The sequence below is a fragment of the Marmota monax genome, unplaced genomic scaffold (assembly GCF_021218885.2).
Source record: "Marmota monax isolate L192 unplaced genomic scaffold, Marmota_monax_Labrador192_F-V1.1 WCK01_AAM20220418_F8-fsc00012, whole genome shotgun sequence".
Taxonomy (NCBI): Eukaryota; Metazoa; Chordata; class Mammalia; order Rodentia; family Sciuridae; genus Marmota; species Marmota monax.
The window spans coordinates 32,187,543-32,250,946 of NW_026695227.1; the positions used below are offsets into that span (position 1 = coordinate 32,187,543).

At 40.6% G+C, this 63,404-nt stretch overlaps 2 protein-coding genes and 1 non-coding gene across 5 annotated transcripts; all 3 read right to left on the reverse strand.

Moving 5' to 3' along the window:
* Positions 1 to 2,375: 2,375 nt before the first annotated feature.
* Positions 2,376 to 2,483, reverse strand: LOC124087507 (small nucleolar RNA SNORA38). The gene has a single exon (XR_006850097.1). It is a non-coding gene; the product is annotated as a small nucleolar RNA SNORA38 (small nucleolar RNA).
* Positions 2,484 to 3,199: 716 nt separating this feature from the next.
* Bin2 (bridging integrator 2) lies at positions 3,200 to 35,403 on the reverse strand. Of its 3 annotated transcripts, none has more exons than XM_046436144.2 (13): positions 35,272 to 35,403; positions 27,568 to 27,648; positions 21,356 to 21,410; positions 20,819 to 20,913; positions 20,170 to 20,265; positions 18,355 to 18,462; positions 17,957 to 18,042; positions 16,434 to 16,509; positions 15,533 to 15,615; positions 11,037 to 11,793; positions 9,505 to 9,585; positions 7,199 to 7,270; positions 3,200 to 3,694 (listed from the first exon to the last, which is right to left on the reverse strand). In XM_046436144.2, the coding sequence occupies exons 1-13, from the start codon at positions 35,350 to 35,352 to the stop codon at positions 3,665 to 3,667; spliced, it is 1,701 nt and encodes a 566-aa protein (XP_046292100.1). In that variant the 5' UTR covers positions 35,353 to 35,403; the 3' UTR covers positions 3,200 to 3,664. The 3 variants fall into 3 exon arrangements, with proteins under 3 accessions (XP_046292100.1, XP_046292099.1, XP_046292101.1); XM_046436143.2 differs by having other exon boundaries at positions 11,031 to 11,793; XM_046436145.2 differs by lacking the exon at positions 35,272 to 35,403 and adding an exon at positions 34,560 to 35,167 and having other exon boundaries at positions 11,031 to 11,793.
* A 3,112-nt stretch (positions 35,404 to 38,515) lies between these two features.
* Positions 38,516 to 54,701, reverse strand: Cela1 (chymotrypsin like elastase 1). The gene is made up of 9 exons (XM_046436146.2): positions 54,618 to 54,701; positions 54,262 to 54,401; positions 53,493 to 53,575; positions 52,055 to 52,155; positions 50,865 to 50,990; positions 49,490 to 49,626; positions 47,733 to 47,878; positions 39,668 to 39,817; positions 38,516 to 38,752 (listed from the first exon to the last, which is right to left on the reverse strand). The coding sequence occupies exons 2-9, from the start codon at positions 54,299 to 54,301 to the stop codon at positions 38,735 to 38,737; spliced, it is 801 nt and encodes a 266-aa protein (XP_046292102.1). The 5' UTR covers positions 54,302 to 54,401; positions 54,618 to 54,701; the 3' UTR covers positions 38,516 to 38,734.
* Positions 54,702 to 63,404: the final 8,703 nt, after the last annotated feature.

Here is a 63,404-nt window from a genome sequence, read left to right on the forward strand (position 1 = left end):
ACTTCATTTGCACCTCTCTTGTAGCAGTTACTGCTTCTTTCCCCCACTGGGCAGTAAATCAGTCCCTAGAAGTCTGCTTTGGTACATTCCCCAAAGAAGATCCATTTCCTGGGGAGATGAGGACCAGCAAAGCCTTGGAGACAAAAGACTTGAGTTGGATTTTGCCAGATGAACCTGTGAGGGGCTTGCACAGGGAGAATCCTGTATTCGTAGCTTTCCCTCTACCCTTCCAATATCCCTGAGTGTCACTCCCAGCAGTGATTCTGAATCCCAAGGGAGGGGCTGTTTTCTAGTAGGCAGTAGGGCTTTTACATTTTTAAAAACCCTCCTCTCCACAGGGCCATACAACCTCTTCCCATTTATTGCTGTACATGGCAGAAATCCTTTGAATGGTTACTCTTTTTAAAGAATACAATATCAGATTTTAGAAAAATGACTACTCAGGGTTTTGATTCACTTAGGCTCATGGAGATGTGGTTCAAGGTTCTTCCTAGACTCATCATCATGGGTGTGAGTTTGCTTGTCTGGGAGTGGCCACTGCATACATCCACAAGTTCCCAGAAAGGGGCAAGGAAAAGGGGCTGCTCGTTACCCAGATCAGTGAAATCTGAAGGAAAGAGATAGGCACATCTCTGGAGTTAATTGTTGCTCAAAGCGTTTGGAAGCTTTTTCCTGACTAATGAAAAATAACTCAGTTACGGTCATCTACACTTGCTAGAAAGCTATGCAGCATATTATGTAGTATGCAGTCAGTATGTTATATAATGCTTGATAAAAATAAAGTGGAAAAATTACTCCTAAATAGAAACATGTATTACCAGCTCCCTTACAGTCACATCTACTGGAAAATTCTACAAGTATTTCAAACTGCAATTCTTTTTTTTTATATATATTTATTTAGTTGTAGATGGACATAATACCTTTATTTATTTATTTTTATGTGGTGCTGAGGATAGAACCCAGTGTCTCACTTATGCTAGGCAAGTGCTCTACCACTAAGCCACAAACCCAACCCTCAAATTCCAATTCTCTTTAGGGCACACATAGGATTTTTTTTTTTTTTTTTTTTTTTTTGGTACCAAGGATTGAACCCAGGGGCACTTAACCACTGAGCCACATCCCCAGCCACCTTTTTATATTTTATTTAGAGATAGGGTCTCCCTGAGTTATTTAAGACCACTAAATTGCTGGGACTGAATCCATGATCCTCCTGTCTCAACCTCCCAAGCCACTGCACCCAGCAATGGTTTGTTTTTATAGCTTATTCAATGCATAATTGATACATAATAAATTGCACAAAGAATACACAATTTGATAAGCTCCAACACATGTATATATACATTACCATATCACCAAAATAAAAATTAAGACCATTTCTATCATCCCTAAAAGTTGCCTGTGCTCTTTTATAATCTACCATCCTCATCACCACTTGTCTTATTCCCAGCATTATGGACTATACCAACTGGTCATGTTGTGCCCTGCACCTCCCCATCCTATAATAAAGCCAGTCACAGTTCCCCATTTCCCTAGCCATAGGATGGGCTCATAATACCAGTTGGGCCACACAGATATTTTTCTTTGGGGAATGTGGATCTGAAGAAGACATGGGGCCAGGAGGTAGTTGGAGCTGAGTCTTCAAGTGGCAATCCTCACATTCCTGCTGCAGGCACCCCTGAGCTGGCTCTTGTCCTTCCTCCAACCTGACTGTTCTTTGTTCTACGAGCGGCCTACTCTCCTGCCAACATGCCGCAGTCCCGCTGCAGCAGAATAACCTGGGGGTGACGAATAACTTGTGTAGATTGATACAGCAGGAGTAGGAGCCGTTTATTGCAGGACAGGAGCAGTATTTATACATTCCACACAGCTTATCTAATTAGCATAAACTAGATACATCAGTCAACCAATAAGGAATCTCCACACTTAATGGCTTGCTTTTGTTACTTCTCAAACCACTCCCTCTGGCATTTTGCCAGGCACCATCCAGACTTGTTTACAGACTCTAACACCAACATATCCTTTATTGCTTAATTTCCACTTCATTTGCACCTCACTTGTAGCAGTTACTGCTTCTTTCCCCCACTGGGCAGTAAACTTGCAACTGGAGGGCCCGGATAAATATGCTTCCTTCTACAGTCACTGTTTCAGAAAATGACACCACCACATTCTAGTCTCTCAAATTTAACCCAGAATAATTCTTTAAAACCTCAGTGTCTATAACATGTCTAACCCATCATTAAATCCTGACTGTTCCTTTCTCTGCTCAATGTTCTCACTGCTTTTTTATTTTTTGCAGTACTGGGGATTGAAACTAGGGATGTCTACCACTAACCTACACCCCCAATCCTTTTTATTTATTTATTTTTCTTCTTCCTCTATGTGGGATGACTGATGAGCCCTCAAGGAGCAAGCTGGCTGCAGACTTCTCCAAATCCACATCTCTTTTCCTCCAATTCCTATTGTCCAGTTTATTTTGAGAAGAGTCTCACTAAACGGCCCAGGCTGGCCTTATATTTGTGATCTTCCTGTCTCAGCCTCTTGAACTGCTGGGATTTTAGGTATGAGTTACCATACCCAGCCTCTTATTGCTTCTTTAAAGATCACATTTCCTTCCTCATCAATGTTTCTCTATTACTTAGTACTGGTATTCAGTACTTGGCACAGAGTAGCTGCTCAATACACACTTGCTGAATGATTGAACAGATAGTGACATCATCACCCTTGACAAGAACAAGGATGGAAGGGCATTGACATGTGAACATGTATTTATCAAGGTGGTTGGACTTCAGAGTTACTTATTTTTCACAAATATTTTCATAGAAAGCAAATGGTAGGACTTGAATCCAGTACTTCTGGCTCTAAATTTAATCCTATTTCCACTATATTATATTTTGTATCCTTCCCCTTCCTGTGGAGTTTCATATCTTCTTCCATCTTGCTCAGATTCTTATTTGAACCAAGTACTTAATTGCAAACCCCAGATACAGTTCTAAAATACAACCCCAGTATATGCAGTAATGTATCTGGATTGAAGAGAGGCACCATTAAAAAGAGGTACAGCCAGGAGGCAGAGTGAACTGGGGGTCAGGGATATGACTAAATTTGTCTGAGGCAAATCAACACCTGTACCTAAGGGCAAAATCAACACCCATATCTAAGTGGAAAACAGTGTGCTGCATTGTCAAACAAAGAATCCATATATAGTCAAAATCACACTTTATTTAGCAATCTGAAAACCTGTCTTTGGTTTTAAGTCCTGCAAAATGAGTGGTAAGTCAGACACAAATTTGTCCACTATCCTCTGAGTATGTGTGGTTATTTATCTCTCTGTGGACAAGTATGTGTCTACAGATACTTTTGCTTTTTATAGTCACAATAGCCCCATTGAAACACATAAAATCTTATTCTTTTAAGAATAAAACCAGAGTCTGATATTCTCCTCTCCCAAGCCTGCCTTCCTCCCATTCCCCACCCCATCCCTTCCTCCCACCCTCCTCTAAGGCTGCTCCTCAGCATCCATTAATGCCAGGTCTTGGAGATGACCAGCATCCACACTGCCTGAGCATCTGGAAATGAATGCGTCGTTATACCCCTTGACCTATCCCCTTTGGTTAAGGAGTTCCTCTGGGAAGACATGTATAGAGGAGGTCTTGGCAGTTTCTCTTCAGAGTTGTGCAGTTTGACTTACAGATATCTGGAAAAAAATATGTTTGCATTAGATGCTGATCTGCCCTCCCTTCAACCTCTTGATTTCTTTATCTTGAATTGCATTTTCTTCCACACTTTTTATTGGTGCATTTTAGTTGTGCATAATGGTGGGATTTGTCGTTACATATTCATACATGCACACAATACAGATATATAATTTGTCTAATATCCCTCCCCAGCACTTCCCCCCTCCCTCCCCTCTTCCCCCACCCCAGTCCCCTTTCCTCTATTCTACTGATCTCCCTTTACTTTTCATGGGATCAGTCTTCCTCCTCCTCCTCCTCCTCCTCCACCACCACCACCATCACCTCTCTTTTCCTTTTTCCTCTATAGTTTCCATATATGATAGAAAACATATAACCTTTGACCTTCTGAGTTTGGCTTATTTCATTTAACATAATGGTCTCAAGTTCCATTCATTTTCCTGCAAATGACATAATTTCATTTTTATTTATCGTTGACTAGAACTCCATTGTGTATATATACCACATTTTCTTTATCCAATCATCCACTGATGGACATCTAGGTTGGTTCCATAGTTTGATTATTGTGAATTGTGGTGCTATAAATATGGATTTGCATTATCATTATAGTACGAGAACGTTGATTCTTTAGAATAAATATTGAGGAGTGGCATAACTGGGTCATATGGTGGCTCCATGACTAATCTTTTAAGGAACCTCCATAATGATTTCCATAGTAGTTGTACTAATTTACAATCCCATCAACAGTGTAAAAGATTCCCTTTTCTCCACATCCTCTCCAGCATTTATTAGTGTTTATACTTTTTTTAAATATTTTTTTAGTTGTAGTTGGATACAATATCTTTAATTAATTAATTTATTTTTACATGGTGCTGAGGATTGAACCCAGGGCCTCACCCGAGCTAGGCAAGCACTCTCCCGCTAAGCCACAACCTCAGCCTCAGTTTTGTACTTTTGATGACTGCTATTCTGACTGCTGTGAGATGAAATCTCAGTGTAGTGGTGATGGGGGGGTTTACCAGGGATTGAACTCAGGGGTACTTGGCCACTAAGCCACATCCCCAGCCCTATTTTGTATTTTATTTAGAGACAGGGTCTCACTGAGTTTCTTAGCACCTTACTTTTGCTGAGGCTGACTTTGAACTCGAGACCCTCCTGCCTCAGCCTCCCAATCTATAGTTTTAATTTACATTTCCCTAATTGCCAATGATATTGAACATTTTTTCATATATTGTTGCCATTTGTATGTGTGTGTGTGTGTGTTTATTTATTTTTTGGTCCTGAGGTTTAAACTCAGGGGCACTTGACCACTGAGCCACATCCCCAGCCCTATTTTGTATATATATATTTTAGAGACAGGGTCTTGCTGAGTAGCTTAGCACCTTGTTTTTGCTGAGAGTGGTTTTGAACTCACAATCCTCCTGTCTCAGGCTCCTGAGCCACTGGGATTATAGGCTTGCACCACGTGCCATTTGTATTTTTTCTTTTGATAACTGTCTGTTTAATTCATTTGTCCATTTATTAATTGGGTTTTTTCCCCTGGTGTTTGTTATTTTTTAAAGTTTTTTTTTATATATTCTAAATATTAATCTTCTATCAGTAAAGTAGCTAGCAAAGATTTTCTCCCATTCTGTAGGTCCTCTCTTCAAATTTTTTGTTTTGTTTTTGTTTGGTGGTGCTTGGGATTGAACCCAGGGCCTTGTACATGCAAGTCTGGCACTCTACCAACTGAGCTGAATCTCTAGCCCCCTCTCTTCATGCTCTTAATTATTTACAGAAGGAAAATAATTTGATGCCATCCCATTTATTAACTCTTGGCATTATTTCCTGAGCTTTAGGGGTCCTACTGAGAAAGTCGTTGCTGGTGTCTATATGCTGGAGTGTTAATCCTACATTTCCTTCTAAGAGTTGCATAGTTTCTAGTCTAACTCCGAGGTCTTTGGTCCATTTTGAGTTGATTTTTGTACAGGGTCAGAGATAAAGGTCTAGTCTCATTCTTTTACATCTTTCTAACCAGTTTTCCCAGCACCAATTGTTAAAAAGGCTATCTTTTTTCTTAGTAGTAGCAACTGTTGTCTCCAAAGGAACAGGCAACATGAATTAGGTGAACTGATCAGGTGTTTCTTTTTCTGTCAGATGTTAGAAAACCTGGGACCAATTTTGTGGCCCATCCTTAATAATATAGCACTTTTTAGCACTTTTTTCAAGGATCAGATGACTATAAATGTTTGTCTTTGTAAATTTTATTTTGTACCATTTGTCTATGTGTCTGTTTTTATGCCAGTAGCATGCAGTTTATGTTACTATAGCTCTGTAACATAAATTGAAGTCAGATATTGTGATGTCTCCAAAACTGTCTTTTGTGGCTTAGGATTGCTTTGGCTTTGGCTATTCTGGGTCTTTTATTCTTCCAAGTAAATTTTAGAATTGTTTTTTCTAGTTCTGTGAAGAATGTCAGTGATATTTTGATGGGGATTACACTGAATCTTCATATTTCTTTGGTAGTATGGCCATTTTAATAATATTAATTCTGCCTATCCATGAACATGGGAGGTCTTTCCATCTTCTAAGTCTTTTTAAATTACTTTCTTCAATGTTCTATAGTTTTCATTGTAGATGTCTTTTACATCTTTGGTTAGATTTTGTTGTTGTTGTTAGATTTATTCCTGGGCATTTTTTGAGGCTATTGTGAATGGAATTTCTTGAATTATATTTCATCTAATGCCACTGGCCTCCACTGAGAAAGACGATATGAAACTGGTTGTTAGGATTACTGTTAGGACTTCTTGCAGATATTGGTCATTGTACCGCTTGCCTTTTATGAGGATTCACAGGAAAAAATTTTTTCTTAGTAGTAGCAACTGTTGTCTCCAAAGGAACAGGCAACATGAATTAGGTGAACTGATCAGGTGTTTCTTTTTCTGTCAGATGTTAGAAAACCTGGGACCAATTTTGTGGCCCATCCTTAATAATATTAATTTAGAGAATGCATTTTCTGTATTTGCTTAGTTCCTGACTCCATTTTACATCACTATTCTGTGTCTCATACTTTGGAATTATTTTGCCACATTATGATTGTGTGATTATAAATATATTACAATATGTATGATGTTTTTGTATTACTAAACTCCTTTTTGAAATAAGTACAGATATAATTAAGTAAATACTTAGGAGATAGGATTGGGTTAAGGCCAAGTTTTGGGCAGTGGTTCACACCTGCTTGACCCTGCCCTAAGGAATATTACTGCTCGATTCCCCTTATGCTTGTAGCCCATGGTGAGAATTGCAGCTTGTAGCCAAATCCTGTCCATCCAGTGTCCAATCTCACCATCCACACTGATTTCCTTACCTCTTATTTCTTTTTTAATACTTAAAAAAAATTTAGTTGTAGATGGACACAATACCTTTATTTTATTTATTTATGTGGTGCTGAGAATCAAACCCAGTGCCCCACACATGCAAGGCAAGCACTCTACACTGAGCCACAGCCACAGCCCCCTTCTTACCTCTTCTTGAGGCTCAGGTGCTGTGATATTTTCTCCTGGAAGTGCAGAGACATGGAGTTGAGGGCCTTGGGCCTACAAAAAGAAGAGTTCTGCCAGTAAGAGGTGGCTCAACTTCCCCAGCCTCTCAGCTTAGTAGGGTTTTCTGTGCCTCACATTTTTCAAGGGTCTATACAACACAAAGGGCAAACACACCCTGTTGTTTCAAAGAGCCCAAAGCATCAGGGATAACTTTCCTCCATGCTATTTTAAAGATAAAGAAACCAAGAATGAAAGGGTGAAATAACTTGCTGGGACAGGAAAGAAGGTCTTTGGATTCCAGAGTTGCTTCCATGATCAGACACCATGTGATCTGTATCTCTCTCTCTCTCACACACACACACACACACACACACACATACACGTATATACATACACATACCTGTGGGAGTGTGAGGTCTTAAAACCACTACCTGCCACTTTTAGACTAACCCTCCTTAAAAATGCACTGTAGCTCTCTCACTTTGCAAGTTATCCTAAACCATTATAAGCAGTTAGGAGAGGACAGTGGTATAATGGTTTCTTTGGGAAAAGTTCTAGGTTCTGAGATGGGAACCCAAGGTGTAGAAAGCCCTATCTAAGAATTGCTATGCCTGGGAAGATCCCAGCACACTAAGGTTTAAAACAAAATTATTTTTTAAAAATTGACATTTAATTCACACACTACAAAATTCATCCTTTTAAAATAGAATCAATTATTAACAATGTGACAGCTACTTGAAATTCTGTGATTTAAGAAAAATTTCCTTCTTCTCTCTCCTTCTTTTCCAGGCCATGAATTAGCTCAAAAGCAATATCAGCTTCCAAAAAGTTATCAAAGCCGCCTTTCTCAGATATTTCAGATGCTGAACAATCCCCACCCCATTACATATGTATAAGAGTTGCTTAACCACTGGGATACATCCCCACCCCTTTTTTTCCTTATGTTTTATTTAGAGACAGTATCTCACTAAGTCCTTAGGACCTCACTAAATTGCTGAGGTTGGTCTAGAACTTATGAGTGATCCTCCTGCCTCAGCCTCCCCAGTTGCTGGTATTACAGGTGTGCCCCATAATACCCAGCTCATTTTTATTTATGCATTTTACATGTGATATGTCCATAATTTTAAAAATGGAATGTACTACCTTGAAAAATAGTTCTCATTCCTTGATGTTAGGCACTAAGGATATATGATCTCTGATCAGGGGCATGGTAGAGAGGATTATGGTGAAGTGTCTGATTAGATGGTACCAATATTCATTCATTCAGTCTACAATTGTTTTTTGACCCTTTCAGTATGCCAGGCCCTCTTCTAGGAGGTGGGTTATGACAGTGAACAAAACAAAATTCTTTGCTTTCCTAGAGCTTATGTTGTAGTGGAGGAAGACAGATGAGAAAATAAATAAAATTATAACCTAGTGATGATAAGCGATATGAAAAAAATTAAGTGGGAAATTGGGGGCTAAATTGCAATTTTAAGTGGTCTGGTCAGAGAAGGTGACATCTGGGCAGTGAAAAATGCCAGGGCATGAGCCATGTGGATGTCTGGAAGAAGAGTATGAAATTTGTAGTATGAAATAAGAGTATGAAATCATTTCATTTATGATTAGGATGCATCTGCAAGGAAAGGGAGCATATATTGTAGGACATAGCTTCAGAGGCTTGTTGACACTGATAGACTCTAAGATGCTCTAGTCCCTTAATACTTCAGGAACAGGATGTCTTCTCAGCTGGAAACAATCCTACCACAAAGGCTGGAAGTAAGGAAACACCACAGATCTCAAACACAAGGACATAACCTCAGGAGAAAGAAGCTTGTGTGCTGTACTTCTCAGGGAAGAGAGTGTTACTAGCCTGTTCCTCAAAATGGTCAAACAGCTTCTTGGTGCTCATCATCTCCCTTTCAATAAGATTACTCCAAGGATGTAAACTTTCTTTATTATTTATCAGAGTCAAACAGAAGGTCACTCTATTACTGTCTTCATACTAAAATCATGCAATAATTACAAAATCAAATTGAAATTAATTTTTGATTTTCCATACCATTAAGTTGCTCTTTTCATTGCAACAAACAAAACAAAACAAAAACCTGCTAGGGGTGTAGTTCAACACCCTGTGTTGACCCTCTACTTTTTCACCATCCACATCCTGTATCTCACAATTAGCATTGTTGCCTCCAACTAGAAACCAGCCAAGGGAAAGTTTTGTATCTTGTTCTGCTAAGGCCTTAAGTGCTTTATGTGAATCAAGACTGAAGGTATAATAATGTCAATGACTTAGATTTTAGTACCTCAAGAGAGCTGGCTGAGATAAGTTCATTGTCCTCTTCTTTGTCTTCCATCTTCCCCACCTCTCCAGGCCCTGAAAAAACCTGTGGATCAAAGGGAACAATGTAGGAGAAAGTCCCATACCTTCCCGTCCTGAATGCCACCCTGGTACCCTTTGTCCATGTTGCTCTTCTCAGGTAGCAGATGTGATCTGAGGGGTACTACAAATTTCATATTCTTCTTCCAGACATCCACATGGCTCATGCCCTGGCATTTTTCACTGTCCAGATGTCACCTTCTCTGACCAGACCGCTTAAAATTGCAATTTAGCCCCCAATTTCCTGTGTCCTCTCCCATTTAATTTTTTTCATATCGCTTATCATCACTAGGTTATAATTTTATTTATTTATTTTCTCATCTGTCTTCCTCCACTACAACATAAGCTCTAGGAAAGCAGAGAATTTTGTTTTGTTCACTGTCATATCCCACCTCCTAGAAGAGGGCCTGGCATACTGAAAGGGTCAAAAAACAATTGTAGACTGAATGAATGAATATTGGTACCATCTAATCAGACACTTCACCATATCCTCTCTACCATGCCCCTGATCAGAAATCATATATCCTTAGTGCCTAACATCAAGGAATGAGAACTGTTTTTCAAGGTAGTCCATTCCATTTTTAAAATTCCACTTTTTATTTTTTATGGTGCTGGAGATTGAACTCAGAGCTGTGTGTTAGGCATGCACATTATCACTGAGCTATACCCCCAGACCACACTTGGGTTTTTGTCACGCCCTTATGCCTCCTTCTTTCTTCCATATTTTTGCTTTTTTTCTATCCCACTTTTTATTCAGAGCTAATTGTTGAAAATGTCTCTTATATTGGTTTAAAATGTACCCTTAAAAAAAAATCATCTTTTTTACACAGGGCCTACTTCTGCCCTCTGGTGTCTCAAAGAACAAGTCAAATCTTTCTTCTATATGATGGCTCTTCCATATAATTTGAATAGAGTATGACTTGATTTCCAGATCCTTCACAAAACACTTAGTCTCTAGTGGGTCAGCATCTCTCAATTTGTTCTCATCTTCATTCTCACCTTTCAAAAAGCTATCCCTTTTGTTTTATCTTCCTGTGTTCCTGCTTCTAGGTCCTTCTCATCAAAGAAGGTACACACTGGGAATTTGCTGCCACTTTCCTCAGGATCTACTTGCCATAGTCATAGATATGAAACACTGTAGTTTCCCATCTCTGCCCCTCCCCCCCAGTTAAAAAAAGTAAAGCTCTGGAAGCCAGTTATAGGTTCTTTATATGAGAACTTCTATAACTTGGAGCAAAAAAGAAAGGAGTAAGAATCTGCTCATAATATTAGTGAAAGCCTTTACAGAAGTCAATTGCCCTAAGATTAGATTATTAAATTAATTGCTATGAAGATATGAAACAATCTGTAGAACAACAAAAAAGTGTCAAAGAGTATTCTTGAGACTGTAATAAACGACATCTTATCATCTACATGGAGGTTATAAAAGGGAGTAAGACCCAACCAGACCACTGTTACCTGGGAGGTGTGCAAGGTGGGGGAAGTACAAAGTTCTTCTGGGTTCAGATTGTGAGAGTTTTCCTTTTCTCTGGCTTCAGGAGTTCTTAATGGCTTCTCTGGTGCTTCTGGATCAGGAGAGGCTGCTAAGGAGGCCCTAGGACTTGGAGTCCCAGTCCCCAAGAGGGCCCTGGGGCTGGAAGGTGAACCCCCTCCAAAGGCTGGAGGACTAGAGGGTATGTTCCCTGAGGTGGGCCTGGGGCTTGGAGAGGCTCTGGGTGGGGGAGGCCTACAAGGAGGTGCTGAGGTCCTATGGATAGAGGCTCTTTTCTTTGGTTGTTCAGATTCTTCACTTAAGGTGCGGGTTCGTAGGACTACTTCTGGAAGAGAGGATGGCTGCTTTGAAGGGTTCAGGGATTTCTCTGATGCTGGAGCTAGGACGCTAGGGAGAACTTCCTCCTGGCACTTGTCACTCTCAATGGTGGGTGTGGGCTGGGCCTGGATTGGGCCATTACAGGCTGGTAGAGGCTCTTCCTTTTCAGGGGAGCTTGGTTCAGACTCTCCCTCCTCTATTTCCTTGTCTTTTAAGGATTCTTCTTTGATCTTATAATCATCTTCTCCTTGGGCTGCATCAGGTGTCAACTCTTCTTCAGTTGCTGAGATAGATTCAGTCTCACTTGTCAAGGAATGTGCAGAGGGGCTGGTGGGTGAGGTAAGAGGGCTGGAGACTTTAGATGTTCGAACTGGGGGAGAGATGACTAAAGAGCGCCTGCTGCTGCTAAAAAAGGAAGGGCATTTGGATTCAGAAGAGGCGGACTGGAAGTAAATGCTGCCAAATAATTATGCTTACTATAATAATAAAATAGAATAAAGCAATTTATACTCATGTTAGAAATTCTGTATAATTGAAAATTATGCTAATGTCATAAAGTGAAATAAAAAGGGGCTACAAATTTTTACCTACATTAGCTCAATTATATAAAAACCCATGTAAAAAATACATTGCAAAATATTAACTAATATTTCCTCCAGTGAAAAATTAATGGGTGCTGCTAGAGTTTCTTTTTTTAATTTGCAAATTCACCTACTTATTTGTAACCCCAAAATCAATACTTCTGGCACTTTCCCAGTCATTGGTGGACATGTATAAGTGGTGAAAAATAATTCCTCTGACATGTACTTTCTCAGCTGAGGCCTAATAAGGCAATGATCTACCTTTTTGTTTTAGCTCTCATATTGTAAACAAGTTTCTATTCACCATGTTTTTGCTTTTTTATGTTGGTGGTGTGTGGGAGACCGACCTTGAACGTGACTGAGTCACATTCCCCGGTTGGGTGCTGAGGTGCTCAGTCACAGAAATGTGGCAGAGCTTTCCCCACCCTTCTTGGGTTCGAGGGACGGTGTCTCATGCATGGGTGTGTCTTGCTACAGCCCAATGGGTGAAGCTATGCTCACCTGTTCCTTTGTAAAATAACCCCTTGCCCTATTTAAGATAGAATCTTCCATGGAAGTGCCTTGTGTGAGTCCCTTTCTCTTACTGTGCCTTTGGGTGTGGCCTACCCAGGTGTCAGTCAACCTGCAGACAGTGGACATCATGAATATAGACTCAGCCCCTCGAAACCTGTGCGCATGCGTGTGTGTGTGTGTGTGTGTGTGCATGCTCCTCTCGCTCTCTCTCTTTCTGGGACCCCCAAAGAAGGTATTTGTGTTTCTTGTGTGGTTATTTTGCACAGCCCAGTTAGCCCAGTTTACCTAGAGTGACCCCTGAGCCTTTTAGTCGTGAGAACAGAAACCTGGCAGTGATGATTTTTTTTTTTTTTTTTTTTTGGTACCTGGGATTGAACTCAGGTGCCCTTGGCCACTGAGTTCCATTCCCAGTCCCATTTTGTATTTTATTTAGAGACAGAGTCTCACTGAGTTGCTTAGCACCTCGCTTTTTGCTGAGGTTAGCTTTACACTCATAGTCCTCCTGTCTAAACCTCCCAACGGCTGGGATTACAGGTGTTTGCCACCCCACCCAGCTGTTGGTGGAGATTTTGCTATTCAGATGGGCCCCAAGCTGAAGTGATGTGCCTTACAGAGAAAATACATGTGAGACAAACTTCATTCAGGCATGAGTTACAGTGCTATTGATTGTAAGTTCAATATTAATGAAGCAACAGTATTATTAAATAAGTGCCTTAAGCAGAAACTTACATAAAACAAGATTATATATTGGTTGATTGATAAAAATATTGTTGACAAGAGACTTGTAGGAACCTAACCCTGTGTTTTCCTAATGAGCAATGGCTCTGTCTTCAGTGTTTGTGGCAACTTTATAGAACATAACAACTATGAATAAAACAAATGCACTATAACATTTATCAATGCCTACTGGATATTGTACCAAGTACTTCTTTTACAGGCAACACGAGCTTGACTCCTACTTTACCCCCTTGTGCCTCTTATGTACTATCCACCAAATGATTGAGCAGACCACAAATATGTACTTGACAATTAAGACCCATGTGCTGTGTCCTGGGTACTATCCCCAGCCCTGAAAAAAAAGAAAAAGAAAAAAAGAGTTCTTGCCTGGTGGGAGTTCCTGATGTGGGATAAGCTGTGGAACATAAGGTTCTTTTTAGTACTAGCATTCTAAGAGTCAGTAAATTTTGAAGGCTCGGGACATAAGAAAAAAACCTGATTTCTACTTGAGGTTCTGGGACGCTTTAATATAAATAATAATAAGTTTGCGAAGAATGAATAATTACAAATTCTGGCTTTCAATGCTGGAAAGAGGAGAAATGCAGCTTTTGGAGCAAACAGAAATTTGTCTAGGAAACCTACACTGGCCCTTTAGTGATTTTTTAAATAGCTAAGTGAAAAGTACAAACAACAAATGTGAGCCTTATTCTTCCTTTAAGTCCCAAGCCCAGTTTCACCACCTCCTTAAAGTCTTCCTTAACTGTCCACACATTGGCAACTACTTACCTCTGCAGTTCCTATTGGTCTCATTAGGCACTTGTATGTGCACGCTCATATCCTTCATTCCTTGTCTCTTTAGGTACACTTTCTATACTTCCAATTTTTTATAAATCACATTAGGAAAAGGCCAACTTTCCTATGTCACTGGATCCCTAACACCTGACATAAAACCTTTTACACAGAAAGAGCTTAATAAAACTAAGACTTTGGAATGAACACTTAAACACATTCCAAGAGACCACTGAATTACTTATACTTACCAGGAGAAAAAAATGTATGAAGGCAAACACACACACACACACACACACACACACACAGAAGAAAAAGCAAGCCATAACAGATTGGCAAATGATATTTGCTATGTATACAATCAAAAGATTAGTATCAGAATATAACAACAAAAATTTCATATAAATTAATTTAGAAAAAGGGTTAACAACCAAATTGAAAAATGTGAAAAGGATAAATAGGAAACTCACAGAATAGGAACCTTAAATGCCAATAACATGAAAAGATGGCAACAGATAACTGTGAGGCTGTGACTTGAAAAACCACAAAAGATTCCATTTCTTACCCATGAGCTTAGGAGAATTAAAAGGTCTGTCAATTTCACATGCAGCAAGAATGAGGAACCATGGAGGTTTGTATTCATTGCTGGTGAGTTGCAAACTAGAATAATCACTTTTGACAGCAATTTGGCACTATCTAGTTAGGCTAAAGAAGTACCAGTGACAGACCCTCTGACTCAGCAATTCTGCCCCATGTATATGGATCCTAAAGAAATTATTGATAAATATTCATGAGGAGAAATGTAAAACATGGTTATTGCAACATTACTTGTAATAGCAAAAAATGGGAAAACAACCCAAATGCCAATTAGCAGGAGGATAGATATATAAGTCATGAGTAGGCATGCAACAGTAATAATAACAATTATGGAAAGAAACTGCTACCACATGGAACACCAAGGCTAAATCTTTAACAATACTAAGAGAACAAAAGAAGTTGCCTAAGAATATATACAGTAAAAGTCCATTTATGTAAGGTTAAAAATATGCCAAGCAATATTTTGTAGTGTATGTATGTGTGATGTAAAAGGAAAAAGATATACATGAAAATAATAAATGCTAACTTTAATGTAATGGTTACCTTTGGAGGGGGCAGGAAGGGAAAGAGTGGGGAAGGGACATTAGGAGTTTTAACTATATTTGTAATAATCAATTTTGTTTCTTTTTCCTTTTTTGCAGGCCTGGGGATAAAACCCAGAGCCTCATGAATACTAGGTAAATGCTCAACCACTGAGCTACATTCCCCAGCCCCAGTAGTTGATTTCTTAAATTTAGTGGTACATATATGGTTATTTATTGTATTATTCTTTATACCTTCAATTATGTCTAAAATATTTAATGAAAAGAAACACAACCAAATGAAGCACAACCAACATCATGACCATGAACATAAAGGGAAGACCAGAATTTTGGACTGGAGACGAGGATTTTGAACATGTTCACACACAGTATAAGTGATGCAGAAGAGAGTCAGAAGTTGCTCACCTTGATAGTCCCTTCACCACAAAGACTTTGTTGGAATGTTGCTTCTCCAGTTTGCTCATCACCTCGTAGAGATTGTAGTTCAACTATAGCCACCAAGAAAGAAGGGGATGCTAGCCAAATGCACAGACCCCAAGACTGTCCTCTCCTTCAAACTGGATCCCAAAATGAAACCTCCTCACCCTTCTAACTCTGATCTCATGTTTCTAGCACTAGCCTTTAGGGGTTTGTCCCATCACCTCTTCTTCTTTGTTTCTCTGTGTCCTAAGGTCTACCTTTTCCATTAGTCTGGCAGCTCTCTTATGGCAGGATCCATAACTGTTTTGATTTGAGGTTTTAGCTCCTCTCAATTGATTCAGGGAATGAAAACTCATCTTAATATTAATCAGGCAAATCATAATCTAGCCAAAGAAACAGTGGAGAAGAATATATGTAGCTGTATGTGAAATAATGTTGTAGCAGCAAAGTACTGCAGAATTCCAGACTAGAAAAGACCTCATGAAGTCATGTTTTATGGCTGCCTGTTACTGATAGGATTGGTCCAATTCAAGACCAACCACTGAGAAAGTGCTTAAACAATACTCTCACCACTCCCCAACCACAGATAGACTTCAAAACTTGGTTCCCCATTTCAATTCTTCCTTCCATTAGTCCTCTTTATGTATGTTGAAACTCTAGTTTAGCTGCTCTTAGTTGTTAAGGGTGTTGGAGAGGGCCCTCTGATAGTGTATACATGTGCTTTAACATGTTCAACACAGCAAATCAAGTTATTATTTCATCAGGGGATGGAAGTCAAAATTGGTGGTACCAATCTAGATGTTCAAAGAAATTAGGTAAATCAGTGCTACTTTATATTGACTAGAAATATCCATCTAGGAATCGCAACTGGCCAGATGTTTCTCACCTTGCTCATCTCCCTGTAGAAGACATCCCTCAGGTTGGAAATGTTTTGGAAGATGGTCACATAACAGCCAATACGACTATTAGGAAGCAAAACAACAAATATGTACAAGTTAGGGACAGGAAAGGAGGTCTTTGAAATACAAAGTAGGAACTCAAGCCCAAACTAGCCATCACCAAGGCTGTTCAGAAAAAGGAACCCCTCATCCTAGACTCGGATGTTGTGTGGGCTGGATTCATCAGCTACACACATATGACTTTGGGAGCAAGAAGACCAGGGGAGATAATATCAGCCAGGCTGACACCAATGTCCAGGCTCAAGAAGTTATCAGATTCAAGTTTTTGAGGTATTAAAGTAGATATGAAAGTGCTTCGAAGAATTTTTTAAGGGATGTATAAATAGAAGACCATATGATTATGATTATTATAATAAGTAGTTATCCTTTCTCTTTGTATGATACAGGATTTCTATATCTGTATATACCTTAATGGAATTCTATAAATGAATTGGGGAAGTTTACATTTAAAGAAACTATCAAATCTCAATTTGATAGTTTTGATTTTAGGTTTTAGCTGCTCCTCTCAATTGATCCTGGGAATGAAAACTCATCTTAATATTAATCAGGCAAATCATAATCTAGCCAAAGAAATTAAATTCCATTTAAATTAGGAGTCACATAATTATTATTTTAGAATAGATGTATCATTAAAAGGCTCCATATATAGACCAATTTTTTTAATTCAATCCTCAATACCTCTTATGCAGACTAAGTTACAATACACAATACTCTTTACTACAATTGTATTAAAGCATATCTTTACAATGAAAACAATATGCAAGTGGAATTTCTGCTCAGATTTCTCTTCCAATTAGGAAAATTTAAATCTAAAACGCTTTACTATGAAACAATGACACCTCCATTAAGACAAATAGTCATCCTATGGCTAATCTATGTAGATCTGGTATTATATAAACCAAGGTTGTTTAAAACAATACATACTTGAGCATGAAAGCAGATCCTGGCAGTGTGCATGTTGACAGCACTTTACTTGCCAAGATTTCTCTTAACCAAGAAATATCCTGTAGTCAAACCCAGAAAAGCTGGCAGAGCAAGGATGGCTATCATTGAATTATAGGTAAAGAAACCAGGGTGTAGAGATAAGGTGGCTTGCCTAATATCACACAGCAAGTTAGATCCTACTCTTGGACCAGGCCCTCCCCACCCCTCATTTTTTATCTTTTTTTGTGGTGCTGGGAATTGAACTCCAGATGCACTCCACCACTAAGCTATACCCCCAGTCCTTTTAAAATTTTTATTTTGAGGCAGGGTCTCTTTAAATTGCCCAAGCTGGCCTCAAACTTGCAATCCTCCTGCCTCAGCCTTCTGAGTTGCTGAGATTACAGGCATGCTCCACAACATCTGGAGGATCAGGCCTCTTTTCATGAGATGATGGATTTGGGCTGTAAGGCGGCCTTGCCTTCCACTTGCCCAGGAAGTAAGCCTTTTTCTAAATCTCAATCATTACCTATTATAAAGAATAGGCAGCTCCTCCAGTAGTTCTTGGTTTAGGTCTTCAAACACACTCTGGGCTTTGTTGAACTCTTCCTCAGCCTGTGTGGTAAAAGAAACAAGACAATCCCCCTCAATCCTGAACCCAAGGCTAGATAAAATCTCCTTCATCCTCTGCATTTTTTCAGGAACTAGGCTTATTTGGAGCAATGCCTCTCCTCTTTTTTCCCAGACATATGCCCTCCCCAGCTTCAAGACTCAGTATCAGTGTCAGAAGAAATAGGATTTCCTTCAGAGCACTGGATGCCAAATTTATCACTTCCTATGCCCACCTTGGTCCGGCTACCTGCTCACTCTAGGAAGAGGAACAGCAGGGAGGGCAGGAAAGTTTTACCAGATCTTTGTTTTCTTTACCTTGGCAGTCTTGGCCTCATCTCTCTTCTTAGCATTCTGTATGGCCTCTAGGTGGTGTCGGGCACTATCATAGTCCACAAGTTTTCGACCCCTTTTGGCAATTCTTTCCTAAACCAGAGTGATAGGGTATGGATACTTGCTTTTCTGTAGCCACAACGGAGGTAACATACTACCAAGCAGAGAAACAAAATTCTTGGTCTTATCACAAAATTTTACCTTCTAACAGGATTTGGTGCCCCAGAAATTTCCCTCACTCTGTTAGAAGAATGGGAATTCTCAGGGGAGAGAGAGTAAGGGACAATCCTACAAAGCATGTAGAAGCCATATTAACTTTTAGTATTTTCTATGAATCCATTATAAACTGGCTCAGCCTCCAAGATAAATAACACTGAGAATGCCACTAAATTGAAAGTCAGGAGTTTCAGTTCCTAGTCCCAACACAGTCATTCATTAGTCCTGTGGCCTAAGCAAGGCCTATCTATTTTGTCATCTCAGGAGCCTCCATCTTCCCCACACAAGTATTATTTTAAAGACCAAATGCTGATTATAAAATGCTCTAAAACCTCTAAAGCCCAATAAAAATAGTAAATTACTATGAGCAGTAAGAGAAAATCTACTCAGTCTCATCCAAACTACAAATGATACCAGGGAGAAGCAAAGTGTCACTGGCCATTTCACTTCTCTGAATCACAGAAATTGAAAAGATCTTAATAACTGTCTTGTCCAACTTCCTGTATGATATAATGCTCCTCTACAATAACCCAGATATATTCAACTTCGGGTTGAATTCAGAACAGACAACTCACTGACTGAGAGCATATTTCATTTCATTTTGGAAAGTTCTAACTTAAAAGTTAAACTTAATATTTAATATAAATTTTTAAGTCTGTCTCCCTCTAATTTCATCCTCTAAATCTAAAACTGTCACAGCGGCCAACAAAGTAGGTGTTCAATAAATTTAATTAAATGAATAAATGAATTTTGAAAATTCTGCTTTCTGAAACCATTTAAAACAGGCTGAGTTCTTCTAAAGCATAATTTCAAATATTTGAAAATAACTATTATGACCCTCCCCCAAGTTTATTCTTCTATACAATAAGTACCTTCATCCCCATCAGCTATATCTCACATCTAAAAGATGTTCTGACCAAGATCTGATTCACTGAGCTCAAATCTAGATACTGAAATCTAAGTTTAAGTATAACCTCATGCTATCTCTAGCCCTCCATCCTAACCTCCTGTCTAACCCTCAGCCTTAATCTGTCTCCTTACCTACCCAACTTTACCCTTAACTATGGGCTTTCATGTGAGACTGGGTTGTGGCTCAGTGGTAGAGTACTTGCCTTGCATGCATGAGGCCCTGGATTAATTGCCAGCATGCCAAGTAAATAAATAAATCTAAATCTTAACCTGTTTTTTTAAATGAATGTGGTCCACCCAAAACCTAGCTTCAATTCTGTATATCAAGTACCATTTTTTTTAAAAAAAATATTTATTTAGTTGTAGATGAATATACAGTATCTTTCTTTCTTTCTTTTGTTATTTATTTTAGAGAATTTTTTATTATTTTTCAGTTTTTGGTGGACACAACATCTTTATTTTATTTTTATGTGGTGCTGAGGATTGAACCCAGCACCTCGCGCATGCCAGGTGTTACGGCTTGAGCCACATCCCCAGCCCCCTTTATTTATTTTAAATATGGTGCTGAGAATTGAACCCAGTGCCTCACACATGTGAGGCAAGCTACATGAGCTACAACCCCAGCCCCTATCAAGTACCTTAATCTGAGCTACAGCCCCAGCCCCTATCAAGTACCTTAATCTCGTTGAACTGGGCTACATAGTTTTCCATGGTCCTCAAAGCCTGGTCAGCCAGTTTTTCTTCATAGTCTTCCCAAAGGAGATCATTATTCTGTGGGATGGAGGCAGAGGCTGGTGAGGGCCCCTTTCATGCATCTCAACAATTGCCTACCCAAATACCCAAATTCTCCTGCAAGTACTTCTTTGTAGTCCTGTATTTAGAAAATCATGTTGGAGTCTAGGGAAGATTCAAAGGAAGAAGAGACAATCTCTGCCCCCAAGGAAGTGCCCTATAGCAAACCTGGAATAAAGAATGATCATATGATCAGGGCCAGGGACTCTACAGCTTAGGGTCCAGGGATATTTGAGAGTAATTAACTGATAAAGTTAGTTTTTTAAAACAACCCATTTCCAGGAGGTAAAACTTCTGTAAAGTTTTAAAGAGGGAAAGAGGGTCAAAATCAGAGGAGGCCACTGATTAGGGGAAGCTTCTTTTTACCTTGACATTGCAGCTTATTCCTACCACCCAGAGACTGAGGCTACACAAATGGACAATGTGACTGGCTCCTTTGTTTTCCTATTTTCTTGGAAGGAGAAGCTCAGCTGAAATCGAGATGAGAACTGGAGTGTATGGTGAAGAATGGTGAAGTCCACATTGCCCTTACCCCTACAATGTCCTTCAGCTCCTCATGACCATCCCATTCACTGCTGTAGATTTCTTGCAGGGTTTCTGACACTCTTTTTGAACTTTCATGCATCACTGAAAGGAGAGAATTCAGTCCTACCACCAAATTTCCCAAAAAGCATTTTGATATAATCACATGGGTGACAAATCAGTGGGTCCAACTCAGAAGGACAAACTCAGAAGGTTGGCTTATGAGTGAAGGAAGCTAGATGAGGCTGTGAAAGGAAAAGTGACTCCCCATAGGCCCACAGAATTTCAGAAATCAAGGGTAGAAAAGTGGTAAAAAGCTGGGGTCTGGGAGCTGGGGTTGTGTCTCAATGGTAGAGCACTTGCCTAGCATGTGCAAGGTACTGAGTTTGATTCTCAGCACCACATATAAATAAATAAAATAAATAAAAGTCCATTAACGACTAAAAAAGTATTTAAAAAAAAGATGGGATTTGGTTGTTTTACCGTCCCCAGAAGTTTTAGCATCTATACAAATGCCTTCTGGATTTTTCTGAGCTTTAATACCCACCTTTGACTGCACTAAGGAAGTTCTTCAGGTCCTTGTAGAGCTTGTAGCCTTCTGCCTGAAAGGGCAAAGTAGTTTTGGTGACTAAAGAGGTATATTTTTAAAGATGCTCCAGACATCAAAGTTGAAAACTAGATTAAATGCAGAATTCACTCCTAGAATTTCTTCAAATATTCACAATTGTCATAAACCAGACTTTCTTTAAGTTGTAGGCTGTCTCCTCTGGGTCAGTTTTTAAGTTGGGAGGTTGCTAGAGTGTCCACTGCATTGACGATATCCTTACTTCTTTCTTCTGCTTGTTCCTTCCAGTGAACAAAAACCTATAGCCAAGCTCTTCTGTTGAAATTTAAGTGTCCTCTATGTGATCCTATCTATGTGATCCTACAGCTCACATCCTCCTCTCTGGGTAGATAAACTACTGCCATCTTCTGCAGATTCCAGGCTTCCTTCTTCTCTGACTACTCTCACAGATACTTCTCTTCACCCTGATATCCTTTACCCTGCCTCACCTTACCCAGCTAGCAGTCGCCTGCTTTATATTTCTCTAAAGGGCCTTGTCATTAATACCTCCATTTATAATCCCCAAATCTTCATCTATAGTTCATTCTCATTCTCTCTCTTCCCGCCCGCCCCCATCTCCCTCTCTCTCTCTCTCTTTCTCATTCTATCTTTGCTCCTATGTCTGAATTCTCTTTTTTGGCTAGAATTCCCAAGTGCAGAAATGGTCTCCTCCTCTTTCTAAACAACAAGGGGAGCTGGGTTTGTGATACACAACTGTAGTCCCAGCTACTCATAAAATTGAGGCAGGAGGATCACTTGAGCCCAGGAGACTGAGGCCAGACTGGGCAGCATAATGAGACCCTGTCTCTAAATAAATGAATAAATAAAAAGAAGGGGAAAAGGACAGGAAAGTATCATCTAGAGTTCGAAGTTCAAATTTCAATCTGTGTTTTTTTTTTTTTTTCTGGGTATTGGGGATTAAACCCAAGAGTGCTTAGCCACTGAGCCACATCCCCAGCCCTTTTTATATTTTATTTAGAGACAGGGTCTCACTAAGGTTCTAAGTTTCTGAGGGTAGCTTTGAATTCAAGATCCTCCTGGTTCAGCTCCTAAATGTGATTATAGGCATGCGCCCAGCAATGAACTGTTTTTTAATTTTTATTTTTCAGCACTAGAGATTGAACCCAGTGACACTCTACCACTGAGCCACATCCCAGCACTTTTGTATTTTTTATTTTGAGACAGGGTCTTGCTAAATTGCCAAGCTGGCCTTGAATTTGGGATTCTCCTGCCTCAGTCTCCAGAATCACTGGGATTATAGGCATGCGCCACCATGCCTGGCCAGCCCAAATTTCTGATCATGCTTCATACTGAAAGTCCCTCTCAATGGCTGAATGCCCAGGGCTATAAGGACACATCTCAAAGGAGTTGAAGGCACTGTCAGAAAGCTGGGCGAAGAAGTAAGGTTATATAAATGTAGTAAATGAGGATCAAGAGAACATCAGATAAATGATCAAGAAAGAGTCAGATGCCACAAAGAGATCAGAATGCAAGAAGAGTCAGTAAAAATCACTAGAGCTGGTAATTGGAAGTCACTGATGACCTTGAGAAAACATTTTCAGTAGTACAATGAAGACAGACTCAGTCAGTTAACAAAATTTAGGAACACTCAGCACTCACCAGGAAGGATATCTCACTTCCTTCTTGTATTTTCATTTACAGAAAAAGTTTAGATAGTTTGTTAAATGAACATGATGTCTTTTAAATATGGATATAAGTCTGCAAATTTTGAATATGATGATCAAGGTTTTAGAGTGATTTGAAAGTGTCTTATAGATTATAAAATTAACAAGAATTTCAAGTTCTTTTTTGAAAGAAAACAATGCTTACTTAACTTTTTATTTCAGTATGAAAACTTGACTTCAAAAATAGATTACTAACAAAACCAGTCAAATTATTTTGCATGATTTCTACAAATTACACTTTTAGTTTTTTTCTCAATATATATCATATGGCCTAAAAATATTACTTATCAAAGCTTTTATGTATGGTGCTGCACTGTTTAAAACTAATGGGTGCTATTTTATATCATAGTCCAGAAAATGTGAGTGCCTCCTGCCTCCATAGTACCTCACAAGGCCCATCTCCATTTCTGTCTTAGAATCAAGCCTCTTAATTACAAAGTTTTTCCTCTATGCTCTTGTTCATTCCTTTGAGGAGATGAAGTCTGGGAATATACGTGAAGGTGGTAATGGTGGCAGGGGTGGAATGGAGGGAAGATGGGACAACACTGGGTGTCATTTTATTTCTCTGACCAATCCATCTTCCCCTAAAACATCTCCAAGTAGTCATTCCCAGAATCTACTCCTTTTTTGACTTTCACAGTTTTGGCTCTTATGTGTCTGGGAGTCAAGTATCTTGGCTCTACTCCCAACTAGCAAGTTAGTCCACTTCTCAGGCTTTAGTTTCCTCATTTATAAATGCAGTGTAAGGCCATTTAGTTCTTATGATTTTATCACTTCTACTTTCTGAAATCTAGCCAAACCCTGGTATTGCCATAAAAATTCTGAGTCAGTCTTTCCCACCCCTTATACAAACAAGTTCAGCCCTCAGTTATTGAGCCACTAGTGCCCTGTGGAAGTCTGTCCTAAGCTAGGCACAATCTAGGTTCTAAGATACTGGGGTACTGAACATGGAGAAGAAGGTCCTTGTCCTGGAGTTCCCTATTTCCTAGAGAAAAAAATGGACTCAGAGAAACCCAAACACTTAGTAAAATAAGTATAAATAGCAGAATCAAACCCTGAGCAAGTGCTCAAAGTGCTTAATCTAAAGGAGATCTAGGAGGGAAAGATGAAGCTGGATTGTTAGATCTGATTTTAAAGACAAGAAAATGGAAGCAGCTATTAATATTAGAAGAGATTAAAGTGCTGTTTTAAGAAAATAACTCTTTTTTGTAATTAAAAAAAACACACCATTTGTGGTCAGCATTATTATTATTTTTTAGTTGTTGATGGGCCCTTATTTATTTATATGCAGTGATGATTCGAACCCAGTGCCTCACACATACTAGGCAACGCTCTCCCACTGAGCCACAATCCCAGCTCCGTAATATGTTTTTGAAAAGAGAGTAATGGGGGCTGGGGTTGTGACTCAGTGGTAGAACGCTTGCCTAGCACTGGCAAGGTCTTGGGTTCGATCCTCAGAACCATACAAACAACAACAACAATAAAATGAAAGTTAAATTCTTAAAAAAAAAAAAAGAGGGTAAGGGGAAAGCAAGCACAGCTTCAAAGAAAAATTACCTATGGAAATTTGGTAAGGAACCTAGGCAAGTGGCAAGGCTTTGACACAAGCTGGGAAGTTGGGAGGAATAGGACATGCTATTAATAAAAAGCTGATTCCATAGTCAATGATCACCTATGGCTGTTATGTTACACAAACAAGGAGATAACCAGGGCTGGGGCTATAGCTCAATTGGTAAAGTGCCTGCCTTGCAGGCACAAGGCCCTTGATTCAATCCCCAACACCACACACACAGAAAGAGACAACCAGACATTACAGGTGCTTCCTGAGAGAAGAATATACAAACACCTATGAAATATTTTTGACATCAAAACAAAGACAAAAAAACTAAGTCTCATCAAGCCTGTAAATCAATCAATTTGCCAGGACATAGGAACTCCTCAAATAATAAGACAGAGATCAATCAGCAAAATATAGGCTGCAGGGAACTGCAGGACAAATAACCTGATATCAACAACAAATCAAAGAGAGGAATCAGAAATCTATAGATTAAGAGATTTAAATCTGAGAGGTTTAAGCATGTCATTGAATTGCTGATTTCAACAAACTGTTGAAAAAAAAAAAAGATTCAATCACGGAAACTTGAACATTGACTGGAATATTTTTTTCCCCCTTTTTTAGGTGCTGGGGATAGAACCCAGAGCCTTGCACAAGCTAGGCAAACACTCTACCACTGAGTTACAACCCCTTAACAGTATATTTCAGTATTAAGGAATGGTGCTAAATTTTTTAGATAGCACTTAAAACTTGCATTTTAGTGGGATATTTAATCTGAAATATCTTAAATATTTAATATAAAATAAATAGTATGTAGTTAAATTGGGGGAAAAAGCAAGTTGCAAAACCACATGCATGGAATAATCTCACTTTTGTAAACCTCACATTTATTATGGATACATTTAGATACCACATACAAACATAGCAAGATAGTTGTAAGGATGTAAAACCACAGAGGTCATAGTTTAGGAGTGTGAAATTCTTACTGTTTTTACATTCATTTTATTTTTTCTTAAGTACTTTCTGATTTTTTATAATGAGTAATGAAATTAAAATTTTTATGGATGAAATGATTACTGGAATTTGCTTCATAAAAATCAAGGATAGAAGAAAAGTACAGACAGATAAGATTGCCCATGAGATGATAAATTATTGGGTGATAGGTATATGATGATTCATCATACAATTTTCTCTTCCTTTGTATATATTTGAAATTTTCCATTTAAAAAGTTTAAAAGTAAAAGTAAGATTCCCAGGTCCTACTCCCAGAGACCTTGCACTTTTAAATACTTCCCAAGTGATTTTAATTTATAGTCAATTACTTTGATAATAGTTAATATCCTTCCACTATCATTTAAAATGGTTTTCCATATAATTCAACTAACTGATATTGTATATGTAGAATTTGGCTGATCTTTGTCCCTGGTTCCTGGGAGATAACCTTCAAATATTATGTCTCTGTTATTCATTGTGGTCCCCTCAGACCACACCTGAGTTTATACTAAATTCAAGATGGTGGCTGTCCATGCTGGAAAGATCAACCTTGTCATTAGAAGATTCAGGCTTTGAGACAAGTAAGAGGAAGGGAAGGAAGCTAGAGATTTGAGTTCAAGCACATAGCCCATGATTCAACATGTAAAGAAACTGCAATAAGGGGCTGGGATTGTGGCTCAGCGGTAGAACGCTCGTCTAATACGTGCAAGGCCCTGGGTTCGATCCTCAGCACCACATAAAAATAAATTAAAAAACAAAAATAAAGGTATTATTGGGGCTGGGGATGTGGCTCAAGCAGTAGCGCGCTTGCCTGGCATGCGTGCGGCCTGGGTTTGATCCTCAGCACCACATACAAACAAAGATGTTGTGTCTGCCGAAAACGAAAAAATAAATATTAAAATTCTCTCTCTCTCTCTCTTTTAAAAAAAATTAAGGTATTATGTTTAACTACTTATAAAAAAATAAAAAAGAAAAAAAGAAAGAAACTACAATAAGAACTCTGGACACCTAAAGCTCACCTGATATGCCAAGCATGACATGTCCTAAAGACATAGAAGCTTTGTGTTTGGAACCCTCTCCCACCTCACCTTATATGTGTCTTCATTTGGCTGGTCCTGATTCATATCCTTTGTAATAAAATCATAATATGTGTAGAAACTTTATGAGTTCTGAGAGTCATTCTAATGAATTATCAAACCTGAACAGATTAACACTCTTATTATAAAGAGGGGACAGTAATCTTCAGGTTTAATGTAAAAATTAAATGATATAATGTATGTAAAATACTGAGCACAAACCCTGCCCATGGTAGATAGGAAGTAAAAAATCCCATGGAGCTTAAACCTGTTAGCCACTTCATAGTGTAAATTTTCTACATAAAATTATCCATAATACCCTGCTGAAATAGAAGAAACAGTGATAAAAGGAGGTTTGTTGGTGGCAATGACAAGTAAAAGATGGAGGTATTATTTTGGAATAAAGGACTTAGGTAGAAAAGATGTAGTAAACAACAATAGGAGAACAGGGGCCACTGAGTCGAGAGGAGACCTAGGATAGGAATGGTACCCTGGGAGGTATATAAGCCCAAAACAAAGGTGGCAGGGGCTCACTTTAATGTTGTCTAAGGATCTGGTGATGCCTCAGTACCTTGGCAATCCTCAGGAGGAACCAATTAAAGAGAAAAGAACACTCCTCTATCTCCCACAAATCCCTAGATGAGTGGTTAACTGCCCCTGAGTTCAATCCAGGAACAGAAAGGTAAATTTCTCTGGTTCCAGAGGAAGGATAAGCAGCAGGTCACCCTGTGGCCCTGAGCCCTTGGGGGAGGCTGGGTTGGTAAGGATGCTTGCAGAACCTGTGTTCTTCTGCCACACATCCCATATGTCTTCTTTCTTTCTCCAAGCTTCCCTTCCCCCAATTACCTGTTGTTGATAGAAGTTGCTGGCACTTTGTTCGAATCGCTCATCTTTGGTTTCTACAGTTTTCCCCAATTTTTGTAGGACCTGGGAGATATAAGACAGAAAAGGCCATAGTTATAGTCAAGTATCTCTCATATGTTGGTCTTATATGACTGTGGCTTCTCTCATAGTCTTGGAAGCAACTAAGGGTCTTACTCTTATTACCCCAGCAGAATTAGGAATATATCATGTTGCTGACAAACCAATCATATTTTGTGATTCTTTTCAAATAAGTGTAACTGGAGGTATGCAGCAGTGTGCTAGAGGATATATCTATTTCCAAATAAATAAGATTTACCTTCCTAGAATCTCATTGCTATTTAAAGTCCTTTTTAAAAAATACTTTTTAATTGTAGTTGGACACATTGTGTTTATTTATTTATTTATATGGTGGTGCTGAGAATAAAACCCAGTGCCTAACACGTGCAAGGCAAGTCCTCTACCACTGGGTCACAACCTCAGCCCCTAAAGTCCTTTTTTTTTAAGGCTGGGGATGTGGCTCAATGATAGATACACTTGCCTAGCATGTGCAAGGCCCTGGGTTCAATCTTGAGTACTGCAAAAATAAAGTTTTTTAGGGTGTTAGGGATTGAACCCAGGGCCTTATACAAGCTAAGCACATGATGTACCACTGAACTACCTTCTGGCCCTAAAGTGTTTTTCTTAAGGAGAAAGAAGGAAGACATGTTGTTTATTTTTGGTACTGAGGACTGAACCCAGGGGTGCGCTATCACTTAGCTACATCCTCAGTCTTTTTTACTTTGAGACAGGGTCTTACTAAGTTGCCTAGTCTGGCCTTGAACTTGCAATCCTCCTGCATCAGCCTCCCAAGTTGCTGGGAATACAGGTGTGTACCACTGTGCCTGGTGAGGGCATTATCTTAAAACAAAGATTAACAAAAAGAACATAAAATATGCATAGCTCTTAAAGATAAATTTGAGCCTTAAAGATATTTTTAAAATTTTTTAAAAATAGTTGTAGATGGACACAATACTTTTCTTTCTTTCTTTTTATATGGTGCTGAGGATCAAACCCAGCGCCTCACACATGTAAGGCAAGGGCTCTTCCACTAGCTACAACCCCATCTCCCTTGAAGACATTTCTCTTAAAAGACCCTTGTCTAGCCATAGACACAGATTCTTCTCAATAGATGAGGTTAGAGAGATGAGCAGGAAACTCTTCTTTCCATGAGGGCCTTTGTGGAAAACTTTGAGAAGCCCTGATAAAATACATTTGAAATTCAGCTAGAAATGAATGCTATCCAGGTCTGTCTTCTCTCAACTAGAAAACCTGAGAGACATCCATTATACAGTCTCAGTGCTAAGGCAAAAGACAAGGTAGTAAAAAAGACCCAGTCTCTATTGTCAAAGGGGACACTGCCTTTCTGGAATGCCCTTCCTCACCTTGTCTGCCAGGCACATATCTTAAAACAAAACAAACCAAACCAGTTGAATGTCCTTTGTGATGCTTAACCACATAAGTTTCATCTCATTAATCAAGCTAACCACTCCCTGTTCAGTGGTTGCAACATCTGTAAGTTGTATATGCTTCTATTACTGTTTTGTTATTTGAATTTATCTGTCTTTTCAAACTGGGACTCCTTAAGGACTGAGTACTTTCTTTATTTATTTAGATCTCTCAGTATCCAGAAAATAGATATTAGTAATTTTAACAGGAAAGGAGAGTGAGACTGGTATAAAAGAAGACCATTGGCTGGACCTTGAAATAGGATTTTGACTGATTGGAGTAGAGTATAAAGAGCCAGGCATGGTGCACACCTATAATCCCAACGATTTGGGAGGCTGAGGAAGGGGGATTGCAAGTTCCAGGCTAGCCTAGGGAATTTAGCAAGACCTTGTCTTTAAAAAAAAAAAAAAAAAGGCTGGGGATGTAGCTTATTGGTAGAGTGCTTGACTAACATGTGCAAGGTCCTGGGTTCAATCCCCAGCACTGCTAAAAAAGGAGAGAGAAAGGAAGAAAGGGACAGGGAGAAGAAAGAGGATTCAAGGCAGACAACAGCGTCAGCAAAGTCATGGGAGGATGTGACTTCACAGCAGCTTCCTAAGATGTTTTGGCACAGCTCATTTAGGGTGTGTTATGGGGAGTGATGGGGAATTAAGTTAGAGAGATTGGAGTCTCTTTATGAAGGGTTTTGAATCACATGCATAAGTGCTGAGGTCTTGGGAGTGAGGAAGGCTCTATGCAGAGACAGACCCAAGTGTCTCCAATCTTACCCCAGGGGGTTAATGTCTCTCACTTATGGAGCTCTGTAGTGGTTAAGCTCAAGGGCTCTTAGAAAGTCAGATATTAATTAACTCTCATCTCGGCCTTTCCACTTACTGGCTATAAGCCTTTGGGCAAGTCACTTAAATCTCCTGAGCCTCAGTGTATAGAACTTCCTTTCCTCCATTAGGATAATATTTCTCTCCTGAAGTTGTTGAGAGGATTAAATGAGGTTATGTATGTGAACTGCCTTTCTCTGTGCTGCCCTGCAGTGAGCAATCAATACATATATATTATCATGTCTAGTTTTTCTTCCTTGTCTATAAATGCCTATATTTCCTTTTCAGTTTAGCCATGTCTATTTGTCTGTGTGTGTCTCTAACTTCACCTCTGTTGCCATGCCTGCACAGTGCCATACTCCCTGGCTCCACCCTCTTCCCCCAACAAAACATTGTCCTCTACCAGAAAGTTGCCAAACTACCTTGTTTAGTGGTAAGTGCAGCTCTTACTTCCTTTTTTGCTACCCCTCCCTTCCTTTGCCCTTGGTTGGCTCTTCCTAGGTGGAGGGGGTGAGAAAGAGAGAAAAAGTTTAAGGTAGGGTATGATGGAGCCCTCTCCCCAGTTTCCAAAGGAAGACCAAAAGGCTTTCAATTCTGAAAGAGAAAAGTCGATTGTTATCACCCTGGAAATGTACCTCAGGGCCCTGGGCCCAGAGTTGTCTGTTGTCATAAGCAATAGGTCCATGCGTCCTGTGTCAGGGCACTTATACTCTCAAGGAGAAACCCTAGAGGGAACAGGATATACAGATGCTCAGTAGATTTTTTTCCCTAGTATTGGGAATTAAACCAGGGCCTTGCACATGCTAGACAACACTATCACTGAGCTACAACCCCAGCCCTTTTTATTTTATTTTGAGACAGGATCTTGCTAAGTTGCCCAGGCTTGCCTCAACTTTATGATTGTCCTGCCTCAGTCTCCCAAATAACTGGAGTACAGGCATGTGCCACTGAGCTGAGCTCAACGGTTGTTTGTTAAAAAAAAAAATTCTATTTTTGGATCACTTCCTAATGATAACCTACAATATAACATCAGTCCCTAAAGTCCTGTCCTGAGAATTCTGCCCCAAATTTGCCTGGCCTGGCAGCTGAAAAGTTAGAATACAGACATTTGGTGGTGGTGGTGGGGGGGGGGGGGCGGGGATCAAAGAGTAAATGTGACAAAATGTTAACACTTGATGAATATGGATGAATAATATTTCAGTGTTCACTGACCTATTCCTATTCTAATAACTCTTTCATAGACTGGGGTGGAGTGATAAAGCTTAAAAAAATCACTGCATAAATATTTGGTGGCTACCAAATACATGATCCTTCACCATAAGTGATTATTGATTACATTTCAGCTAATTCTCTCAATTGGGGTAATTTGAACAGGGTCTGGATGTTAGATATTATGAAGCATTATTTTTCTCTAGGTGCAATAGTTTTGTTGTGTTGATGTGAGAAATCTTTAGGATATATGCTGAAGTGAGCTTTCCTTAATATGGCCTCAATATACTTTTTCCACAGTCCACACAGGACTGTGCTCGGGCTCAGCTGCATTTCTCACTACTTTGCCTAAAAGGATTTGCAGACTCCTGCTGGATTATGCTGGCATTCCTTGGCTGGAATGCTCTCTCACCCACTTGCCCGAGGAACTAGGAATCATCCACAATTCCTGTTTCAAATTCAGCCTCCAGAGTTAAGCCTCCCTCCATTCTCCCCACTCTTTCTGCTTTCTGAATTCCCACAGATGTATCTCTCAGCTCTCTTACTTTTATTTTATTTTTTTACTAGATTGTAAGCTTCTGACAGGCAAGAAAAGATTGCCTTTTATTCTGGTTCCAGCCAAGTCCCCTGAACAAAGAAATTTTCCACAAATATTTGATGAATTAAATCCTCTGGGACTGAAGTTGAGTAAAAGTCAACAGAGAAAAAGACCAACAAAGGAGTGTTAAAAAATGCTCTTGCTTAGGGGAGAGCTGAGAGGTCTGCCACAGAGAAATCACAAACAGATGGTGAATGCAGTAGTCTGAAATGTGAAGATGTAACAAACTATAAAAATACAATGAAGCCAGCCTGAACCCAGTCTCATGTTGTGTTTGGGTGGGAACTGGAAAACAGAACAAGAAGAATGTTTCATCTCTATTGTGTTTAACAGTCACTTGACCATTACTCCCAGCTTTTCAGGGGAAGATGAGCCTGTTTCCACTGGTATCCCTGATCCTTCTGAGAAAGGATCAGCAGGAAGTGGGGAGGCACAGATGTCAGAGTGGTTTATCAGGAACCTTGCAAAGGCAGCAGCCTGAGGTTATTCAAAGACAGAACACCTGGGTTTCAGTAATTTTTCTGCCATTTGCCAATCTCTTTTGAAACTTGTTTCCTTATTTCTAAAATTGGAATCCTGGGGCTGAGGGTGTAGCTTAGTGGTAAAGCACTTGCCTAATATATGCAAACCCCTGGGTTCAAACCCCAGGACCAAAAAAAAAAAAAAATTGGAATACAAACATCTTATTTAAAGTGTGTTGAAGAGATGAAGTGAGATCATATTACTAGAATGTTGGTTCCATAAGGGAGAGATCATGCCTTCTTATGTTCCTGTGCCTGCTCCATCACAGGCACATGATATTTGACACATTAACCATTATTATACATTCCTCAAGAGATTATATCCTTTCTCTTTACTGAAACTGTCTCCCTCTTTACCTTATTGTCAGTTACCTCCCAAGACCCAACGACTCTGGTTAGGAGCTGAATGAACTGAACCAGCTCCATCTTCCCATACCATTCTCTCCCTTGTCCACACAATACCTCTGGCTACCGCTTCAAGTTCCATGTCTGACTCTTCCTATATTTGAGTATGGGTTCAGAGTATGCTGTTTTCTGCATCAACCTGGAAGTTTCCCAGGGAAGACTCATGTTTGCTCTTCTTTCCCCACCTCGTAAGGGTTCAGGGCAGGAAGAAGAGGGTGCTAGCTGGGTGGCTGGTTTTCCTTTGGGGAAATATTTGACTCTGAGGTTCAAGTCCCCTTTCCTTTTCAATTTGGATTTCCACTCTGAATTTCATAAAGAATATCAACTCTCTTATTTTATAGACGCAAGATTTAAAGTCTAAAGCAGGCATTACTTGAGATTTTGGAGTCCATGCTTAAAAAGGAGAGAAAGCCCAAAGTAAGGGCACAGTGTTGATGACAGGGTAGGTCAAGACAGAGTGAAAGAGTGAAGCAAGCTGGTCATGGTAATGCACACCTGTAATCCCAGCAACTCAGGAGGCTGAGGCAAGAGGATTGCAAGTTCAAAGCCAGCCTAAGCAATTTAGTGAGGCCCTAAGCAATTTGGTGAGACCCTGTCTCAAAATAAAAAATAAAAAGGGCTGTGGATGTGGCTTAGTGGTAAAGCACATCTGGGTTCAATTCCTGGTTTAAAAAAAAAATCAGTGTACCTTTTTTTTTTTTTTTTTTAAGCAGGTTGAACCCCAAGGGTGCTTAACCACGGACCTACATCTCCAGCCTTTTTTTCTATTTTTTTGAGACAGGGTCTTATTAAGTTGCTTAGGGTGTCACTAAGTTGCTGAGGCTGGTCTTGAACTTTCGGTCCTTCTGCCTCAGCCTCCTGAGCTGCTGGGATTACAGATGTGCACCATCAAGCCCAGCTAAGTACTATGTTTTTTAAAAAAATTTGTTTTGTGGTGCCCAGGATTTTGGGTATGCTAAGCAAGCACTCTTCCACTGAGTTCCATCCCTTGCCCTTGGTATTTCTTTAAAAAAAAAATGCTATTATTTGTGAGATTGTTTTTCCTTCCTTTTTCTTTTCCTTTGGGGTTTTTGTTCTTTTTTTCAACCACAATGTGGCTTTCTCTGGGGTACCTCCTGCTCCCCCATACTGTTTCTAACCCAACCTTCTCATAAGCAGTCACTCTCTCTGATCTATCAGATTTGTAATCAGCCTTTAGAAAGGCTGAAACAACCACCAAGGTTAGAGTAAGTGAAGTAACTTAAGTTCAACACATAAAATCTTGCCCTTTTCCTCTTCTGTTTCACAGGACTTCAAAAGACAGAAAAAGTATAAGATCCTCTCCCTTTCATTGTGATCTCTGTTTTTGTTTTTGGTACTGGAGATTGAACCCAGGGGCACTTTACCACTGAGTCACTTCCCCAGCCCTTTTAATTTTTATTTATTTATTTATTTGAGAGAGAGTCTTTCTAAGTTGCTTAGCGCCTCTCTAAATTGCTGAAGCTGGTCTTGAATTTGTGATCTTCCTGTCTCAACCTCACGAACTGCTGGGATTACAGGCCTGCACCACCACATCTGGCTCCATTGTGGTCTCTTTTTTTTTAGTTGTTGATGGACCTTTATTTTTTATTTATTTCTATGTGGTGCTGAAAATTGAACCCAGTGCCTCACACATGCTAGGCAAAGGCTCTACCACTGAGCCACAACCCCAGCCTTCCATTGTGGTCTCTTAAAGTCAGGAACGACATCTATATTCCATCACTGCTCAATTGATAACCCACTTGAGAGAGAGTTGGTTGCCCTTTATCCTTCCAAAGCTGCCTCTGCCTTTACAATACAAATATTTCAGTTGTTAAGCCTGTGCCATTCATCTACATGCTTCTAAGACTGTAACTCTTAGAAAACCAAGACTGTATCTGAAGTCCTTCTTGTATCTCCATCCCCCTTTTTCTTCTGGCTTACCTGTTTTCCCGTACCACCTTGTCTACTAGGTTGATGGTAGGTGGAAATTCGAAGCAAAAAAAATACATTGGACAGTTACAAAAATGCCATTAAAATGTACAGAGAGTGTCCACCTGATCTGGACAGGCAGGTTAAGTTGTAATGGGCAGCCTACCCAATGCTGGAGTAGGCTACCCAGATAAGAAGGGCACAATTGAAGAGATGCTCCATCATCCTGGGCAGTGTGGTCTCCAAAGCCAAAGGGAGGGTACAGGAAGCAGATATGGGTCATTAAACCACCACCAGAGGCCAGGAAGGGGTAGGTACAGAAAGAATTATGTAGATTCTTGAGTCCTCAGGGGATGGTCAAAAGCCAAGTTTTAGTGTCAGTATCTGGCATCACAGCTGGTTGTCACCGTCTTTGCCTTTGGGGAAATTACCCTCCAATTTCATCATCTGTAAAAAGGCCACCATCCTGGCCTTATTACGAGGACGAACCCTGCAGCGCGGATGGCCGCCAACGCTGGCTCCTTTCTGTCATGTTTTCTGGGTCAGCCTGAGGGTTGTTCCTGACAGAAACCGTTGTCTCCTGGGCTTCGCCCAGCCTTGCTCAAGATGGCTTGGTGTTCTCCGTTCTCTCCCATCTGCCAGTTTTCATGGACACCCACTCCCCACCCCACTTCCCCGGGGGTCAGCGGGGACCCTCCTCCTCGGCCCAGGCCCCGCCGCCTACCTTCTCCTGGGCCCTGCTGAACTTCTTCTGCACCTGCTTGGCGAAGAGGCCCGCAGCGCCGCCCGCCTTGCCCTCGGCCATCCTGCAGCTCCGCTCGGGGCAGCTGGCCCAGCTCCCTGTGGTTTCCAGAGGCCCCCCGGGAGGAAGTGCTGCGGCTCCCAGCATGCCTCGCGCCAGCCAGCAAGCAGGCGGCCTGGGCCTCCCTGCCCCCAGGGCTGCCCTCCTGCCCCCAGGGCTGCCCTCCTGCCCCCAGGGCTGCCCTCCTGCCCCCAGGGCTGCCCTCCTGCCCCCAGGGCTGCCCTCCTGCCCCCAGGGCTGCCCTCCTGCCCCCAGGGCTGCCCTCCTGCCCCCAGGGCTGCCCTCCTGCCCCCAGGGCTGCCCTCCTGCCCCCAGGGCTGCCCTCCTGCCCCCAGGGCTGCCCTGCACTGGCCAGGCTCTACAGGCCACCCCAGCCCCACACCAAAGACACCCCCAGCCTTGAAGCCTGGGCCGCAGACGCCAAGGCCCATCCACAGCCCCAAACAACCCAGCTCAGGGTGCAGCCCAGAGTAGCAGGCTGAGGGCCCCGTGGGGACATCCCCAGGCTGGGTCATTTGGTCCTCACTTTGCCTGGTGGCAGGGGAACATCGACCCCATTGAACAGGATCTTCAAATGTGAGCCTAGACTCATTCCTTCCAGAAAACAAATTAGCCAGCACATCAACATTGGAAAATAACAAACAACCTGGCAGAAAATGTTGAGTTCAACTCACTGTGACTATTTATTGTATCAGAAAATGTCTCTCAGTTCTAGGAGTATTCGTGTGGCGTGGGCAAGTCAACTGTATTTCTTGCCCCATGTTGCGGTTTAGCTAATGCCTAAGTCTGGAATTGCTAGTGGGAGAGTGCCGAAAGGAGCCAGGGCTCCAGATATGGATGTGAAAGGGAGCAACAACTGCAGAGAGAAAATGAAGCGATCTTATTTTTTTAAAAAAAGGACTGAGTATGGGAACCTGTGCAGGGGACGGGGAGCAAGTTTTTCTAGTTGGAGTGCAGTATACTAGATGGAAGCCGAATGTGAACTCAGACACAGATTGTGCAAATTAGGGTGGGGCTACTGAGATGACAACTGTTGTCTCTTTAGAGATGTGGATGTGGAAGTTACTCTCTGACCTGTTTGAGGGGTTAGCTGGAAATTAGGATATTACATTTGGAGGAACCATTTATTCAAGGATTCTACAGTGTGGGGCTGGGGATGTGACTCAAGCAGTAGCGCGCTTGCCTGGCATGCGTCGGACCCGGGTTCGATCCTCAGCACCACATACAAAAAAAAGATGTTGTGTCTGCTGAAAACTAAAAAATAAATATTAAAATTCTCTCTCTCTCTCTCTCTCTTTAAAAAAATGGATTCTACAGTGCATATTAAATTCTTTCAAGGAAGGAAAGGAGATCAAAATATACTTCCCAAGAAGTTGGAGGCCTTCCACAAAATTACCTGCTGTTGTTTTGCACTTCTTCCCCGCCCCCAGTAGACACAGTGCACTCAAACTAAACTGTGTGCCAGGCATTGCTGGTGCTGGGAAGCCAAGGATGAATACAATGCAGCCCCTGACCTCAAGATGTTCACAGTCTGGTGGAGCTAGGTTGGTAATCAGATGATTCCACTGTAGTCTGCTTAGTTCATTTACAGAAATGGACACAAAAATTTCAGGCAATAAGTGATTAGTGTTTATTCTGATTTTAGCTTTTGTGATCATCTGTGAGAGCCATAATGGTAAAGATGGAAGGATTTGATGTTGGATGGAGGGGAGAGGAAAGAAATGCAGAGGATGGTGATGCTGCTGGGACACCAAGAGAAGATAACAATGACAACAGGTGCATCACTAGCAGAAGGAAGCTGATACCTAGGGTCATTTCCAAGACTCCACAGCACTCTTAGCAATGCATCACAGCTACTACCTTCTAGGAAACTCTCTTCAGTGCCAGTATCTTGGGAACTGAATTTGATGGTCACCCAGTCATTTAGTATTAGAGCAGGAACAATACTTAGAAGTTGACTAGATGGGTAAATCAAGTGATAGAAAAGGATTAATTTGCCCAAGCTACCCCCTCTAATTCAATGGACAGGAACTCAGGTGTCCTGACACCAGCCCAGCTCTTATAGTATATACCACATTCTGGAAGCCTCTGTTGATATAATAGGACCAATTTCAGGACCTGTTTTAGCTAATTTCCCCTGCTGTAATGTTTACTACCCTAGTCCCTCCTCTCTGGCCTTTAGTGATGGTTATGAAAAGCAGCTTCTCATCTGCTTAGACTTCTTCTTTCATTTCCCCCTTTGCTTTCTCCTAGGCCACTCTTAACAGACTGAGCCCTTGCTAGGACAGAGCAAAATTATCAGTTTCCCAGTTCTCTGTGGTTTATAGAACCCTGGATCCAGTTGCTTATTTTAGTACCAGCCTTAAAGTGCTGATTCACACTTAGCTTGAGGCCCCATCCTGTTGTTGCCTCTTCCTTTCTGTTCTGCATCTCCCCCTCAACCTTTTCCTTTGTTTGTTTAGTATCTTCTTTCTCTTTATTTAAAATCTGGTTTGTTTTTAATTCTTTGTTCCCCAGTCCCCTAACTTGCCACTTCCTTAGTGTTCTGGCATCTGTCCTACCAACCTAATCCTATACTCCTATATCTAGTGTATCATGGCCACTGAGCCATGCCCCTAGCCCTTTTAAAATATTTTATTTAGAGTCAGGGTCTGACTGAATTGCTTAGGGCTTCATTAAGTTGCTGAGGCTGGTTTGAATTCATGATCCTCCTGCCACAGCCTCCTGAGCTGCTGGGATTACAGGTGTGCACCACCATGTCCATCTCTAGTATATTCTTGTAGTTCCTGTTGCCCAGAAGCTTAGGGTAAGCATTTGTTCTAGGCACTGGAGGGGGAAACATAAGGAGGATGAGCCCACAGTCTATCTTGAGGAGTTAGGGCACATTTGGTCACTAAGGAACTTTTAAAAGAACTTTATGCCTTTCAATATAGCAAATATGCATAGGAGGGGGGGCATATGAATAAATTAATGGATAAGGAGTTCCTAAAATAGCCTAAAATGGATAATGTAAAACTGCTCCTCCTAGGCTTAGTTTGTGAACTGGTAAAGATAGAAGCAAAAAGGAAGAAGCAGCCCACAGATATGGTGAAATCCAAAGTGGGTCCTATAACTTCATTTCCTCTAGAGGGCTTAATTACAAATAGACATAGTATGATAGTGTACATTCATTTTTATTTGCTTTTTTTTTTTATCTCTCATTCAATAGTCTCTTAGATTGTGCCCCCACCCCACCCAGTTGGGAATCAAACCCAGGGCTTTGGTCATGCTAGGTAAGCAAACTACACTGAGCTATACCCCCAATCCTGTTTTTCCCTTGTTGATCTCAAGTCCTATTGCAGATCTAAGAACCATCTTTGGAAGACCAATGGACTCAAGATAATGTTCAGTTGTTTTCAAAAACCTAAAGGAAAAAAAAAACAAAACAGTTATGTCCACAGTCAGTAACTTCTTTTTTTTTTTTGGTGGTACAAGAATTGAACTCAGAGATGCTCTACCACCTCTACCACTTCTACCTCTCAGCTACAGCCCAAGCCTTTTTATTTTTTTTAAATCTGAGACAAGGTCTCACCAAGTTGGCTGGCTTTGAACTTGGATTTTCCTACCTCAGCTGGGATTACAGGTGCGTGTTATAGCACCTAACCCACAGTCAGTAACTTCTGTCTACCTTCTTTCTTAGTTTTTTAAGACTCCCAATTAAGTACGGCCTATGATGGGTTTATAAGGATGGGGATAAAGAGATTAGGTCTTAGATATGTCAGTATTATAGGTATATGCTCAGGACATAGCAGCAAGGACAGACTTTGAAATTGCTGTGAGCCAAGATTCATGTCACAAGACTCCAGGATGCATTACAAGTACACAGTGAGATGTATTATGTGGCTCTACTACCACATCAGTGTAGGTAGAGTCTCACTTAACTCTCAAGCACTGCTTAAGGTGGTAAAATTTCTTTCAAAAGTTAAAGCAAATTCTCAAAATGCCCTTAGAAAGAAACTGTGGGAAAGGAGCATGCCTGAGGGCCCCACAGGCGTTTCTGAGTTTCGTTTTCCCTTGACTTTGAATTAGGATATGTGCCTGGTTCAGATCTATGGTTGCCCCAATCTTAGCCTAAGCTAATAAGCAATACAGTGAAGTCTGCTCAATGGGAAAGGGAACTCAATAATATGGAGGGAAAGTACACTTCCCCTCTAGGGGAAGGGAAGGAACTTTACATAAGGAAAACAATTATTGTCCCAGCCCACCTTTTGCTCCCTAACCCAGCCAGTATATGGATCTCAAGGTAACCTGTTTCATCCCATTATTTGAGAGGACTCACTCTATTTATCCAAAAGATGTAAGCAGAGACCCGGGTGAAGACTGTGGGCTTCATGGAGACATTACAGCCCAGGCTGGACACAAAGCTGGTCACTCCATAGACAGAATACTTGCCTCTCACCGAGCAATGGAGGGGACCTCCAGAATCACCCTGCAAGGAAGAGAAGCAGAGTCCTAAAACTAGATCTTTTTTTTTTTTAAAGAGAGAGTGAGAGAGAGAGGGGGAAAGATAGAGAATTTTTTAAAATATTTATTTATTTTTTTGTTTTCGGCGGACACAACATCTTTGTTGGTATGTGGTGCTGAGGATCGAACCCGGGCCGCACACATGCCAGGCGAGCGCGCTACCACTTGAGCCACATCCCCAGCCCAAAACTAGATCTTTTGATCTTTCTGCCTTGGCTTATGGTCTGCTCATCCCCCCCCCACCCCTCTTTGTGTGTGTGTGTGTGTGTGTGTGTTTAGTTGTAAATGGACACAATACCTTTATTTCACTTATTTACCTTTTTTTATATGGTGCTGAGGATCAAACCCAGTGCTCCACATGTTCGAGGCAAACACTCTACCACTGAGCTACAATCCCAGCCCCTGCTTACCCCTTTCTTTTTGTGAGATCTTGTATAGTTTTAAAACTGCAGTTCAATTATCTACTTCCATCATATCTTCACAATCAAAATGAATCTCTTCTTCCTTTCTAAACAACCAAAGCACTTCTTCCTCTCTTTGCAGCAGCTGCCTTGTATTTTGGTTTCATAATTTGCTTCTGCCTCCCACACATATCTATGAACTTCTAAGTCAGGAACTATATCTTACTGGTGTCATTCCTCTTCACAATGCTAGCATAGAACGCTTTTGTTGTTTGTTTTTGTGGTGCTGGGGATGGAAAACCAGGGCTTTGCCCATGCTAAGCACATACTTTTGCCACTGAGCTACATCCTTAGCCCAAGCACAGAATTTTGAACTCTTTTTTTTTTTTTTTTGGCAGTACTGTGGATTGAACCTAGGGATCTCTACTACTAAACTATACCCACAGTCATTTTATTTTATTTCATTTTATTCGTTTATTTTTGTAGTACTGAGAATTGAATCCATGGTCTTGCACATGCTGGGCAAGAGCTCTATTACCAAGTTACATTCCAGCCCCTTTTATTTTTTCCCATGCTGGCCTTAAACTTGTGATCCTCCTGCCTCAGTGTCCCAAGTCATTGGGATTATAGGGATGTGCCACTGTACCCAAACTGAATTTTGAACATCATAAATTCAATAGTTGACTTAAATTGAGCCTGGGATAGGAGAAGTACATAGTTCTAATAATTCCTTTATCCCCAGTATTTAGATCAATGGGTCTAATTATACCAAAATGTTCAGAGAGTAGGTAATCAACACATGTTAAATTAAGTGTGGTAAAGAGAAGAGAAAGTGATGAATAAGGTAATGGTTATGTGCTCAGGCTTAGCAGTACAATGACCCAGAGGTTTACAGACTAGGATCTCGACACCGTTCTTACTCAGCTTTTAGAATGCCAGGTGTATAATACCAGACATAAAATTAGAAGATCCCTAGGTTCAATCCCAAATTCTGAACAAAATAAAAAATAAGGGGTTGGGGATATGGCTCAGTTGCCTCACATGCACAAGGTCCTGGGTTCAATCCCCAGCACCACAAAACATACATACATACATACATACATACATACATAAATAAAAACTAAGAGAGAGGGGTAAAGGAATAAAAAGTGAAGGCAAACTCTATGCAGGGAGAAAAAAGAAAATAAGCAATAAAACTATAGTTAAGGGCTGGGGATGTGGCTCAAGCGGTAGCACGCTCGCCTGGCATGCGTGTGGCCCGGGTTCGATCCTCAGCACCACTTACAAACAAAGATGTTGTGTCCGCCGAAAACTAAAAAAAAAAATATGAAAAAATCTCTCTCTCTCTCTCTTTAAAAAAAAAAAACTATAGTTAATATTGCATCCATGATACAAGAGAAACATGTCATTAAACAGTATGTTTAGAGAACAAAAATTTACAAATCTGATAGTAGAAATGAAAGTTTGGGAGTGTTGGAACATAGAGTGAACAAACAAAATATACAGGAGAGGACCAGGAGATAAACATATGAACAACAAAAATTCTAGAAAGGGCTGGGGGCAGTGGTGTATGCAGCTCAGTGGTAGAGCAGCATACGAAAAGGCCTGGGTTTCAGCTCCAGCACCAACCAACCAACAAACAAAAAATTCTAGAAAGAGAAAACTAAGAATGTAGGGGAAAACTATTAAGAATAAACATTTTTCAGAACCAAAGATTTGGAGTTTCTACAAAGAAAAAACCCCACTAAGTATCCCTCATAATAAATATAAATAGACCTTCACCAAGACACAGACCAATAGTGGTAAGAGTAGCTGAAACAGGTAGGTTAAAAATTAGTGAAGAAGCTGGTCATGGTGGCTCAGCCCTGAAATCTTAGTTACTCCAGAGGCAGGAGGATCTCAAGTTCAAGGCCAACCTTGGCAAATTTAGCAAAATCCTGTTTCAAATTTTAAAATAATAATAATATTAAGGCTGGGAAAAGAGAATAAAATCATAGCACTTGCAGGTAAATGGATGCAGTTAGAGAAGACAATGCTAAGTGAAGTTAGCCAATCTCAAAAAAACAAATGCCGAATGTTTTCTCTGATATAAGGTGACTGACTCATAGTGGGGTAGAGAGAGGGAGCTTGGGAGGAATAGAAGAACTCCAGATAGGGCAGAGAGGTGGGAGGGAAAGGGAGGGGCAGGGGGTTAGCCATGAAGGTGGAATGTGATGGACATCATTATCCAAAGTACATGTATGAAGACATGAGTTGGTGTGAATATACTTTATATACAAACAGACATATGAAAAATTGTGCTCTATACGTGTAATAAGAATTGTAATGCATTCAACTGTCATTTTTTTAATATTCATTTTTTAGTTATAGTTGGACACAATACATTTATTTATTTATTTTTATGTGGTGCTGAGGAGCGAACCCAGGCCCTCACACATGTGAGGTGAGCGCTCTACCGCTGAGCCACAACCCCAGCCCCTCACTGTCATGTATTTAAAAAATAAATTCAATTAAAAAAAAAAAAGCTGTTACCAGCAAAAAAAAAAAAAAAATAGAGGAGAATGTAGAGTTGAATTAGTGATGAACTGACTATGAATTCAGCAAATGAAAAAGTTACTGACTCCAGAGAAAACAAAATTAACATGAGAAAGAAAAAGTAATCATAGAATACTACATGATTTACTTGTGAATAGCATTTTACATAATCATAATAAACACTGATTGTTAATCTAATCAAAAATATTTGGGGGTGGTAGAGAGTTTGAGGAGGTGATGGGAAAAGCTCATGGCTGGCAGAAGGAGACAGACAATGTGTGGGCATAAGAGAGATCCATATATTCCATAATACCTGAACTGAAAAGTTAAGTAGTAATGTTAAATATATATTTTAGGGGCTGGTGTTGTAGCTCAGTGGTAGAGCGCTTGCTTGATATGTCTGAGGCACTGGGTTTGATTCTGAGCAGCATATATAAATAAATAAAGATCCATCGATAACTTAAAAAATATTTAAAAATTAATTAAATAAATAAAGTTATTGTGTCCATCTACTATATATATATATTCTTTTTTTCCCCATAGATGGAGGTAGATTGCAAAAGAATCAGTGGAAAGAGTTAAAAGCGGACCCCTCTTTTATTATTCTTTTATTTATACTGATTATTCTTTTTCACTATGGAGTCTCTTGGTCTTATTTGCCAGTTTAAGCAATTTGATAGGTATAGCTTCAATAAAACTTAACCTTAAAAAAAAAAAACAAAACAAAACAGGAAAGGAAAGAAAACACCAAAAGTTCAAATTGGAGAGAATTCTTTTAGAGAGGAACTAGCTGTACCCCACCCCAACTGCTTAGGAAAATTTTTTCTTTTTAGACTACTATAATCAAAACAAAACAACCTGAATCTCCTTTCTATATCCTACCAGGGATTTGAGAGTTTTTCAGAGCTAGAGGAACAGAAGATAATTAAATTGTATGAAATACCATTGTCTTATGCTAACTGATCCGAAAGAGAAGGGGTTCTGAAGGGTGGAGAGTATGGCTGAGGATTTTAGGGCAGAAAGAAGAGCTGAAAAAGAATTTACTGGAAATGGGTCCATTGAATCAGGAGCAGCCCTGTGAATTCACTCTGAGGAGAAGGGAACTCAGAATTCTGAAAGGCCACAAGACACTATTTGGGAAACTCCAGTGGGAAAACACCTAGAAACACAATTGTCTCAGAGAATTAACAATTTGGTGGCAGCTGGAAGAGAATTACCCTGGTTTTTCAGAGTTCTAAGCCTTGAGAAAGCAGAAAGGTGTGAAATTTACTCAGAAAGATATAAATCTTAAGAGGTTATAGACTGGGCTGGGACTGTAGCTCAGTGGCAAAGCACTTGCCTAGCATGTGTGAGATACCGGGTTTGATCCTCAGCACAACATAAAAATAAATGAATAAAATAAAGGTATTGTGTCTATCTACAACTAAAAAACGAGGAACAGTTATAGACTGATGAGGACTTAGAAAAGGTTACATATGCATTAGTCTGTTTCTCTTGGCATTTAAGTTTTAACACTGGGAAAGTCATAGAAAAACTGGGGTAAGTTGGTCACCTTATTTCCATAATTCTTTGGGTGTGTGTGTGTCACAAAAATCCCTTTAATTCTGTCATTCTACTATTTCAGCCATCCAACCAGCTTCCTCCTAGTGACATCTCTTCCTCCTCCATGTAGCTTGTACCTTGTAGTTGATCTGCAGTTCTGTTCAATTTCCAGAGTCATGCAAGAAACCCAGGTCTGGATTAATCCATTCCCTCCATCTGGGTCTGTGAGTAAGATGGAGTATACATCCAGGGGGTCACTACGTGGTCTCCAACTTCAACACCTTGGAGGACAATCTACCTTCCCTTCATCTCTTTATTCCAAATGCATATAACCTTTGCACCTTCATTTTTAGCAGTCAAGTGGACTCTTCCTAGTTCATGAGTAACCAGAAGCAATAATACAGAACACCTGACAACTTGCAGCTACCCACCCTACAAACTCTTTCACATTCATGTGTATGTCTGGTGTCCCTCCTCCTCGTCAAAGTCAGTTCCCTCTGTGCTCTTGGTTCCATCTCTCCCTTCTCTTCTGGGATCTTGTACCATCCATTATTCCCTTTCTAACTTTGCACTCAGTTTCTTTCCCTTTTAAAAGATACATCCCCTCCATGATTTGCTGTCATTAAAAGTACCAGACTTTTTCTGTTCCTCCCATTCATCCAAGATTCTTGGGAGAGTTATTTACATTCTCTGCAATTTTTCTTACTGCCTCTTTATTTCTTACCCTTTTTAAAAAATATTTTTTAGTTGTACACGGACACAATACCTTTATTTTATTTATTTTTATGAGGTGCTGAGGACTGAACCCAGTGCCTCACACGTGCTAGGCCAGCGCTCTATCACTGAGCTATAACCCTAGCCCACATTCCTTACTCTTTGATTGAGCTTCTGCCATCACCACTGAAACTGCTCTTGCTGTGATTAACAGTGATTGGCCAGTTGCCAAAGTAGCTACACTGTGTGATGACCTGCAGTATTTCCTGAGATTCTGTAAATCCCTGCTACACATTTTTCTCTAACTCTACTCTTCCTCTCTTACTTAGAACTCTAGTGAGTTCTTTGTTCTTCACCTGGCCCTAAAGCACTCAAGCATTTATGTTCTTGTAGTTTTTCCCTAACGCATTGCTTTTCATTCTACTTTTCCCTGGGGTGGGAGGTAGAATATCAGTTGCTCTCAAGTGTCTCCAACCCCACTTTCTGCCCCCAGTTCCTCTTTCTTATATCTAATTTTTTATCAGTTAGCTTAATATTCAAATCATGCAAATCATGGAGGCCATACAATCTCTGTTGGAACCTTTATATTGTAGTACAAAGGCAGCCCTAAAACACTATGTAAATCAGCTGAGGCCATGTCCCCCCCAAAAAAATGTCATTTAGAACACTGCAAATTTATATATTTTTCATGTCATGAAATATTATTCTTAAAAAAAATTATATATATATATATATATATATATATATATATAAGTTGTAGGTGGACACAATGCCTTTATTTTTATTTACTTATTTTTATGTAGTGCTGAGGATCGAACCCAGTGCCTCACCTGCACTAGGTGAGCACTGTACCACTGAGCCACAACTCCAGCCCCTAAAATATTATTCTTTTGATTTTTTTCCCCTAACTATCAAAATGGACCATACCAAATCAGGCAGCAGGCTGGATTTGGCATGTGGCCCTTAAACCTCTGCTCTGCTTTAAGAAGAGGCCCTTAAACCTCTTCTCTGTTCATAGGGAACGCCCAGTAATTCTTCATGTGTTCTAAGATTCAACTAATGTCTTTATTCATGCTGTTCCCTTTTCTAAATGTCTTCCCACCCCCACCCCCACCCTTTTTTTTTTTTTTTGGTCTGGCTTCCTTCTATTTAACCTTTAGGACTCACAGCACATTTTACTTTCTTGGAGAAAGTTCTTCTCTGACTCCATGAGTACTTGTCCTCAGGTCCCCATATCACTCTCTGCGTGTCTTTATTTTAACACTTAGTCACAATGTATTCTAATATCCTACTGGATGCTCCCCCACTTGACATTGTCTGATTCATTCACCTTTGTATCCCTAGCACCTAGCACAGTGCTTGGCACGTAATAGATTACACACCATTGTTGAACTGCATTAAGAAATCTGTAAAGTGGCTGGGCGTGGTGGCTCATGTTTGTAATTCCAAGCAACTTGGAAGGCTGAGGCAGGGGAAACAAAAACTTGAGGCTAGCCTCAGCAATTCAGCAAGACCCTCAGCAACTTAGTGAGCAATCCTGTCTCAAAATAGAAATTAAAAAGGGTTGGGATATAGCTCAGAGGTAAAGCACCCCTGGGTCAAATCCAATTTGGGCACCAAAAAAGAAAAAAGAAAGAAATCTATAATATGACTTATTGCTGACTGATCTTGTCTAAACAGAGTAAAATTCTATTATATAAAAACTATTATAGGGGCTGGGGATGTGGCTCAAGTGGTACCGTACTCGCCTGGCATGCGTGCGGCCCAGGTTCGATCCTCAGCACCACATACAAACAAAGATGTTGTGTCCACTGATAACTAAAAAATAAATATTAAAAAAAAATTAAAAAAAAAATAAAAATAAAAATAAAAACTATTATAAAATTATTTTGTGTACTTTCCCTTACCATATTCTCTTGTAACCTACTGCTGTAAATACTACTGGGGTAAAGGGGTGGTAATGGAGGAAATACAGGAACAATTGGGATTGATAGGAGTGGGAGCTACCTTACACCCAATTACAACCATCTTTCCAGCCCCAGCCCCATTCCTGTCATAAAAAATCTAGGTCACAAGTTCTGAAGAACATACATATATACCAATATACAAATATTAGGCCATATACAAGCTTCTGAGGTGGGGACATTAAGTAAAACAAAACTTTTGGGGGATGGTACTAGGGATTAAACTCAGGGATGCCTTACCACTAGATTATATCCCCAGGCTTTTTTATTTTTTGAGACAGGGTCTTGTTAAATTGCCTAGGCTGCTTTTAAACTTTCGATCCTTCTGCCTCAGCCTCTCACATAGCTGAGATTATAGGTGTGGCAAGCAAGACAAAATTTTTTTTCTTTTAATATTTTTTTAGTTATCAATAGACCTTTATTTTATTTATTTATATGCAGTGCTGAGAATTAAACCCAGGACCTCACACATGCTAGGCAAGTGCTCTACCACTGAACTACAACCCCGGCCCAAGAAAGACAAATTTTAAGGCTCCTTTCAACTTTGAGATTCTGCGAGGATAAAGTTACTAACACAGAACCATTTTCACTCTGATACCAGAATAGGAAGTGGAGACTGTATGTGGATACCACAGTAGGAGTGGAGTGAGCCAAAGGTAGAGGGAAGTGGAGAGAGCAGAGGGGAAAGCAATGAAGTGGGACTTCTGATGCTTGTAATTTTTACCTGACATCCAGCGCTAACTCCATCTCCACCAGCACACATCATGGTGGTCTTCACAGCGGAACCCCAGTAGGAAGGGTGAGAGCAGGTGGCATGATCCACGGTGGGCATGGGCGCCTGATGAAGGGTCAGGGCTAGCTGTCCTTCGGCTAAACAGGGCATACAACACTGGAAGTCAGCCCCTGATGTTGACTAGGGAAAAATCCTTCCATACCCTGCTAAACTGTCCCAAGCTTTGGTGTACCATGGAGTCAGGGTGAGCTCCTTCTCTCTGCTTGTCATAGGTCATGAATCCTCCTCTCTCTTCTCTCACGTGCTAGGCAAGGGCTCTACCACTGAGCAATACCCCAGCCCTTTTAATTTTATTTTGGGACAATGTCTTGCTAAGTTGCCCAGGCTGGCCTCTCTCCTCCTTATATGGCAGCTACCGGCTTCTTCCTTTGGGGAGGTATCCTTGCTTATTGTTCCCAGTTTCTAAACCAAGAATCCTATTCCTGCTTTCTATCACTCATGGATAACTGTGTTAAGGAATTAGAAAGGCCTTATTTGTTGACAACTCATCTGTCTGTCCTACTCCTTACAATACAAGTAGAACAGTGATCACGCACACCTGTTTTTATTTCTTAAGAGCCTGGTGCAGCTGTTTTTACTTGACTCTTGTGGCTTTTCAAAGTCTTCAAGAAAGACAAATTTTAAGGCTCCTTTCAACTTTGAGATTCTGTGAGGATAAAGTTACTAAAACAGAACCATTCTCATTCTGATGCCATGTGCTATTTCTTTGGATCATTGCAACAATGCTTAATGTTATGGATCAAGAAATTGAACCACAGTGACATTCAATGAACTGACAGGAGGGCAGAGTTGGATTAGAAGCATGTCTCTTTCAGCTCTAGGTTTTCCCAATGGACTGGCTGGTCACAGCATGACTTGCCTGTCCTTCAGTAAAGAAAGTATCACCTTGTGGCTGACAGTCTTTTGCATCAAGATTAATGTTCCTTCCTATTTCTGTTCATAGCCTTCCTACCTTTCCATATTTTCTGAATAATATTCCCTACTTGAAATCTCATAATGATCAGAAGAGGGCTGAGACTTCCTCTGCCCTGACTCATGAGGATCTATAGCTACTCCTGGTTCATTTACTCCAACTCAGCCCAGTACCTGTCTATGTAGGTAGCATGATAGTATAATTACCAATAACGTGAGACCCAGGATGCCTGGCTTCTGAATCCATATTTGTACTAACTAGTCATGTGATTAAGGTCCTTAATTTCATTGGGCCTTAGTTTCTTCATGTAAGAAGTCTTATCAATCATTCTATCTATGTATTTATTTATTTATTTTATACTGGGAATTGAACCCAGGGACAATTAACCACTGAGTCACATCCCCAGTCCTTTTATTTATTTTTTTTTATTTTGAGACAGGGTCTTGCTAAAGTTGCTTAGGGTCATCACTAAATTGCTGAGGCTGGCCTTAAACTTGCAATCCTACTGCCTCAGTTTCCTGAGTGGCTGGGATTACAGGCATGAGTCATTGCACCCAGGTGAAGTCTTTTTTAGTTCTTAGGGTCTATGAATCGCTGACTTGACTATTCCACAGCCTGTTCTTAGCTTAGTTTCATGTATCAGTTATTTTATCTATGGTCTTTAGGTTGTTGGTCTCTGACTATAAACACCTAGAACCACAGAAAGATATACTCCAGAAGCTTAGCTGCATTATCAAGATCCCAGCGGTAGATGGTGCCAATGTAGATAACTTACTCCTGGTCCTGCCCCAGCCTGTGATGGAGCAAGGATATTTGTTTCTCAGAATGATTCCTTTCAGGGGCAGAGCAGACAGCTGGACATAACTATTGAGGGTAACGCTCTGGGTTAGGCGCAGCAGGGCGATGTCATGGCTGCAGGAGGAAAGGAGACAGTTCACTGGTGGAATCAGGTCTTCCCTCTGATCAGCATTGGCACTGGTCAGTACTAAGCTTTTGTCACTCTATCCAGCTGGAAACCAACACTTGCAAGAAGGAAGCTAACTTGCTAAGCATTTGAGTTTACAGTAGGACATTATATGTTTAACAGCACCATCTGCTGGAGAAACTTTTGTATTGCAGCCTGGCTCTGATTTGTGCATCCCTGGGAAGTGGAGAATGGGTAATCAGAATGGAGCAGATGGCATATTGGGGGCAGCTTTTAAAGAAAGATGTGAAAGACTGCATAGCTCTGAAAGCTCTGCAGAAGTGTCCCAATACTTGTACCCATCCCCACCTCCACACTCTACAGAATTATCACCTTTTTTCCTTTATTCTTTCTTTTTAACTTTTTCTTTCCTTCCTTCTCTCTCTCTCTCTCTCTCTTTCTTTCTTTTGGTGTTGGGGATGAAACCTGGGTCTTCATTCATGATAGGCAAATGCTCTACCACTGAGGTAAATCCAAAGCCTTGAAAAAAATCACTTTAATAATTTCTTCCCCAGGGCTGGGGTTGTGGCTCAGTGGTAGAGCACTTGCCTTGCATGTGTGAGGCACTGGGTTCAATTCTCAGCACCACATATAAATAAATGAATAAAATAAAGATCTGTCAACAACTAAAAAAATTTTTTTTTAAATAATTTCTTCCCCAAAAGTTTACAACTTGGTTTTATGTAAGGTTCATTTTAAGAAATTTCCTTTTGACACTGGGTCTTAGCCCAGTGGGAGAGCGAGTGCTTAACATGCCTGAGGCCCTGAGTTTCTTCTCCAGCACCAAAAGAAAAAAAATCTTCCTTTACTTATAGAGTGTATTCCATAAAGTGAATAATAAATAATAACAAACAAATAAAGCCTAGAGACATTAAAATAGAGAGAAGGGCCTTCACTTAATCAAATCACGCAAACCCACCTACATCAAACAAATCCTAAAGATCTTCAGAAATTCTCAAGCCCTCCCCAATCTAAATTCTCAAAGTTCTTCTGGATGAATGAGCCAGTTTATTACTCCCTGTAGGACACAGTGCCCAGAGATTCTCCAGACTCCTCATCAAAGGCCCCATAAGCCACCAAGTTTCAGGGAATGCATGCCCCTCTAGCCTCTGGGAGAACCAAGACCCAACTAGATCCAGCAGCTGGCTCATCAGCTTTCCACCTCCCAGTTCCACCTTGTCCCTACCCGGCAGCCACGTCCTTGCTGTCCCAGTGCGGGTGTATCACAATCTTATCCACTTCCATGTACTGCTCCGTCCCTTCTTCCTTTCCGAGGTTGTGGTCCCCAGCCACCACACGGAAGACCATTGGGCTGGAGTGAGAGGGGAAAGCCCTGAGTGATTCAGGAGGCTCCTTTCCTCCTGAGAGGAAAGTTGAAAAGCCCTCTTTTATCTTTAGGATAGGAACCCATCTTAGTTGGCCCGCAGACGAGGATGAAAGACCCTCCAAGAGGAGGAAGTAACAAGCTCTCTCATTCCTTAATTTACTACTGACTTGTGGAAGTGGAAAAACTTACTATCAACTTCATGTTCACGGTTTATTAAGCTAAACATCTTCACCTGGGACATCTTCACCTAGTAAGCATAATGAAATCATGGCTCTTAGCCACAGAGGGACTTTAAAGGAAGTACAAACTTCTCAGCTAGTAATTGTGGTCCTGGAACCAGCCTCATCCAGGACTAACCAAATCAGAAACTTTGCTGAGTGGAGCCTTGTGCCTTCCAGGTGACCCACACACAAACACACACCACACACACACACATACACACACACACACACACACACACACTGGATTGAACCCAGGGGTGCTTTACCACTGAGCTACATCCCCAGTCCTTTGTATTTTTTTTATTTTGAGATGGAGTCTCATTAAGTTGCTGAGACTGGCCTCAAACTTGTGATCCTCCTGCTCAGCTTCCTCCCAAGTTGCTGGGATTAGAGGTGCACCAGGTGATTCATGCTCAAAAATGAGAACTTCTGCTCATGACAAATATGAACAAACGGCTTTAGTCCTATGTTGACTAGGCACTTAGATATTTACTCACTCCTCATAACGGCTCTACAAAATAGGTATTATTACCTAGTTTTAGAGATAAGAGAATGGGAGACTAGAGGAGCTAAGTAAGTTGCCCAAGGTTACATGGGTAGGAGATAGTGCAACAAAATTTGGAAGGGATCCTTCCTGACTCCAAAACTTGTACTTTTCTCTCATACCCTTGCTCCACTGACTCCTAAACACAGATGGGCTGGGCAATAGCTCACTGCCCACACCCATATTATACTGCCCCAGTATAAGTCAAAGTTGCGTATTTCTCCAAAAAGGAAACTTTTTCCCTCCCAGGGGCTCAGAAATGTTATTCTTTGTTTTTTTCTCACTGGTCCACGCAGTGAGCCGCTGTCAACACCCAGTTCTCTTTGACAAGGGTCCCTCCACAAGTGTGAAACCAGGAACTTCCAGACTGGTACTGGAGGGAAACCTAGACGGGAAGGAAAGAAAAGACGAATAGGCTGGTGTTTGCCCAAAGTCTTTGCCCCCAAACATGTCACCTTAAATTCCTGACTTCCCTCAGCACATTCTCTTAACTTTCTGGACTAGGGAGAGCAGGCAGGTTTCCTTTGACCAGTCAATTACTATTGTTTGTTTGGTAATGGCTACTCAGGGGTGTTGTTGAGAAGGGGTGCATAGATGTTTCTGGGGTCAGCTGGAAAGAGTGCTCCATTGTTTGGTGATGTTTGCTGTGCACATGGATAGGGAAATAAAGGCACAATACTGTATTTGGCATTTATAGGCTAGTGTTGCAATGGGCCTAGAGCCCAGGTCCTTTTACCTCTGTACCCTGTTGGAAAGGAAATGTATCCAGTTGTAACTCCTTCATCTAAGCCCTATACCATTTAGTTCTCAAGAGCTCTCCCTTCAATGTTTTCAAGAAGTATCCTGTACCCCCAACCCAGGGAATACTTAGAAATGCCAATGCAATGCTTTTTTTTTTTTTAAGTTCATGCTTCCTTGTATCACACAGCGAATCTCCTGAAGATTGGGGCTCAAACTGTCATAAATTGAATCTAGTTGAACTTCCAGGTGTGGCTATTCACCAATCAATATGCCAGTTTTTGATTTTTTGGTACCAGGGATTTAACTTAGGGGTGTTTAACCACTGGGCTACATCCCTATCCCTTTTTATTTTATTTTATTTTTTATTTTTTGAGACAGAGTATTGTTAAATTGCTTAGAGTATTGCTAAGTCACTTAGCACTTCACTAAGTTGCTGAGGCTGATTTTGAACTTGTGATCCTCCCGCTTCGGCCTCCCAAACTACTGGGATTACAGGCTTGCCCCACTGCACCCAGGCTGCCAGTTTTATATATTTACATTTGCTTGGATCAGGGGCCAGCTCCTGCATGAAGCAAGTGGTAACTCTAGCCAAATAAGCACAGCGCTCAATGCGTGTAGTACTGTGTGGTGCGTGTACATTTGTACTTCATGCGCTGGTGAGGGCATGCATGCTTGAAGGTATGTGGAGCCCAGTGTGTGGGTCTAGCACATAGTCCTACAGGTGTGTCATAGTAGTGTCTCTGAGGTATAAAAGTCGTTGTGTTTGGGTGCATGTCTGGGAGAGTATGGCTGGTATTCAAATACCTTCTTGCAAGGCTTTTGCATTTAGAAATCCACACAAGCCTGGTCCCATCCATCTTTAAAACAGACAGTTGGAGAGCTGCCTGTTGATCAGGATGCACACAGACAAGCACAACACTTTTTATGAGTGTGCAGCAACTCTTATTTGGGTAAAAGTTTGGGCTGTGAAGGAACACCCACCTGAGAGGGCCAGGAATTCTTCTGGGCCTCAGTCCCTCCAACGACCCGAGCATTAGTTTCTGGAAAGTTCGGGATGCTGTTTCCTTTGTGGGACAGAAGAAAAGTGAGTGATGACTAAGCATGGGGTCAGCCCTGGGTGGAAGTGGGGGTGGGGGTGGGGAGTGGTGGTTGTGCTTTGAGGAATGTTAGCTTTGTCTGCAAATTCACAGCTCTTTCCTAACAAAAGAGGGGCCCAGCTCTGAGTTCTCTGAGTTCTCTGAGCCATTTTTTGAAAGTAAGGGAGTCTGCAGTGCCAGAAGTCCCAGGAGTCCTGAAATTCTGTCTTGCTGTGAAGGACCTATCCAAAATCACCAGGCTAGGGACTAGAGGACCCTGTGATCTTAGCTCACCCAAGGTCACCCTGGGCTGGAGAAAAATCTTCTCCCATACTTTAGCAGGATTCTCCAGGGGACAGGGACAGACATGCACATCCCAGGTGGGCACTGGCTGAGGATGTCCTCGGTGAAGGAGGGTGGTGGAGAAGCCCAGGTACCCCCAGAAGGGGCTTCTTTCTACTTAATGATTCAGAGAACTGCCATCCAGAAGGGTCTTACCATGGCCCTGATCTTTCCTATCATGTGCTCCAGAAAAGTAAAACTTTTGCTGGATTCACAGGCAGAGCATCCCACTCTCCTCTGGGATAGGCAGCTGGCTCCAGCATAGGGAAGGCTTTCCCACCCTCTGGATCAAACCCCCTTACTGTGGAACTCAGGTCAAATGATCCACTTACCATAAAGGACTAGGGTGGCGAACACCAGGAAGCACAGCATGTTGTCAGCAGAGTAGACCACTGTCCCTTGCCTTGAGCCAACCTCTTTATACACCTCTTATCAGCAGCTTTTCTGACCTTCTTCCTGCCAGCTGGCAGGGCTGTGGGTGGAAGGCAGGGAAAAGCACAGGTGACATGGAAGTACAAATGAAAAGATTTCTTTTCAAGTAAACTAATTAATCTGTTCTTCAAAGACAGAATAAAGTTGGAGCTCAATTAATCATCTGCTTTTAGTTGAAAAACATCCAACAAAGTTTCAGAAATAAAATGGAGAACCAGGATGGCTTTCCCCTGGGGTGCACCCCTCATCATCCTACCTTGTCATCCGTCACTGCTCCCACAGTCCTCCGAAGCACCACAAATGCAAAGACCTGCCTGGTGCACTAGTTGATGAAGGCAAGGAGCGGGGAGTGGTCAGTAAGAGGAAGGAGGAGTTAGTCATGGTGGTGCACACCTGTAATCTCAGCTACTTGGGAGCTGAGGCAGTGAAGCAAGAACAGAGGTCAGGCAGTTAGTGTAGATAGATGATCAGGTCAAGAAGATAGAAGCTGAATGGGGTCTGGAAGATGGAGGCTGATTCAAAGGAAATGGAATGTTAATATTTTCAGGACACATTCCCTTCACTCATGGCTAAGTCACTTGCCACTGGAGTACTGAAATGCTAATACCTTCAGAGTCCTCTCCCCTACTGCAATCTGTTGTCAAGGTGACCTCCTTCCAGGGAATTGTTCCTCCCAACAAGGGGCTGTTAATGAATGCCTCCTGGGCTGCTCCCTTCCTGCCTGGACCACTGGACAGTTTCGTTCCCACTCTTGGCCCACCTTTTGATCATGAGTCACTTTGGTCATGGGTCATGTAAGCAGGATGGGGAGTGTGTGAAAACAAAGAAATTCTAAAATATATAAAAGGGGCAGGACACCCCCACTTCTTCAGATACCAGCTGTGGACCCCTTCTTCCTCCTGGGAGAAGTCTATTTCCATCCTTTAAATAAAACTTGCTTTCTATGCTTTCTTCAGTGTTTCTCGGGTGTTCAATCTTCACATCTGGGGAAACAGAACTTGGCTGTGATTGATTCTCATCACCAGCAGGATCTCATTTGGAGGTCCCACTGAGATCACCACAGAGGTATGCTGCTTCACATGCACCCCATATCTTTTCTTTCTTTCTGGAGTACTCCCCTTCCCTCATAGATCAGATTCTAGCTATTCGGACTCTAGGGTTTTGAGAGAGGGACGTGGAATTGTTCTTAGGGAAGTGCCTGGGTTCCCTTTGTTCACAGCGTTTACAGGCTAGTCGAGATTCACCCCATTGTTGTTCCTATGTGCTTTGCTACCTTCTTTGACTACAAAAATGGAGATTTATACCCACAGCCTTCTAACGATTCTTTTGATCCACAGTGAGCATAAACTCTTTATCCTAGCCTTTCCCCTGCTGCTGCCAAATGTGATCTCAATACCAACCGTCTATGGAATAGAGAATCATGGCCATTGGAGGGAAATATAAATTTTAATACCATTCTACAGCAGCTCAGCTTGTTCTGTAAAAAGGAAGGAGATAGTCCGAGGTACCGACCTTGCTTAAGAAACCCAAATTTTGCCAAAAATGTAAATTAGACTCAGCTATGATCCCCATTCTAAGTGAGGCCAAATTTCCCTTCCCAAAATTTATTAACCAATAGGAGGCTCAACACAGACAGATCGAGGTTCATTTCAAAATGTTCTCCATGAGAACATGCTGTATGTTCTCCCAGGGAATTACAAGTCATACTGTAAGCACAAATAACCGAGGCAGAAGCAGACCTCAATGTATTTAGCAATCCCGTTTATTAAGCTCTGGAGGGGCTCATTTTGAGGTAGAAAATGGCTGCTGGTTACAGAAAGAGTCTGTGTTTTATAGTTTACAATAAGGGTGGCTTAATCACTGGAGACTGAAGCAGAACCTGTTGGTTTAGGCAGTTGGAAAAAGGTTGTGAAAAGTCTGAAACTGATTGTTACTGGGAAGGGATGAAAGCTCAGAGCCCAGTGCTCATTGGTTATCTTCTTCCTCCAGGGTCCATTGTACCCAGAACTTCATTATTTGCTTTTCTCCTTCCAGGACTCATCAGCAGTGAGAACAGTGAAAGTCCAGGGTCCAGGGCCCAGCGCTTAGTATCTGCCTCCTCCCTTCAAGTCCCATTGTCACTGGAAAGGGATGAATGTTTGCCTTTTTCTTCTCTCCTTCCTCCAGGGCCACACTGTCCTCCTTTCTTCCTGGGCTGTCTTGGGGAATGTTATTTTCATAACCTTCACATTCAGTAAAGGTGGATAGTCCCGAGGCTTGCATCTTTTTCATGGCCACCCATGAAAAAGCACAGGGGTCATGACCAAACTGGTAAGGTGGCAGTTAAATCCAGAGGTCACACATGGAAGGATGGGTAAAGAGGCTCCAGGAATACAGGCTCTGATATCACAGAGACATCCCCTAGCCAAAGAGACAGTTGCTCAGCCAAAGAGACAGTTGCTCAGTGTAGGCACTTATGGGATCTGTTCTCTTTCCCTGTGTTTTTTGTTTTCATGTGTTCAGAGGGAAGTCTCATCCTCAAAAGTAATGGGAGAGGATGTCTCATGATTTTCTGCCTTCAAACTTGGCTTGATTACCAACTGAGGAAATAAAAATAGTTCAAAAATGCCCTCAAAACAACAGTTTCCTTTACTTAGTTTATGCCAGATCTATCTCACCAAGTCTTGCATTAAAATGTAAATTGTGGAGCCCTGGGATGCTTGCAAATTTCCACAGGAGTCTGGTTTAGGATGGAGAGAAAAAAATGTGGCTTTTAAATCCTAGCAGCTTGAGAGACATAAATGGCTGGCTGCAGCACAGGGAGGAAAAATAAAATAAATGGTCAAGTCTTCTTTACCTTTAGAATCTTTACCCAAGGATTTTAGGGCTCTCTCTCTTTCTTTCAATATCTGAACTCACTGTAATCTGAGCCAGAAGTAAACTCTGATCTGATAAAAATGTTCTGCATGCCTCTTTACTAGAGTAATTAACCAACACGTCATCCCCCCCCACCTAGAACTCTTGTTTTTAAAAATTCTATATATTTTTGAGCTCATGGTTTTATGGTGAATTCACATTTTGATTCTGCATGCCTAAATTAATGTGTTTTCCTGGTCAGTCTTATTTTATCTAATTATAGAGGTTTTTACACTGTTTTGTTCAGAGGCCAAATATTTCAAGGATTAGCTCTCAACCTAATAGAGGCTTTAGTAAACATCCGTAGCATTGCAGTGGAGCTCTACCCACAATGGTCTTTGTTTCTTGTTCGTTTTGTGTAAGTGTGCACAACTGTGTGTTGTCACGTCAACATGTGCCTGTGTCCATATATCATGTACATGGTATCAAAATTGGCATATAGATAAATGGGTGCTCATAAATTAAAATTTAAAAGTAAAATGAATCCAAATACCCCTAGTTCATGTGATTTAAAAAGTTCAATTTAAATTAGGTAAACAAATGAGAATAAAGATGTCTTTAAAATTACTAACTCACAAGTTTTTCTAGGTGGTCAGAAAATGAATAGAATGTTAATTTCTACAAAATGTCTAGAATGTAATGTCCATTGTTTCTAGGATTTTTCTTCAACAAGGAAGAGATGGCTAATACTGTTCATTACACTTGTCTGATATCTTGGCTTTTATACTTAGAAATAAGTAAATTAGGAGATAGGGATGTGGCTCAGTGGTAAAGTACTTGCCTAGCATGTGTGAGGCCCTGAGTTCAATCCCCAGCAGGGGAGAAAAGTGGTATTTTGGACTAAACAGAGGATAGTGAAGGGAGGGGAGGGGGCCTGGGGGTGGGAATAATATTAGAATGAATTGGAATTTATTACCCTATGTGCATATATGATTACATAACCTATGTAACTCTACATTGTGTACAACCAGACAAATGAGAAGTTATACTCCATTTACGTATAATATGTCAAAATGCATTCTACTGTCATGTATAACTAATTAGAACAAGTAAATAAATTAATTAATTAAAAATATTTAACACAATGGGATTAATCTTCATAAATGTGTTTGTTAAGGAGACACCTGGTTAACTTAAAAAGTCACAGTGCTAACTGATAAATATAAAATGAAAACACTTGATATCTTAAATTCCATAAGGTAATATATTTAAATATTATGTGGGTTTTCATAAAATGGGTAAAGGAAAAAGGTTTAAGATTGTCTTATGTCTAGGCCTTTACTAAGAGTTAAAGTTCTAACAGGTGTAATTCTATATGCTAAGGGTCCAAAAAGTTTCAACTGTGTTACCATTAAAGCACTGTAAATAGTATAAAGTATTTCATCTTATTAGAGTAATTTGTCTAAATTCAGAAATTTCATAAGTGTTTTCAGAGTATGAATTAAGAGAAAGGATCAACAGCTAGGAAAGAAACATCAGAAAGTTCTAGGTATGGAAATATATTTTAATATAGAAAGTAGATGGAAAAAGAAATGTTTCTGGATAAGAAAGTCTTTTATGTGGTAAAATAAAATGCCTAAGCAAAGTTTCAAAGGGTTCATGAAGGGTAAATTTTAAAAAGTTTGTGTGTAACTAAGTTGGTTATATTAATATAAGTAGTATAAAGAGTTAAAGCCATTCAAGTTTTCCCCCTAAGGTCAAATGTTAATGTACTGATATAAATCAAAGTTTAATCCTCTATAGGTTGAAATAACAAAGATTTCTAATCTCTCAAGATAATCTGTTATGTTTTATTCTTTAGAGAAATTAGTTTTAAAGGAATTAGGGTTTGTACAACTCTGGTTAAACAGCAACTGCTATTTTAGAGTATTACACTATATTACAGCATCAAGATTTTTCTTTAAAAGCTAAACTTGGTTAATATAAAAACATTAGTGTAATTGTGGTGCTATTACTAGATTCTTTGTATACTAAATGTATTCATATCTTTCAGATACACGAGTCTTTAAAGTATGAGGTTTAAAAGAGCATTTTATCAAGTTAGTGTTCTCCAAACTAAAGTTATCTATAATGGTAATTTTAAACTTAAAAAAATAGTAAATTTAATTGTGGATTTATATCATTTAATTTCTGTAACTGGACCTGTTATCAATAAGACATATATAAAATCTTGTTACTTTTTACCCTGGGGTGGAAATTTAAATGTATTTTTAAAAGTAATGAGAGCCAGCTCTTTTAGCTTTTGTTTGATTCATGTATCAGATGTAATGTTATGTTATGTTAGCAAACACCCATAATAGACACAGGAAATGGTTTATAAAAACTTTGTAATATAATATTTTAAAAAGAGGCAAAAATCAGCTTCAGAATAAAACACTTTACCTAAGATTTGTCAAGAGTCCCACCTTACCTGAATTAAGACTCTACCTCTCACCTTACTTTATGTTAAGATAATTTCGAAGTAGGCTAGACTTAAGCTCATTTAAAGTTATGTTCAAAGGATAAATTTCTGCTGTAAAGATTACTGTGATCTCAAAACAAATAGGAGATATAATATATAATTAAGGTTTAAAGTAAAGGTTTGGGATTATAGAAATTATGTTTCTTGGTTTATAGCTATTATATAAAGTCAATATGTTTTTATTCTTGTTAATTTCATTTTGTATTTTCCATGTAAACTTTAACTGTTGTCTGTTAGTGCCTTATAGAAATACAAATTTCAATATGACCACCTGAGTTAATTGAGATAGTAGGCCATCATAAATAGACAGGATATAAGTCTAATTTCCAGTACTAATACTGACCCCAATTAAATATAAGGGGTAAATGACTGTAAAGTTATAGACATTAGAGTTAAAACCTAGTACTCTTTAAAACTTGTGAAACTGGCTTGCTGGATGTTTAAGACCAAAACTTGGAGACTAAAGTTAAAAAAAATAAAAGGGACAAGAAAGAAAATAGCCAATATTTGGCTCTTGCACTCTGAGTTAGCTTGAATCCAGGGAAAAAGAGGAATTTTCTAGGGGCTTTGCAACTCTGGGCCATAGGACCTCTCAACCAGGGAGATCACTGAGACCCTGGAGAGCAGAAAGCTGATCAAAGCACATGCTGCAGACCAGCACACATGCTGCAAAGAGGAGGGTCTTTGGAGAAGGGAGGCATCCCTGAATCTGCCAAGGAAGCCACATGGTCAGCAAAACCTTGACCTGTCCTGGCAGATGGCACTAAAGGAGTTAAGAAGGCTGCTCACAAGTTCTCTGAGAGTGACCCCCTGAGGGAACTCAGCCAACTCTTAACAACAGATAGGAACAAGGTCAATTTGACCAGCTCTTAAACATCTAAAATAACAGTTAAAACTAAAGCACAGCTATCCCTGGGCATTTGAAAGGAAGACAATAGTTATTTTAATGTAACTGAAGATATACTGTGTAAAACTGGAGGTTACAAAAGAGGGATTCTAGGTAGGAGTACCTAATAACTATCAAAAGGGACTATCAGAGTCAGAAGTTTTTTTCCAATAGTCAAAAGGCCTACAAATCTTCCTAATCTCCTACACACATAGGCTTGATCAGTGTCTACCAGTATGATTATTTAGCCCTAAGTAACAGAAATAAAGGGATCTCTATTAAGCACAGAGGTTATGTCATTTTTTATAAAAATCAGATGACATTAAATAGCTTAACTACAACTTATGGGGGCATCTGTGACATTATAAAAATTAAGTAGTGTGTTTACATTCCTGATAACTCTGGCCATGTTAAATGTTACATTTCCAGATAAAGGCCTTGTCCTCACCCAGCCTTGTCATGGGGACAACTACTCAGCTCTTGTATCTCCTGGTGAAAGATTACTGGTTTCTATTGTCTTCATGATATTCATTGACTTGTATCAGATGCTGCAACATTTATTTTGTATTAATCTCATTCCAGTATTCATGTATTTTTGCTTCTCTCATAGAAGCACCTACCCCAAGATGACTTTACAACCTGTTTTTTTCTGAACCAGACTTTTGCCACAGACCCCTCAACGAACCTGATTTCTAAAAGGGAAATCTGAACTGCTTGCCCCATGTTGCCCCCTTTCAGCTTTAAGCAGCCAGAGCAGTCATCATCCATTTTCCTTATAATTAACAGTAAGGATTCCCTAAAATTAGAGGGGGCAATGAAACAAGAACAAATGTCAAGTAGTTAGTGAAGATAGATGATCAGTCAGGAAGATGGAAACTGATTCAAAGCGAAAGGAATGTTAATATTGTCAGGACACATCCTCCTTACTCATGGCCAAAGTCACCTGCCCCTGCGGTACTGAAATGCTAATGCCTCCAGAGCCCTTCCCCCTGTGTAACCTGTTGTCAAGGTGACCTGCTTCCAGGGAATTGTTCCTCCATACAAGGGGCTATTAACGAATGCATCTGGGCTGCTAACTTCCTGCCTGGACCCTTGGGTGGCTTTGTTCCTAGCCTTGGCCCACCTTTTGATCACAAGTCACTTTGGTCATGGGTCATGTAAACAGGATGGGGGAAAGGTCATGAGAACAAAGGAAGTCTAAAATGTATAAAAGAAGCAGGACACCCCCACTTCAGATTCCAGCTATGGATCCCTTCTTTCTCCTGGGAGAAGACTGTTTCCATCCTTTAAATAAAACTAGCTTTCTACGCTTTCTTCAGTGTTTCTCGGGTGTTCAATCTTCACATCTGGGGAAATGGAACTCGGCCCTGATTGATTCTCATCACTGGTGGTATCAGCAGGAGGATCACAAGTTGAAGCCCAGTCTGGACAACTTAGTGAGATCCTATCTCAAAATAAAATTATAAGGGCTGGAGGTATAGCTCAGTGGAAGAGCACTTTTGGAGCATGTGAGAGGCCCTGGGTTCCATCTCCAGTACTGGGAGGGCGGGTTGGGAGGGAAAGTAGGGAGACTAACAGCGGGAGACTAAAAGCCAAGCAGGGGCTGTGGAGAGATCTCTGGTAGGGAGAGAGTTCTGTAGAGATGCTCAAATGGAGATCCAAAAAAAAGTGGGGAGAGTCTTGGAGTAGGAGAATATGGGGCAGTAGAGAGAAGGGAAACCTCGGCCATAGGGAAACAGTCTGAGGGCTTGGGGGTAGAAAGCCATGGGGGTAGAGGGCCATGAGGGTAGAGGGCCATGAGGGTAGAGGGCCATGAAGGTAGAGGGCCCACAGGAGAGGAGTGGGTGGGCCCTGCAGGAGATGCAAGAATCTGCCACTCAAGGCCAATAGCAGAGGAAGGAAGGAGGAGCATGGAGGTGGAAAGCTGGAAAGTCACCTGGGGCTTTTGTTACCTTCACAACTCCAGAATCCAGGCTTCAGGCCTACAGGGGTGGGAGAGATCTGGGAAAGATCTCAAGTAGTCAGACTACCACCTTTAATGGTCCTTGAGCTGTTCAGTGGAGTTACACTTTGAGACTCAGGTCACCCTCCCCAGTCCAACCTTTAGCATTCAGACACAAAGTGGACTGCAGGGAAGAGGGCTGAGCATTGAGCTAGGGGGCCCACCTCCTGGTCTCTCTGGAGAGTAAGGAAAATGTCAGCCCAGGACCCAGAGTCCAAGAGGAGGGGTGAGGGCCTCCTGGAGGTTATGCTTTGACATCAGCATCACATACTGGAAAGTGGTGAAACTTTAAGGCAGGGCCAATTTCACATCTGTCTCTGTACCCTTGGCCTGACGCAGAGAAACTCAATCCATAATTGCTTAAAACCCAAATACTAGTTGGGCGTGTTAAAACATACCTGTAATCCCAGCAACTCAGGAGGCTGACACAGGAGGATCACGAATTCAAAGCCAGTCTTAGCAATTTAGCAAGGATGTTTCAAAATAAAAAGGGCTGGGAATGTGGCTCAGTGGTAGAGTGACCCTGGGTTCAGTCCCAGTACTATAAACAAAACAAAACAAAAACAACAACAATAAAAAACCCAAACTCTAGGACTCAAGCCCTTCACAACAGATACTTAATCTTCCATGTGGTCAGACTATTTTATTCTTGCTCTTAGGGTTAGGCATACAGTGGTCTTGGCTTATATTCGAGGCTCTGCAATTCTAAGTGATTCCAATGCTAGGAATGCATTCTTTTGAAATAAACACAAGCACAAAAATAAATGAATGAGGTTGTAGGTTATAGTATAATTTGTCA

Excerpts from the sequence above, each read along its gene's own strand:
- Cela1 (XM_046436146.2), bottom strand. The coding sequence starts at position 54,301 with ATGCTGTGCTTCCTGGTGTTCGCCACCCTAGTCCTTTATG. Across the intron at positions 49,627-50,864 it reads AGCAAGGACGTGGCTGCCGG|CCATGACATCGCCCTGCTGC; the intron begins GTAGGGACAAGG and ends TTCCTCCTGCAG. Across the intron at positions 47,879-49,489 it reads AGGCTGGGGCAGGACCAGGA|CCGAAGGACAGCTAGCCCTG; the intron begins GTAAGTTATCTA and ends TGCCCTGTTTAG.
- Bin2 (XM_046436143.2), bottom strand. The coding sequence starts at position 35,352 with ATGGCCGAGGGCAAGGCGGGCGGCGCTGCGGGCCTCTTCGCCAAGCAG. Across the intron at positions 7,271-9,504 it reads TCTCAGCCAGCTCTCTTGAG|GCCCAAGGCCCTCAACTCCA; the intron begins GTACTAAAATCT and ends TTCTTTTTGTAG. Across the intron at positions 3,695-7,198 it reads CACCTGAGCCTCAAGAAGAG|ATATCTGTAAGTCAAACTGC; the intron begins GTAAGAAGGGGG and ends ATTTTTTTCCAG.